We start from the raw sequence: 72,089 nt of genomic DNA on the forward strand, positions 1-72,089 counted from the left end.
CCAATTCTCAGCTCATCTAATTTATTTCTGTTTAGCTTGTTTCCATTTTCCACATATACCATATCCCCTATATTTAAATTTAATTGAGTCCTATTCTTATCAAACATTTGTTTATTGTAGTTATGAGATTTAATCGAGTTTGCTAATGCTATTTTTTTATCTTCAAGCCATTCAAATTGAGATTTATCCTTTTTCAGTTCATTTGGCAAGATAGAAACATCTGTACCATTCAATAGGTATCTCGGAGCAAAACCAGTTACTGTGTGTACTGTATCGTTATATTTAGCTACACAGTTATGTGCAATTGTTGTCCATGCCATCTTATTTTCTTTTTCGTTTATTTTGCATCTGATTTTATTTATAAGCGTTTGATTAAGTCTTTCATTTAAACCATTTGATGATGGAGTATTTACTGCTGTGAAAACCAATGGTATCGATTTTTCATTCAAAAATTGTTTGAATTCTTTTGAATTTATCCCCGGATATTGGTCAGTGAGAAGCATTCCAATCGAATAAGAATCTGATACATTTTTAATAAGTTTAATGAAATCATTTGCGCTCTGTGTTTTTGAGGTGACAACAATTGCATATCGTGTAAAGTGATCAACCAACAGGTGTAGATATTTTTTTGTCGACCGTGAACCACCAAATCCTCCAATAGTGTCTATAGAGACTATATCGAATGGTTTTGTGGCAGGACCTAAATGTGACACTAGACCGTATTTATTTATTCCCCTCGATTTATTTTTGATACATATCTCACAATCTTTACAACACTTTCTTATATTTGTTTTTAATTTTTTTGCTGTGTATACTGGGTTAATTTTGGTATGCATTTGTGTTATACCTATATGACACATATTTTCGTGTATGTCTTTAATAAGCTTTTTACTGAATTCTTCCGATAAGACAATTTTTTTACGTTTTTTTACCGTTTTATAGTAAATATTGTTTTCATAAATTAATTTAGATCTTATTTGTTGCAAATTTTTATTTCTTTGTTGATCTGTAATTATATCGTCCAATTTTATCATATTCACAATCTTTAATCGTTCATCTATATCAATATTTTCGTCTAGTACTGGGTTCCTACTCAAACAATCCGCTTCTATATTTTTTTTCCCGGGGGAGTATTTTATTTTAAAATCATACTGTGATAAATAATAGGTTAAATCGCCTAATTCATCATCCGTTCTAGATTTTATATTTAGATTTTCTAACGGTTTGTGATCAGAATACACTGTGAAAGACTTGCCTATCAGCCAGTATTGCCAATATCTAATTGCTTCTTTAACGGCTAAACATTCTAAATATACTGCTTTTTTCTTTTTTTGAACCTTATTTAATTTCTTTGAGAAATAGGCTACTGGTTTGTCTTTACCGTTTGGCTGTGTTTGCTTTAATACCGCTCCTATACCTTCAAGCGATGCATCAGTATAAATTTTTATTGGTAAATTTTGATCAAAAATTTCTAGTATAGGCTGAGAACACAATAATTGTTTTACTTCATCAAAAGATTTTTGACATTCTGCAGACCAAATAAATTTCTGGTTTTTCCTAAGTAAATTATGAAGGGGCTCTAGTATTATTGCACTATTTGGTAAATACTCATGGTAAAAATTTATTTTTCCTAAAAATTGTCTAATATTTTTTTGTGTTTTCGGTAAAGGGAAATGTTTTATTGAAATTAAATTATCTTGTATGGGCCGTACTGTATTATTTTCTATTATATGACCAAGATATTTGACTGAATTTGAAGCAAACGTACATTTCGTAAATTTTAATCTAAAGCCTTCGATTTTTATAGCATCTAATAATTGTTTTAAATGATCAATGTGCTCAGAAAAAGACCTAGAGAATATTAGTATATCATCTATGAAATTGACGGCAAAATTAGTTAGTTTGTATTTTCTCAAGATATTACTTAGTATTCTTTGAAATATAGCTGGCGATGTCTTCAATCCGAAAGGTAAACAAGTCCATTGATAATGTCCTTCATGTGTTACAAAACCAGTCTTACTTCTATCTTCAATCCTTAGAGGAATAGACCAAAACGCTGAATTTATGTCTAATGTTGTAAAATATTTCGAGTTTCTTGTTTTCATTACGAGGTCTTCAATTATTGGGAAAGGTTGAGCTTGAGGTACTACAATTTTATTGAGATCTCTAAAATCTATACATAGCCTTGATTTCCTGTTATCTTCTTTTTTGAAAGCTAAAGTTACGGGTGCGGCAAATGGGCTATAAGATTCTTCTATTAATTTCTTGTCAAGCAATTTTGCTATTTGTTCTTCAATCTCTTTTTTGTCGTCTACCGAACATCTATAAGGTCTTTTACTGCAGTATTTGTCAACAAGTAGATCAATTCGTGCTTCATATTTTTTTACTGTACCAATGTCATATTTGTCTTTTGCAAATATTGGTTTATATGTATCAACTAAGCTATATATTTTAGATTTTTGTTCAGAGTTTAAATTACACATACCTATTCTGAAATCTTCTTCTTTAATATGTTCATTAAAATTTATTGAACATGGATTTCTACCATTTTCATCTTTTTTTTCTTGTATTTTTAAATTTTCTCTTTTTTGAGTAATTTTTAAATTTTCATCTTGAATTAGTTTGAACTCCTTTATAATATTCAGGCCAATAAGAAAATCATACTCAAAATCTTGTCCGTCGATAATATAAACGTTTGTTTCTTTTTCTATATCAAAAATTTTTAATGTAATTGTAGTCAAACCACTTGTCTTTTTAACACCATTAATTGTGGTTAATTTATCACTGTTTAAATTTTTCTCTATGCCTTTTAATCTTATTAGTTTGGAATTTATTAAAGAAACATTAGAACCTGAATCATATATACCAGATGTTTCTAACTGTCTATTTAATAACAGTTGCACTTTAATTAATGGTGTTATTATTCGTTTTTTTGGTCATTGTTCAATTCAACATCTATCACTGTATTGTTCACGGCTTTACTATAGTTTCTCTTTGAGTTATGTTCTTCTGAGTATTTAAACCAGCATCTGTCCTCAGGATGGTACCGAATACCTTTATTTAACTTCTCGCATGTTTTACATGGTTTCATTTTATCAAATTTTTCTTTATTTTCAAAGGTATTTTTTTTATTTTTATTGAAATTTCTTTTGTTCACTATATATTCATGTTTCCCAATTTCATTATAGAGACCGGCAGTTGATTTTGTAGTATCTTTATCAATTTTGTCTATTATGTAATCTGGCAATCCCATAACAATAAGACTTATCATTGTTTGGGTGTCGATGTTCTTATTAACTTCTAACAACAGTTTTTCTTTTTTTGTGGCGTAATCTAATAATGAACCAGTTTGAAATTTAAATGTAAATGCATATTTGACTTGGGACCAACCTTTATTTCCATATGTTTCGCAAAAAATATTCTTCCACACTGACCAGTCTGAATTCACTGATAATTTTATTATCATACTGCTGTACCAATTTAAACACTGTTTTTCTAATAAATATTTTAAAATCTCAATTTTCTTTTCATCTTGTAGTATTTCAAATCTTACACATTCACTCTCAAATTCATTAATCCATTGGTCCGCATTTAATTTATTTGAAAATTTTTCTATCACAAACCTTTCTGCGATTTTTCCAACATTTTTATGCTCCGTGACACTGTGACAAGTGCTATTGTTAGTCGTAATTGTCTCTCCCGCAATCTCTTCTAAATATTGGTCACCAAATTGTACATTCTCTCCCTCATCTAAGTATATTTTTTTTAAATTCGGGTCTATTGGGATCCATACTGAACGTGATTGATGCCTCTTTTTTAGAGAATTTTTTATTTTTGTATATACCTCTGTAGATATTATACCAGTGTGTTTACTTGCAGGCTTTAATTCATCTGGCACATTGTAAATGCGTCCGTCCGGTGTCTCAATAGAGGTTATGCCGATAATATTTGATTTTCCATCCGCTGCTCCCATTACCAGAAATTTAAATCGTAGTTTTTCCATATTAACTAAAAATGTCGTTTTATAATACTGTGTTTTGGAATGAACAGGAACTGAGTTCAATTAAACAAATTGCGTTGCTCTGAAATGACAAAGATTTATTTCAGTATTTGGCTACCTATTTAACTATAATACAAATGTAAAAACTTAAAAATAAAATTACATCAACTCACCTGAAATGACAAAGAAACGACATTCAATGTTTATTCTTTAGATTCTCAATTCCTTTTTATAATAATCAGTAATCCTTGTTATAACAATGTAAATCCCAAATTCTCATATCACAATAGCGTCGCCATTTTTACCATTTGTTTTATCGACAGTCTTGGACGCCATTACGTAGTAAGATAAAACAGTATCTTATAATGACGTTTAGAAAAACGCGGCATAATTTAAATTAATGTCGGTTCTTTACATATATACAAAGCATTGATAAGACTCGTCAACCAATTTAACCGCAACTGTTGATTTTGTTCCCACGAAGTCTCTTATATTCATATGTTTGAATAACATATAAATGTTATATATTTATTCAAATCTTCCATAGACAAACTTTCCAAAAATATACAATACTTTGTATCTTTCACTTTAAATTTTAATGCTATTTGGATTTGAAATCGTCGCGGCGGCTGCGCGACCGATGGTCGCGGCGGCTTTCCGCCCTTTCAGGTGTCAGTAAGATCTTTGCAGGCGACCGCACCTTGAAGATGACCTCCGGTTCAGTGAACTCTGATAATATAAGCGTTTGATTAAGTCTTTCATTTAAACCATTTGATGATGGAGTATTTACTGCTGTGAAAACCAATGGTATCGATTTTTCATTCAAAAATTGTTTGAATTCTTTTGAATTTATCCCCGGATATTGGTCAGTGAGAAGCATTCCAATCGAATAAGAATCTGATACATTTTTAATAAGTTTAATGAAATCATTTGCGCTCTGTGTTTTTGAGGTGACAACAATTGCATATCGTGTAAAGTGATCAACCAACAGGTGTAGATATTTTTTTGTCGACCGTGAACCACCAAATCCTCCAATAGTGTCTATGGAGACTATATCGAATGGTTTTGTGGCAGGACCTAAATGTGACATTAGACCGTATTTATTTATTCCCCTCGATTTATTTTTGATACATATCTCACAATCTTTACAACACTTTCTTATATTTGTTTTTAATTTTTTTGCTGTGTATACTGGGTTAATTTTGGTATGCATTTGTGTTATACCTATATGACACATATTTTCGTGTATGTCTTTAATAAGCCTTTTACTGAATTCTTCCGATAAGACAATTTTTTTACGTTTTTTTACCGTTTTATAGTAAATATTGTTTTCATAAATTAATTTAGATCTTATTTGTTGCAAATTTTTATTTCTTTGTTGATCTGTAATTATATCGTCCAATTTTATCATATTCACAATCTTTAATCGTTCATCTATATCAATATTTTCGTCTAGTACTGGGTTCCTACTCAAACAATCCGCTTCTATATTTTTTTTCCCGGGGGAGTATTTTATTTTAAAATCATACTGTGATAAATAATAGGTTAAATCGCCTAATTCATCATCCGTTCTAGATTTTATATTTAGATTTTCTAACGGTTTGTGATCAGAATACACTGTGAAAGACTTGCCTATCAGCCAGTATTGCCAATATCTAATTGCTTCTTTAACGGCTAAACATTCTAAATATACTGCTTTTTTCTTTTTTTGAACCTTATTTAATTTCTTTGAGAAATAGGCTACTGGTTTGTCTTTACCGTTTGGCTGTGTTTGCTTTAATACCGCTCCTATACCTTCAAGCGATGCATCAGTATAAATTTTTATTGGTAAATTTTGATCAAAAATTTCTAGTATAGGCTGAGAACACAATAATTGTTTTACTTCATCAAAAGATTTTTGACATTCTGCAGACCAAATAAATTTCTGGTTTTTCCTAAGTAAATTATGAAGGGGCTCTAGTATTATTGCACTATTTGGTAAATACTCATGGTAAAAATTTATTTTTCCTAAAAATTGTCTAATATTTTTTTGTGTTTTCGGTAAAGGGAAATGTTTTATTGAAATTAAATTATCTTGTATGGGCCGTACTGTATTATTTTCTATTATATGACCAAGATATTTGACTGAATTTGAAGCAAACGTACATTTCGTAAATTTTAATCTAAAGCCTTCGATTTTTATAGCATCTAATAATTGTTTTAAATGATCAATGTGCTCAGAAAAAGACCTAGAGAATATTAGTATATCATCTATGAAATTGACGGCAAAATTAGTTAGTTTGTATTTTCTCAAGATATTACTTAGTATTCTTTGAAATATAGCTGGCGATGTCTTCAATCCGAAAGGTAAACAAGTCCATTGATAATGTCCTTCATGTGTTACAAAACCAGTCTTACTTCTATCTTCAATCCTTAGAGGAATAGACCAAAACGCTGAATTTATGTCTAATGTTGTAAAATATTTCGAGTTTCTTGTTTTCATTACGAGGTCTTCAATTATTGGGAAAGGTTGAGCTTGAGGTACTACAATTTTATTGAGATCTCTAAAATCTATACATAGCCTTGATTTCCTGTTATCTTCTTTTTTGAAAGCTAAAGTTACGGGTGCGGCAAATGGGCTATAAGATTCTTCTATTAATTTCTTGTCAAGCAATTTTGCTATTTGTTCTTCAATCTCTTTTTTGTCGTCTACCGAACATCTATAAGGTCTTTTACTGCAGTATTTGTCAACAAGTAGATCAATTCGTGCTTCATATTTTTTTACTGTACCAATGTCATATTTGTCTTTTGCAAATATTGGTTTATATGTATCAACTAAGCTATATATTTTAGATTTTTGTTCAGAGTTTAAATTACACATACCTATTCTGAAATCTTCTTCTTTAATATGTTCATTAAAATTTATTGAACATGGATTTCTACCATTTTCATCTTTTTTTTCTTGTATTTTTAAATTTTCTCTTTTTTGAGTAATTTTTAAATTTTCATCTTGAATTAGTTTGAACTCCTTTATAATATTCAGGCCAATAAGAAAATCATACTCAAAATCTTGTCCGTCGATAATATAAACGTTTGTTTCTTTTTCTATATCAAAAATTTTTAATGTAATTGTAGTCAAACCACTTGTCTTTTTAACACCATTAATTGTGGTTAATTTATCACTGTTTAAATTTTTCTCTATGCCTTTTAATCTTATTAGTTTGGAATTTATTAAAGAAACATTAGAACCTGAATCATATATACCAGATGTTTCTAACTGTCTATTTAATAACAGTTGCACTTTAATTAATGGTGTTATTATTCGTTTTTTTGGTCATTGTTCAATTCAACATCTATCACTGTATTGTTCACGGCTTTACTATAGTTTCTCTTTGAGTTATGTTCTTCTGAGTATTTAAACCAGCATCTGTCCTCAGGATGGTACCGAATACCTTTATTTAACTTCTCGCATGTTTTACATGGTTTCATTTTATCAAATTTTTCTTTATTTTCAAAGGTATTTTTTTTATTTTTATTGAAATTTCTTTTGTTCACTATATATTCATGTTTCCCAATTTCATTATAGAGACCGGCAGTTGATTTTGTAGTATCTTTATCAATTTTGTCTATTATGTAATCTGGCAATCCCATAACAATAAGACTTATCATTGTTTGGGTGTCGATGTTCTTATTAACTTCTAACAACAGTTTTTCTTTTTTTGTGGCGTAATCTAATAATGAACCAGTTTGAAATTTAAATGTAAATGCATATTTGACTTGGGACCAACCTTTATTTCCATATGTTTCGCAAAAAATATTCTTCCACACTGACCAGTCTGAATTCACTGATAATTTTATTATCATACTGCTGTACCAATTTAAACACTGTTTTTCTAATAAATATTTTAAAATCTCAATTTTCTTTTCATCTTGTAGTATTTCAAATCTTACACATTCACTCTCAAATTCATTAATCCATTGGTCCGCATTTAATTTATTTGAAAATTTTTCTATCACAAACCTTTCTGCGATTTTTCCAACATTTTTATGCTCCGTGACACTGTGACAAGTGCTATTGTTAGTCGTAATTGTCTCTCCCGCAATCTCTTCTAAATATTGGTCACCAAATTGTACATTCTCTCCCTCATCTAAGTATATTTTTTTTAAATTCGGGTCTATTGGGATCCATACTGAACGTGATTGATGCCTCTTTTTTAGAGAATTTTTTATTTTTGTATATACCTCTGTAGATATTATACCAGTGTGTTTACTTGCAGGCTTTAATTCATCTGGCACATTGTAAATGCGTCCGTCCGGTGTCTCAATAGAGGTTATGCCGATAATATTTGATTTTCCATCCGCTGCTCCCATTACCAGAAATTTAAATCGTAGTTTTTCCATATTAACTAAAAATGTCGTTTTATAATACTGTGTTTTGGAATGAACAGGAACTGAGTTCAATTAAACAAATTGCGTTGCTCTGAAATGACAAAGATTTATTTCAGTATTTGGCTACCTATTTAACTATAATACAAATGTAAAAACTTAAAAATAAAATTACATCAACTCACCTGAAATGACAAAGAAACGACATTCAATGTTTATTCTTTAGATTCTCAATTCCTTTTTATAATAATCAGTAATCCTTGTTATAACAATGTAAATCCCAAATTCTCATATCACAATAGCGTCGCCATTTTTACCATTTGTTTTATCGACAGTCTTGGACGCCATTACGTAGTAAGATAAAACAGTATCTTATAATGACGTTTAGAAAAACGCGGCATAATTTAAATTAATGTCGGTTCTTTACATATATACAAAGCATTGATAAGACTCGTCAACCAATTTAACCGCAACTGTTGATTTTGTTCCCACGAAGTCTCTTATATTCATATGTTTGAATAACATATAAATGTTATATATTTATTCAAATCTTCCATAGACAAACTTTCCAAAAATATACAATACTTTGTATCTTTCACTTTAAATTTTAATGCTATTTGGATTTGAAATCGTCGCGGCGGCTGCGCGACCGATGGTCGCGGCGGCTTTCCGCCCTTTCAGGTGTCAGTAAGATCTTTGCAGGCGACCGCACCTTGAAGATGACCTCCGGTTCAGTGAACTCTGATAATATAAGCGTTTGATTAAGTCTTTCATTTAAACCATTTGATGATGGAGTATTTACTGCTGTGAAAACCAATGGTATCGATTTTTCATTCAAAAATTGTTTGAATTCTTTTGAATTTATCCCCGGATATTGGTCAGTGAGAAGCATTCCAATCGAATAAGAATCTGATACATTTTTAATAAGTTTAATGAAATCATTTGCGCTCTGTGTTTTTGAGGTGACAACAATTGCATATCGTGTAAAGTGATCAACCAACAGGTGTAGATATTTTTTTGTCGACCGTGAACCACCAAATCCTCCAATAGTGTCTATGGAGACTATATCGAATGGTTTTGTGGCAGGACCTAAATGTGACATTAGACCGTATTTATTTATTCCCCTCGATTTATTTTTGATACATATCTCACAATCTTTACAACACTTTCTTATATTTGTTTTTAATTTTTTTGCTGTGTATACTGGGTTAATTTTGGTATGCATTTGTGTTATACCTATATGACACATATTTTCGTGTATGTCTTTAATAAGCCTTTTACTGAATTCTTCCGATAAGACAATTTTTTTACGTTTTTTTACCGTTTTATAGTAAATATTGTTTTCATAAATTAATTTAGATCTTATTTGTTGCAAATTTTTATTTCTTTGTTGATCTGTAATTATATCGTCCAATTTTATCATATTCACAATCTTTAATCGTTCATCTATATCAATATTTTCGTCTAGTACTGGGTTCCTACTCAAACAATCCGCTTCTATATTTTTTTTCCCGGGGGAGTATTTTATTTTAAAATCATACTGTGATAAATAATAGGTTAAATCGCCTAATTCATCATCCGTTCTAGATTTTATATTTAGATTTTCTAACGGTTTGTGATCAGAATACACTGTGAAAGACTTGCCTATCAGCCAGTATTGCCAATATCTAATTGCTTCTTTAACGGCTAAACATTCTAAATATACTGCTTTTTTCTTTTTTTGAACCTTATTTAATTTCTTTGAGAAATAGGCTACTGGTTTGTCTTTACCGTTTGGCTGTGTTTGCTTTAATACCGCTCCTATACCTTCAAGCGATGCATCAGTATAAATTTTTATTGGTAAATTTTGATCAAAAATTTCTAGTATAGGCTGAGAACACAATAATTGTTTTACTTCATCAAAAGATTTTTGACATTCTGCAGACCAAATAAATTTCTGGTTTTTCCTAAGTAAATTATGAAGGGGCTCTAGTATTATTGCACTATTTGGTAAATACTCATGGTAAAAATTTATTTTTCCTAAAAATTGTCTAATATTTTTTTGTGTTTTCGGTAAAGGGAAATGTTTTATTGAAATTAAATTATCTTGTATGGGCCGTACTGTATTATTTTCTATTATATGACCAAGATATTTGACTGAATTTGAAGCAAACGTACATTTCGTAAATTTTAATCTAAAGCCTTCGATTTTTATAGCATCTAATAATTGTTTTAAATGATCAATGTGCTCAGAAAAAGACCTAGAGAATATTAGTATATCATCTATGAAATTGACGGCAAAATTAGTTAGTTTGTATTTTCTCAAGATATTACTTAGTATTCTTTGAAATATAGCTGGCGATGTCTTCAATCCGAAAGGTAAACAAGTCCATTGATAATGTCCTTCATGTGTTACAAAACCAGTCTTACTTCTATCTTCAATCCTTAGAGGAATAGACCAAAACGCTGAATTTATGTCTAATGTTGTAAAATATTTCGAGTTTCTTGTTTTCATTACGAGGTCTTCAATTATTGGGAAAGGTTGAGCTTGAGGTACTACAATTTTATTGAGATCTCTAAAATCTATACATAGCCTTGATTTCCTGTTATCTTCTTTTTTGAAAGCTAAAGTTACGGGTGCGGCAAATGGGCTATAAGATTCTTCTATTAATTTCTTGTCAAGCAATTTTGCTATTTGTTCTTCAATCTCTTTTTTGTCGTCTACCGAACATCTATAAGGTCTTTTACTGCAGTATTTGTCAACAAGTAGATCAATTCGTGCTTCATATTTTTTTACTGTACCAATGTCATATTTGTCTTTTGCAAATATTGGTTTATATGTATCAACTAAGCTATATATTTTAGATTTTTGTTCAGAGTTTAAATTACACATACCTATTCTGAAATCTTCTTCTTTAATATGTTCATTAAAATTTATTGAACATGGATTTCTACCATTTTCATCTTTTTTTTCTTGTATTTTTAAATTTTCTCTTTTTTGAGTAATTTTTAAATTTTCATCTTGAATTAGTTTGAACTCCTTTATAATATTCAGGCCAATAAGAAAATCATACTCAAAATCTTGTCCGTCGATAATATAAACGTTTGTTTCTTTTTCTATATCAAAAATTTTTAATGTAATTGTAGTCAAACCACTTGTCTTTTTAACACCATTAATTGTGGTTAATTTATCACTGTTTAAATTTTTCTCTATGCCTTTTAATCTTATTAGTTTGGAATTTATTAAAGAAACATTAGAACCTGAATCATATATACCAGATGTTTCTAACTGTCTATTTAATAACAGTTGCACTTTAATTAATGGTGTTATTATTCGTTTTTTTGGTCATTGTTCAATTCAACATCTATCACTGTATTGTTCACGGCTTTACTATAGTTTCTCTTTGAGTTATGTTCTTCTGAGTATTTAAACCAGCATCTGTCCTCAGGATGGTACCGAATACCTTTATTTAACTTCTCGCATGTTTTACATGGTTTCATTTTATCAAATTTTTCTTTATTTTCAAAGGTATTTTTTTTATTTTTATTGAAATTTCTTTTGTTCACTATATATTCATGTTTCCCAATTTCATTATAGAGACCGGCAGTTGATTTTGTAGTATCTTTATCAATTTTGTCTATTATGTAATCTGGCAATCCCATAACAATAAGACTTATCATTGTTTGGGTGTCGATGTTCTTATTAACTTCTAACAACAGTTTTTCTTTTTTTGTGGCGTAATCTAATAATGAACCAGTTTGAAATTTAAATGTAAATGCATATTTGACTTGGGACCAACCTTTATTTCCATATGTTTCGCAAAAAATATTCTTCCACACTGACCAGTCTGAATTCACTGATAATTTTATTATCATACTGCTGTACCAATTTAAACACTGTTTTTCTAATAAATATTTTAAAATCTCAATTTTCTTTTCATCTTGTAGTATTTCAAATCTTACACATTCACTCTCAAATTCATTAATCCATTGGTCCGCATTTAATTTATTTGAAAATTTTTCTATCACAAACCTTTCTGCGATTTTTCCAACATTTTTATGCTCCGTGACACTGTGACAAGTGCTATTGTTAGTCGTAATTGTCTCTCCCGCAATCTCTTCTAAATATTGGTCACCAAATTGTACATTCTCTCCCTCATCTAAGTATATTTTTTTTAAATTCGGGTCTATTGGGATCCATACTGAACGTGATTGATGCCTCTTTTTTAGAGAATTTTTTATTTTTGTATATACCTCTGTAGATATTATACCAGTGTGTTTACTTGCAGGCTTTAATTCATCTGGCACATTGTAAATGCGTCCGTCCGGTGTCTCAATAGAGGTTATGCCGATAATATTTGATTTTCCATCCGCTGCTCCCATTACCAGAAATTTAAATCGTAGTTTTTCCATATTAACTAAAAATGTCGTTTTATAATACTGTGTTTTGGAATGAACAGGAACTGAGTTCAATTAAACAAATTGCGTTGCTCTGAAATGACAAAGATTTATTTCAGTATTTGGCTACCTATTTAACTATAATACAAATGTAAAAACTTAAAAATAAAATTACATCAACTCACCTGAAATGACAAAGAAACGACATTCAATGTTTATTCTTTAGATTCTCAATTCCTTTTTATAATAATCAGTAATCCTTGTTATAACAATGTAAATCCCAAATTCTCATATCACAATAGCGTCGCCATTTTTACCATTTGTTTTATCGACAGTCTTGGACGCCATTACGTAGTAAGATAAAACAGTATCTTATAATGACGTTTAGAAAAACGCGGCATAATTTAAATTAATGTCGGTTCTTTACATATATACAAAGCATTGATAAGACTCGTCAACCAATTTAACCGCAACTGTTGATTTTGTTCCCACGAAGTCTCTTATATTCATATGTTTGAATAACATATAAATGTTATATATTTATTCAAATCTTCCATAGACAAACTTTCCAAAAATATACAATACTTTGTATCTTTCACTTTAAATTTTAATGCTATTTGGATTTGAAATCGTCGCGGCGGCTGCGCGACCGATGGTCGCGGCGGCTTTCCGCCCTTTCAGGTGTCAGTAAGATCTTTGCAGGCGACCGCACCTTGAAGATGACCTCCGGTTCAGTGAACTCTGATCTTGGCGACGATACTGCCCGTATAGGGCTCCCGGCCCCAGCGTTGTGTAGTGTTGAATCCATTGTATCTGAAAATAGTCGCTCAAAAACAATTAGGCAGCTTACCTGCCTATTTAAAATTGTAAAACAGCAAAGAAAGCAGCAAAGAGTTCGTGATTATTATTATTATTATTTTATAAGTAAAAATAATTATTTAATGAAACAAAAAAAATATAAGCATTTTCATGAACTATCCCACTTCTGAAATGTGGGATGGCCGGGATAAAGAAATAAAATGCATATAGAATTAAATAATTATATTGAGTAACCACAATTTGGATATTAATATTACAATAAGGATTCAAGGCAGTAGCAAATAAACATGATAAAAGCCATCGATATTTTAACAATATATTAAAAGAAAAAAAAGAATGATAGCCATCAATATTTCAGCCATTAATTATAACATTTTAAAAGAATAATAATGACACAAATAATACCTTCACAAATAAAAAAACTAATAAAATATAACAGCCATACCTTTAAATCCGGAGCGGTCACTCGTCTCAAAAGTCTAACGAATAATGTGGCTCGCGACGACGAGGGGTCTTCCCAAACTCCTTGTGCAGGAGTTGGAGCGAATGGTCAGGGTCTTTTTACCCTCTTCATTGGTTTCTTCGCTGCCTACAGCTGTAGGCAGGTCAATGGGGCGGCCATGGCGGCCTGGGTCATCTTCTTCTGTCTTCTGGGAGTTCCCGTCGACGGCGGCGTCATCACTGAGCGACGACGTCTGCCGCAAGGCAGCGAGGTGAGGGCTTCACGCGGCGGTCCGGAGGGCGGGCGTGGAGCGGCACGATGCCGCGCAGGTGGACGTGCGATGATGCGTCCGCCCTCTCAAACATCTTCGTGGCCAGCCTGGCCACAAAGTCGTCTAGGCCCTCCCACTTCAAGTCCCTGAGGATTGTCGAGTTCCTCACGTAGCGCGGGGCTCCGACGACTGCTCTGAGACTGAGGTTCTCCTGGGCTCTGAGTCTTCTTCTGTTGGTCTCAGAGCAGTAGGCGTACCACGCCGGGGCCGCGTACGTGAGGCGGGATCTGACATATGTTCGGTAGATCCCGAGCTTCGTCCTCAGGGGGAGGCTGGAGGAGAGGACTGCGTAGAGCTTCCCCCTGGCTGCCTTGGTCTTCGCGACGACGTCTCCCACGTGCTTCTTGAACGTGAGACGCCGGTCTATGGTAACTCCCAGATATTTGACGTGTGGCCGCCACGGCACCGGTTCGCCGAGCAGTCGCAGTGGAGGCGGGTGGGGTCTTGTCCCCGTCATGATAGTTTGTGTCTTGCCGACGTTCACCGAGAGCCTCCATTTGGAGAGCCAGCCCGGCAGAGCCTCGAGTGTGGGCTGCAGCCTCTTGGCGGCGTACAGCGGGCGGATAGACGACGCGTAGTACGCTGCGTCGTCAGCGTACAGCGCTAGCTCCACCTGGCCGACGGCAGGGATGTCGTCGGTGAACGCGGCGTAGCAGGCCGGGGACAGACAGCTTCCTTGTGGGACTCCGGCGCGCACAGGGCGCACGGAGGAGACGGCGTCTTCTACTGCGACATGGACTCGGCGATCCGTGAGGAAGGAGGCCAAGACCGTGACCATTCTTGGGGGCACTTTGGCCTCCGACAGCTTGTACAGCAACCCCTCGTGCCATACCCTGTCGAAGGCCATTTCCATATCAAGGAACACGGCAGCCACGCATTCCTTTTTGTTGTGGCTTTCGGACATCTTGTGGAGAAGTCTTGCGACCTGGAGCGTCGTGGAGTGGTCGGGCCGAAACCCGAATTGTTCCGGACGTGGCTCGACGAATGGGAGCAGTCGCCGGAGGAACAGGCGCTCGAAGAGCTGCGAGAACTTGCTCAGCAGCGCGATCGGCCGGAATCCGCTTGGTCTTCGGTGATCCTTTCCCGGCTTGGGCAGCATGATGGTTTTTGCGTTTTTCCAGGTTGAAGGAAAGTGACCCGAGCGCAGTATGCCATTAAAAAGGCGCGTGATCGCCGCGATTGCTCGTGGCGGGAGATGACGTAGCGCCTCATTGGTGATTTGGTCTGCGCCCGGGGTTTTCCTTGGCTTCAGCTTCGGCAGCATTCGCTGCACCTCGCCGGGAGAGAAGACCACCGGGTCTTCCGTCGGCTCGAGCGGCTGTGTGAGAAGTTCCCGCACTCGATCGGTGACCCTCCGGTTGTGCTCCTGGTCGGTCACGGAGTTCGGCGTGAACTGGCGCTCCAGGTGGTCCACAAGGATGTCCGCGCGGTCTTTCGCACGAAATCGTGGGAGGCCGTCAGGGCCCAACAGTGGCTTGGTTGGTTGGGGCTCTCGCGAGAGCTGACGGCATAGGCGATGGACAGAGGGGATGCCGTCGCCCACAGTCAGCAGGTGATTCTCCCACGATTTGGCTGCGTGCTCGTTCATGGCGTCTTTGACGTCTTCCACCAGGCGATTGAGACGTGCTTTTAGGAGGGGGCATCTCGTCCGCATCCATTGTCTTCGAACTGCGCGCTTCTCCTCCACCAGGTTTTTGAGAGCCGGCGGCAGCGGATCGGGTTTCGCGCCGGCTGCGAGTTCTCTGGTGTTGGAGATAAGGGCTTCCTGGATGCGGCTGGTCATGTCGGAGGCTGCCTCCTCAACGTCTGCGGCTGTTGCAATCGGCCTGGTGGGAAAATCTTCATGGAGGGCGTCCTGGAATGCCTCCCAATTTGTTTTGCGGCGGCATGTGGTCAGCGAGACCCTGACCGGGGCACTGTCGACTAGGACGAGGACGGGCCGGTGGTCTGATGGCAGATCGGGGAGCACCGTCTGTTGAGGCGGTGCTGGGAGTCCTTTGTAGACCAACACATCAAGGACATCGCAGCCGCCCTGTGTGTCGTAGTGAGTGGGCTCTTCTGGGCCTGCGATGTCGTAGTGGTGGTCTATGGCGTCCTGCAGGAGACGCCGTCCTTCCGCGGTGTCCCTGGAGGAGTTCCAGTAGGTGTGTTTGGTGTTAAGGTAACCGGCCACGATGGTTGGAGACTCCGATCTCAGCAGCTTCCTAAGCTCCGCAGGGTTGACCTTTGAGTTGGGCGGGGCGTAGGTGGCAAATAGTCGGAGCTCTAGGCCGGCGACGCAGACCAGCACTCCAAGGGCGTAGAGGGACTGAAACTCCTCGACGGGGATGAGCTGATGGACGACGCTCCTTTTCACCAGCACCGCGAGTCCCCGATAAGCGGCTCCAGTGGTGGGTGTCGTCTCGTCCTTTCTGAACGTGAAGTACCCCGGTACATTGAAGGTGTGGTGAACAGTTAACGAAATAAAATTCAGTCATTCAACTTCACTCAGCTAACACGGTTGTTTTACTTACTACCTATAAATGACTCATAACTCGATAGCCACCTAAACACTTACATTGGTGACCCCGATTAGTTTTGTAACATAGTAACACGTTCCGCGATTTTAACTTGTGATTTAATTTTCTTTGTTATCTTCGTGTCACGATAATTATACTGCACAACCTGTCAGCCTTCCTTAAGGGACTCTCACTGACTTCGTTCCAAGAGGCATATATCCATCGCGCAACATGAATACGAGTGGAAATTGCACCCCCGGAACTCCTGGATGCGGAGCGCCGAGCACCAGCAATGTCAACACAGAAATTGCAGCCTTCGGCATATCGTCAAAGATACCAGATTTTTGGGTCGAGATGCCCAGAGTTTGGTTTGCTCAGTTCGAGGCGATAATGGCTCCTCAGAAGCAAGATGATGAAGCTAAGTATGCTATGGTGCTGTCAAAAATTGGCAAAGAAGTTGTCAGGCAGATAACCGACATCATAACGGCACCTCCCGAAAAGAAGAAATACGAGGCTGTCAAGGAAAGATTGCTGTCTGTTTATGAAGAGTCGGAAGAACGTCAATTTCAAAAGTTGGTCGGTGAAATGGAGTTAGGCGACCAAAAACCATCTTCCCTGTTGAGGCGTATGAGGGAATTAGCACGCAATAGTCAAGTAAGTGATAAGACTCTACACAGTCTATGGCTATCAAGACTCCCTGATCACGTGCGAGCCGTATTAATGGTAAGTCAAGATCAGAAACTTGATAATCTTGCCATTATTGCAGATAAAATATTAGAAGGAAGGTCAGCTGAAGTATCGGAAGTGTCGAGCGGGCAACCACAACTTATGATAGAAATATTAAATCAAATGAGTAAGTTAACCATGGAGATAGCAGCCTTGAAGTCAAACTCATTTCAAAATAACTACGGACGTCGCAATTTCAATAGAAACCGAAGTTCGGAGCGCTCAAGATCCCGTTCGAGACCTAGAATAACACCCGATAGCCCCAATTGGTTATGTAAATATCACCTGCGTTACAGAAATAGAGCCCGAAACTGTGTAAAACCATGCAACTGGAAGAAGCCGTCGGAAAACTAAATACAGCGTTGACAGAGGCGGTCGTCAGCGCTATTACACCATCAAACCGCCTATGCGTTATCGACAGAAAAAGTGGATACCGTTTTTTAGTGGATACAGGTGCCAACATCTCCGCAATCCCGAAAAGAGGGAATAAACTGAAAACTGATAACACATATAAAATATACGCCGCAAACGGCACCGTAATACAAACATATGGTGACAAAACGCTGACTCTAGATTTGAATATGAGACGACCGTACAGGTGGACTTTCATCGTTGCTGACATTACGCAACCAATATTAGGCGCCGATTTTTTAGAAAAACATAATATTTTGGTGGATCTTCGAAACAAACGCCTGATAGATGGCACGACTGGACTTCAGAGGGACGCAAAATTCATGAAGTCAAGCACGCCTACACTGCGGACCATCAAATTAACAGAAGAGTATGAAGACATTTTGGTTGATTATCCAAGTATTTTGAGACCTCTCGACGCTTTATCACAACCAAAACACAACGTTGTTCATCAAATTATTACCGATGGACACCCAGTTTACTCAAAATCCAGGCCATTACCAGCTGATAAATACTTAAGGGTGAAAAAAGAAATTGAGCAGATGTTAGAAACTGGTATATGTAGACCCTCCAAGAGCCCGTGGGCCAGCCCCTTACACGTCACTACGAAGAAAAACGGCGAGTTGCGGCTTTGTGGCGATTATAGGAAACTAAACGCAATCACGGTACCGGATAGATACCCTATCCCGAGAGTATTAGATTTCACGTACCTATTACCAGGAACCAGCATATATTCTAAAATAGATTTAAAAAGAGCCTACAATCAAATACCAGTTCAGGATGTCGAAAAAACCGCCGTAATCACGCCATTTGGCCTATTTGAGTTCCCTAGAATGCCATTTGGTTTACGCAACGCAGGACAAACCTTCGTCAGATTCCTGAATCAAGTTTTAGCGGGATTGGACTTCATTTTCATATATATCGACGATATACTTGTGGCTTCATCGTCGACTGAAAGTCATCGACAACACCTCCGCGAAGTATTCAGAAGGTTGGATGAACATGGCATTGCAATAAATCGAGACAAATGCGTGTTGGGTCAGTCGCAAGTAGAATTTTTGGGCTATTTGATTACGCAAGATGGTATCAAGCCGTTACCTGAGAAGGTCGAAGCAATAAATAAATATCCAACTCCGAGTACCGTGCAGGAATTACGTCGATTTTTAGGTATGATCAATTTCTACCGAAATAACATACCACAAGCAGCTAAATACCAAGCTCAACTAAACAAGTATCTGGTTCGGTCCAAGAAAAACGACAAGACACAAATCCAATGGACCCCGGAGGCACTAGAAGCATTCGATCAATGTAAAGCAAGTCTAAGCGACGCGGTTACATTGACGTCACCGACGACACACTCCCCGCTATCGCTCATGACAGATGCGTCACAAACGTGCGTCGGCGCTGTTCTCCAACAATATGAAAATGACATTTGGAAACCGCTATCATTTTTTTCAAAAGGTTTAAGCGAGACTCAATCAAAGTACAGTACATACGATCGCGAATTACTGGCAATTTACATGGCAATAACACATTTTCAACCTTATGTAGAAGGAAGAGAGCTAATAATATACACAGATCACAAGCCACTATGTTATGCCTTCACTACTAAACAAAACGGTGTAAATAAAAAGGAATCCCCAAGGCGATTACGTCATCTCGAGTTCATTGCACAGTTCACAACAGACATACGTCACCTCGCCGGTAACCTGAACCCGGTAGCCGATGCATTATCACGAGTCGAACAAATAGATTGTCCTTCACCTGTGGATTGGAGTGAGATAGCAGATACTCAAAACAATGATTACGAACTCAAACAGCTGTTGCATAAAAGCAATCTTAATTGGAAGAAAATACATTTATTCGGGAATAAATACTTGTATTGTGAAAATTCTAAAAATCAATTGAGACCATATGTGCCGAATTCACTTCGAAAACAAGTATTCGACACTATGCATAACATCACTCACCCCGGAGTGCGATTATCGAAGAAAATGGTATCACAACATTACTTTTGGCCACGAATGAATACACACATCGGAAATTGGGCGAGAGCTTGCGAATCATGCCAGAAAAGTAAAATATATAGACACAACTCATCGCCAATTGGAAGTTTTTCGGCAACAGCGCGTTTAGATCACGTGCACATAGACATCGTCGGACCATTGCCGGAATCGAACGGCAATAGATATATTGTTTCAATGATAGACAGGGCTACAAGATGGCCAGAAGCTGTACCGGTAGCAGAGATAACGGCGAAGACAGTAGCGGAAGTTTTTGTCAACACCTGGATAGCAAGGTTCGGATGTCCAAACGCAATAACATCAGATCAAGGACGACAATTCGAGTCAGATTTATTCAATGTTTTGACTAAACTACTCGGCATTAAAAAAATCAGGACTACTAGTTACCATCCACAATCAAACGGTTTGGTCGAGCGTTGGCATAGGTCGATGAAAACCGCATTAGTTGCGCGAGGAAACACGACAAACTGGTCAAAAGAACTACCTTTAGTACTTTTAGGATTACGAGCAGCCTTACGGTTGAAAGAAAATATTAGCCCGGCACAAATGCTATACGGAACTAACATACGACTTCCTGGAACATTCATGAACCCTAAAACTCAAATTTCATCGCCAGAAACGTTTACACAGTCCCTACAGGATTCGATGGCAAAGATAAGCCCTTTCAATGAAAATCACCACAACACCACCCACAGAACATTTGTTCACCCCGATATGAAAAACTGTGAATATGTCTACGTTAGAACGGATGCTGTGAGGAAACCGCTCACACCACCTTATGAAGGCCCATACAAAGTCATAGAGAAAAACGAAAAATATTTCATAATTCAATTACCGAAGAAAACTTCAACAGTATCTATAGACAGATTAAAACCTGCATATATTTTTGTCGAAGAAAAGGTGAATGAACCTTTAGAGCACTTAAAAAGTGACCAGAGGCACAACGAAACTGATAAATCAGCGGAAAATAGCGAAGACAAGGTAACCAGAACGAGGTCAGGCCGCATCATACGCCCAGTCATACGATTTGCTATAGATCACAGTCAGCAAAAACGAATGAGCAAATAAGTATTACATGATTAATTGTAGCGTCATAACGAAACAATTTTTTTCACGCATTTCACACACCATTCAAGTTATCGTCCCAAAAATTGCGATCTTCGGAAATATGGGCAATTGGGGTGGCAAGGAAGAAATCGTGGTGGCCCAAACAGCCGCCGGGTCAGGTGGAACCAACAGCGCAACAAACACCGACATCGCGATTGGCGGACTCTTCATCGTCGTCGCCGTCATTGTGTTGTGGTATCTATACAAGAGGTGCAGAGGGAGGTTCTACAACAAAGTGTTCAGGCACATCGATAACAGACAAGTCCAGACTCAAGCCCCGATACCAATGGTACCCAGACAGTGCTGTAACAATGGAACACACGGACCCCAGAACGTATAAGAATGACAGCGAAAAGTGAAAAACGCAAATAGTGAAAGTGTAATAAATAATAAAATGTGAAATTCGGACAATTTATATATATATATTTTTTGTTTCTTTTTGTTGTTGTCAGTATGTATTGCATTTGTATATATTTTTGTTTTAAAAAAAAAAAAAAGGGGGGACTATTGTGGTGAACAGTTAACGAAATAAAATTCAGTCATTCAACTTCACTCAGCTAACACGGTTGTTTTACTTACTACCTATAAATGACTCATAACTCGATAGCCACCTAAACACTTACAAAGGGGTCGGTCCTGTTGAGATGGGTTTCGCTGACCAGCATGACGTCGACTTTTTGCTCGCGAAGGAAGTGGGCCACCAGTCTTTTCTTCCTCGCGAGCGTTGAGGCATTCCAGTGAACGATCCTCAGGGGAGCACTAAATTTGAGGCCGTGCTTGCATCCCTCTGAGGATCTCCGCCATCTGCTGCATTTGTTGGCCCAGGAGGAGCAGCATGGTGGTGGTGTCCGTGGCGCCCTGCCCGGGCTGCGCTGGTGCAGGTGAGGGCTGCACTTGTCTTGCGTCGGTGTTGGGCGGTGAAGAGGTTGGTGCTTGTCCCGATTTTACTGTGTCGGGGGTGGCCTGCTTCTTCTTGGCGCTCCTCTTTTTCTTCCTTTCTTTTGCTGGCGCCATGAGTGTAGCGGGCGCCGCTTCCTCGACCGTCGGTGTAGGCTCCAGGGCCGGCGTCGTGCGGGCCACAGTTCCGGCGCGCTTGTGCCGCGCTTCCCGCTTGAAGACCGGGCACGCCGCGTTGTTGGCGGGGTGCGGGCCTCCGCAATTGGCGCAGGTGGCCGGTACTTCGAGGGGGCGCGGGCAGTCACTTGCGGCGTGCGGTTCCCCACAACGCACGCACGCTTGAGGGCGATGACAGTTGTGACTGCTGTGCCGGAACTGCTGGCAGCGATGGCATTGAGCCGGACCCTTTTTCCCTCTCCACGCCTCAATCTTGACGCCTGGCATCAGGAGAAGTTTGTCAATCTGGTATATACCTTGGAATCCTGTGGTCTTCTTTATGAGGCCGTAGAAGATGCACCCGGGGCGTCCACCCCGGGCCCGGATGTTCTTAACGAACTCGACCTCATAGCCCTTTTCAGTGAGGGCTTCCATTACAGCCTCTTCGGGGGTTTCCAGGGGGAGGCCTCTGATGGCGACCTTTAAGCTCCTCTCTGCTGGTAGTGAGTAAGAGAACCAGGAGATTCTCTGGTCCTGGCTCGCGATGGCGTCGAGGTAGCGTTGGATGACGCGGTATTCGGTGTCGTCCCTCGGCGAAAATCTCACTCCTGCGCCGAAGGGGCGGGCTGACGGCGGGTGTCCCAGCTTAGTGGTGAGCTCCCTAAAGTGCACCATCCAATCAGGGAGCCTCTCCACTACGATGGGCGGATACTTCGTCCGGGAGGCCTGGGAGGAGGGCGCTGTTATGTTAGCGCCATTGTTCCTCGAAGAGGCGGCAGCGGGTGCTGGAGCGGTGGTGCTGGGTGCTGCTGTGGTGGCGGCGGTGCTGGGCGCGCTTATACTGGCAGCCGCGTAGGAGCGGCCCCAGACAGAGGGTGCAATTGTCAGACTCCGCGCGGGGGGGAGCCGCAGGCGGCGCGGTTGCCGGTGAGGAGGCGACCAGCCGCGGCTGTCCCCACGCGGAGGGAGCCGCAGGCGGCGCGGCGCACAGGGCGGCCGGCGGCGCGGTGAGCGGTGCGGTCGGCGGCGCGGCGCGCGCGGCGGACGGCGGTGCGGCGCGAGTAGCGGCCGGCGGCACGGTGAGCGGCGCGTTGAGCGGCGCGCCGAGCGGCGCGGTGAGCGGCGCAGTCGGCGGCGCGGTGAGCGGCGCAGTCGGCGGCAAGGTGCGCGGCCCGGCCGACGGGGCGGTGAGCGGCGCGTTGAGCGGTGCGGCCGGCGGCGCGGCGAGCGGCGCGTTAAGCGGCGCGGTTGGCGGCGCGGCGGGCGACGCGGAGGCAGCCAGTCGCGGCGGAGCACACGCGGGAGCTGCCAGCGACGGCGCGGGGGCGGGGGAGCGGTTCGCCCTCAGACGCGGGTCACGGCTCCGCTGGGGTAACGGGATACCCGAGCGGGGGGGGGCGACAGGCGGAGTGGTGTCGCCCGCAGACGAACGCGGGGGCGCGGTGGGGGGCTCGACGGCACGAGTGCCGGAGCCCGCCGCTCTTCGGTTGTCTTGTCCGAGGGGTGCGAGGGGTGCGAGGGGTGCGGGGGGCTTGGGGTCCACGAGTGCGACCTCTTCCTAGGACGCTTCGGCGTAGGCGTCTCGCATTCCGGCCCTTCCTCGCGCTGTCGCTGACGCGGTGCTCGAAGAGAGGGGAGGGGGGCGGGTGTGGGGGGCATGGTTAGTCCCACCGACACCCGTCCCGCGCAGGCTTGCTTCAGTATCCCGACATCCTCGACGTCGGGGTGGCTTCCCGATTGTTCGGCGTCTCGCAGTCTGAAATATAGCGCCATCCAACTCTGAGCCGCCGCGCTAAGGAGGCCGCATTGTATAATGCTGTGGAGCGTGATATAATCTCGCTCCACACCTGCCTTAGGCGACAGCTCGTCATCTCGAGGGCGCCGCCTTTGTCCCATTTTACTCGCCGCCCAAAAGGCGACGGCGTGGTCTTCAGATGTTTCAGCCTCCGGTGTTTTATAGTCCTCGTGTGGCGAGTCCGGGCGGCTGGTAGCAGATTCGCAGGTGATGGCGGGGTGAGGTGAGGGGCGGCGGGAGCTCGCACCCTCCTCAGTAGATTTTTGGGGCTCTATTTCAGAGCCCAAAGACGCGCGGGCGGGGAGTTGCCGTGCGCAGCCCGTCGGGCCGCGGGGCGAGCAGCCCCCCTCCCCCCTTCCCCGGTGAGACCCGCTGGTGGGAGGCCGGGTAGTGGGGGAAAGAGAAAACTCGCCTTCGCGGTCCGGGATTCTCTTGATTTGCGCGCGACTATCCCCGCCTACGCCTTTATGTTGGCGCAGGGGACTTGTCATCCGAATCCGAACTTTAAAATAAAGTTGGATGACACAGCACTAAAACGCAAATTTTCTTATAGCGGGCTCGTACGCAGTTGAAGTGTTCACACGACGGCAGCTGGCACGATCCTCATGTGGCTCGCTTGATCGTGCGCAGCTATTTATAGAAGAGGGGTGGGGATGTTGCTCCCACCGCGCGACCAATAGCGCACGAACAGATGAGTCTGACATTGCTTCAACTATTTTGTTAAAATGTGGGTATTTATGTACATACATACATACATAAAATCACGCCTCTTTCCCGGAGGGGTAGGCAGAGACTACCTCTTTCCACTTGCCACGATCTCTGCATACTTCTTTCGCTTCGTCCACATTCATAACTCTCTTCATACAAGCTCGGCGGTTTCGGGTACTTTTGACCTGACCCTTTACCAGGACGTCCTTAATTTGATCAAGATACGTTCGTCTAGGTCTTCCCACTCCGACCCTTCCCTCCACACTCTCCTTGTATATCTGCTTAGTCAACCTGCTTTCATTCATCCTCTCCACATGACCGAACCATCTTAACATACCCTTTTCTATTCCTGTAACTACATCTTCTTTCACATCACAACATTCCCTTATCACGCTGTTCCTTATCCTGTCACTCAATTTCACACCCATCATACTCCTTAACGCTCTCATTTCCACTGCATTTATTCTGCTTTCATGCTTCTTTTGCCATACCCAACTTTCACTCCCATACATTAATGTCGGGACCAACACGCCCCTGTGCACAGCCAGTCGAGCCTTTTTGGATAGTTTCTGACTGCTCATAAAGGCATGCAAAGCTCCATTCACCATGTTCCCCGCGTTCACTCTCCTTTCAATATCACTATCATACTTGCCATCTGATGTAAACTTTGATCCTAGATATACAAACTCTTTCACTTGCTCCACTCTTTCTCCTCCAATCAAAATATTACATGCTGTCATTTCTTTCTCCATTTCAAAAACCAGTGTTTTAGTTTTACTTACGTTCACTTTCATTCCTTTCTCTTTTAAAGCTTCATGCATACAGTTTACCATCTCCTGTAACTCCTCCGCTGATGACGCCAGTATAACCTGATCGTCGGCATAGAGCAGACATTTGACGAGTAACTCATTCATCCTTAATCCACTTTTAGACTCTTTCAAATCTGTCAAGCAGCTATCCATAAATAGGTTGAACAGCCACGGTGACGCAACACATCCTTGCCTAACGCCTTTCTCAATCTTAAACCACTCAGTGTGCGCTCCGTTTATCCTGACACAAGCACTCGAATCCTCATATAAGGATTTCAGTGCTCGTATTAAGAGACTGCTCACCCCATGCATAGAAAGTGCTGACCACAATTCATTCCTCTCAACTCTGTCATAGGCCTTTTCCAGATCTACGAATGTGCAATAGACTTTTTGACTCTTGGCCAAAAACTTTTCGGCTATGCACCGCAAGGAAAAGACCTGATCAGTACATCCCATTCCCTTTCGAAATCCCGCTTGAGCATCCCATATTTTGTCATCAGTTTCATTCCTGACTCTATTAATCAATACCTTAGCATACAATTTGCCGACGACGCTAAGCAGGCTTATACCACGATAATTTTTGCAGTCCAGCTGTGACCCTTTTCCTTTGTAAAGTGGCACGATAACAGCCTTACACCAATCTTTTGGTACTCGGCCGCTTCTCCAACACAAATTGAAAAGGCAGTACAACTGACTAGCTACTACGCCTTTTCCTGCTTTAAGCATCTCGACCGACACTCTATCACACCCAGCAGCCTTTCCCGCTTTCATACTCTTAAGTGCTTCCACAATTTCGAACATTTCAATTTCGCCTTCCATCTCATTCTCTTTTTCTTCGCTATAGCAGAAATCTTTCTTATTTCCTTCCTTTTTTCAAATAAACTTTCAAAATAGTCCTTCCATATCTTTAGTACACATTCTTCTCCTTTCACAACGCTACCATCCTGGCATCTGATCCTAGTCAGCTCTCTGGTTATAGTATTTCCTCGGGCTGACCTTACGGATTTCCAGAATACTTTCAGATTTGACTGAAAGTCTTCTGATAGCCTTTTATCAAAATCCTCTTTATACTCTTCTTTCTTTCTAATCACAGCTTTCTTAACCAAATCTTTCATTTTCTTATATTCCTTACGTGCTTCATTCACATCTTCATCTATAACCTCTTGCATTCTTAAGTTAGTTTTTGCTGCTAACAAATCCAGCCATGCTTTCTTCTTTAATCGCACAAGTTCTTGCACATCTTTACTCATCCACGCATTTTTGTGATTTTTTCCTTTCCTTCTTCTACTTACACCACACACTTCAACAGCTACTTTCACAATTCTTTCTTTAAATTCCTTCCATCCATCTTCAATATCGCTCATTTCCTCTAAATCTTCAAATTCATCCTTCAGTCTATTAATATACTTCTTACCTACATCCATATCTTGCAAATTTTCTACTTTTACTCTTTCCAAAGCGCTGGTTTGCTCCCTTACCCTGTGCCGCCAGCGATTGAAGATACCCCTTATCCGGGATATCACCAGTAAATGGTCCGAGTCAATGCCAGCACCGCGATATGCACGGGTATCCAGCACTTTGTTCTTCAATCTTTCATCTACAATCACAAAGTCTATCATACTTTTTAAAATACCTTCCACTCTTGTGTAGGTGTGGATCTCTTTATGTTGAAACATTGAGTTCGACACAAAAAGATCCCACTCTAGACAAATTTCTAATACACTTCTTCCATTATCATTCACCTTTTCGTCACCAAACGCACCAAGCACCTTCTCATATCCATCACGCTTTACACCCACCCATCCATTAAAATCACCTAACATAATAATCTTCTCATTTGGCTTGGTAACTTTCAATACTTCTCTTACACTATTCCAGAACTCCTCGTTTTCGCTTTTTGCTGATGTTGTACCCCTCGAACCCACATCCCAAGGTGCATAAACACCTAGAACGAAGATCCGAGTGATTCCAACTTTCAGCCTAATCCATAGAAGACGAGGGCTGACACACTCATACTCATTCACACACTCAGCCATTCGTGCAGAAAGAATTAGACCGACCCCTTGACAGCCTCGGCTGGTACTGGAAATTCCAGACCAATACGCCGTGTAAGGGCCGTGCTGCGTCGCGTCGCATCCTTTCCGCTTCGTTTCATTCACGCACAACACATCCAAACGTCTTTCATCCATCATCTGGCATACTTCCTCAATCTTATCCTTCATTCCTCCTCTTACATTCATCGTCGCAAAGCGGCTTTCAGCAGACCGCATACCGCTCCCGCCGGGAACGAGACGTGATGGGGTGCGGACACCATCGCCGCCATTTAGGTGCTCTTTTAAAAAATTTGCATCCATGCGATTCCCACGAGACGCAAGGGAACAATTTTGTCCGCCCCAGCAGAGCCCCGCATGCCAGGGTAAGGCTAGCCATTACCTGGGGGTCGCCCAACCCCATGGCGGAAGTGGCACGCTCGAGACTAGGCTCGCCCCAAGCCATGCATCCATCGGCGCGGCAGACCTTAGATTGGCAGGGATTTACATTAAAGAGGAATCCCAAGTCTATCCCTTAGTCGGCTCTTACGACATCCGTGGGAAAGAGATGGAGTGGTCCTATTCTTTTGTAATGGTGCCGGGAACCACACGGCATTTATTGCACGCGGTATTTATGTCTTAATATTTATTGACATTGTATGTATGAATTAATATTTGCTGACACTTATATGTAAAAATTAATCTTAATAATTTTAGACAAATTGTAAATACGAGACCACGAGCTACCCGCAACAAAGTACAAATACTTCCACAGAGTAATTCAAACCTTGGGTCATATAGTCGAACAATATATGTGTTGGGGCTAAAACTATACAATAATCTACCCGACAGTATAAAAGATCAGAATATTAAACAATTCAAGGCTAGATTACAAAAAAAATTAATTGAAAAATGTTATTATTCATTCATTTGAAGATTTAGATGAGAGGAGCGATATTGAAGATGGATGGAAGGAATGTAAAGAAAGAATTGTGAAAGTAGCTGTTGAAGTGTGTGGTGAAAGTAGAAGAAGGAAAGGGAAAAATCACAAAAATGCGTGGATGAGTAAAGATGTGCAAGAACTTGTGCGATTAAAGAAGAAAGCATGGCTGGATTTGTTAGCAGCAAAAGCTAACTTAAGAATGCAAAAGGTTATAGATGAAGATGTGAATGAAGCACGTAAGGAATATAAGAAAATGAAAGATTTGGTTAAGAAAGCTGTGATTAGAAAGAAAGAAGAGTATAAAGAGGAATTTGATAAAAGGCTATCAGAAGACTTTCGGTCAAATCTGAAAGTATTCTGGAAAACCGTAAGGTCAGCCCGAGGAAAAACTATAACCAGAGAGCTGACTAGGATCAGATACCAGGATGGTAGCGTTGTGAAAGGAGAAGAATGTGTGCTAAAGATATGGAAGGACTATTTTGAGGGTTTATTTGAAAAAAAGGAAGAAAATAAGAAAGAGTTCTGCTAAAGCGAAGAAAAAGAGAATGAGATGGAAGGCGAAATTGAAATGTTCGAAAGTGTGGAAGCACTTAAGAGTATGAAAGCGGGTAAGGCCGCTGGGTATGATAGAGTGTCGGTCGAGATGCTAAAAGCAGGAAAAGGCGTCGTAGCTAGACGGTTGTAGTGCCTTTTCAATTTGTGTTGGAGAAGCGGCCGAGTACCAAAAGATTGGTGTAAGGCTGTTATCGTGCCACTTTACAAAGGAAAAGGGTCACAACTGGACTGCAAAAATTATCGTGGTATAAGCCTGCTTAGCGTCGTCAGCAAATTGTATGCTAAGGTATTGATTAATAGAGTCAGGAATGAAACTGATGACAAAATATGGGATGCTCAAGCGGGATTTCGAAAGGGAATGGGATGTACTGATCAGGTCTTTTCTTTGCGGTGCATAGCCGAAAAGTTTTTGGCTAAGAGTCAAAAAGTCTATTGCATATTCGTGGATTTGGAAAAGGCCTATGACAGAGTTGATGCATGCATGCACTTTCTATGCATGGGGTGAGCAGTCTCTTAATACGAGCGCTGAAATCTTTATATGAGGATTCGAGTGCTTGTGTCAGGATAAACGGAGCGCACACTGAGTGGTTTAAGATTGAGAAAGGCGTTAGGCAAGGATGTGTTGCGTCAGCGTGGCTGTTCAACCTATTTATGGATAGTTGTTTGACAGATTTGAAAAAGTCTGAAAGTGGATTAAGGATGAATGATTTACTCGTCAAATGTCTGCTCAATGCTGACGATCAGGTTATACTGGCGTCATCAGCGGAGGAGATACAGGAGATGGTAAACTGTATGCATGAAGCTTTAAAAGAGAAAGGAATGAAAGTGAACATAAGTAAAACTAAAACACTGGTTTTTGAAATGGAGAAAGAAATGACAGCATGTAATATTTTGATTGGAGGAGAAAAAGTTGAGCAAGTGAAAGAGTTTGTATATCTAGGATCAAAGTTTACATCAGATGGCAAGTGTGATAGTGATATTGAAAGGAGAGTGAACGCGGGGAACATGGTGAATGGAGCTTTGCATGACTTTATGAGTAGTCAGAAACTATCCAAAAAGGCTCGACTGGCTGTGCATAGGGGCGTGTTGGTCCCGACATTAATGTATAGGAGTGAAAGTTGGGTATGGCGAAAGAAGCACGAAAGCAGAATAAATGCAGTAGAAATGAGAGCGTTAAGGAGTATGTTGGGTGAGAAATTGAGTGACCGGATAAGGAACAGCGTGATAAGAGAATGTTGTGATGTGAAAGAAGATGTAGTTACAGGAATAGAAAAGGGTATGTTGAGATGGTTCGGTCATGTGGAGAGGATGAATGAAAACAGCTTGACTAAGCAGATATACATGGAGGGTGTGGAGGGAAAGGTCGGAGTGGGAAGACCTAGACGAACGTATCTTGATCAAATTAAGGACGTCCTGGTAAAGGGTCAGGTCAAAAGTACCCGAAACCGCCGAGCTTGCATGAAGAGAGTTATGAATGTGGATGAAGCGAAAGAAATATGCAGAGATCGTGGCAAGTGGAAAGAGGTAGTCTCTGCCTACCCCTCCGGGAAAGAGGCGTGATTTTATGTACTACTCTGTCAAGAAAGTAGCAGGAAAAGATCAATAATACACAAACTGTTTGTTATTCATCCAAATTTATTTTATCACCTTCAAAATATGCTCCTTTAGAAACGATGCACTTACGTCAACGAATAATCCAATCATCAAAACATTTTTTAAACGCTGTTTCCGTAATTGAGGTCAGTTCTCGCCGCGAATTCTCTTTTATGTCTTCTACCGATTGAAAACGGGTGCCACGAAGTGGTAATTTGAGTTTAGGAAAAAGAAAAAAGTCGGCTGGAGCCATATCTGGTGAATATGGTGGTTGCTCGATGGTATTTGTTGAGTGTTTGGTTAAAAATTCGTTCACAATGATGGCCTTGTGCGAAGGTGCATTATCATGGTGCAAAATCCAAGAATTTTCTTTTCACAAATCTGGCCTTTTTCGTCGGATTTGCTCTCTTAAACGCCGCATAACACTCAAATAATATTCCTTATTTACCGTTTGACCTTCCGGCAAGAATTCCGAGTGCACAACACCGCGATAGTCAAAGAAAACAGTCAACATGACTTTGACTTTTGAACGACTTTGGCGTGGTTTTTTCGGTTTCGGTTCAGTTGGAAGGCGCCACTCCGAAGCTTGTTGACTAGTTTGCATGTCAAACTCGTAAACCCACGTCTCGTCACCAGTAACAATGCGTTTCATGAATGTTGGGTCGGAATTGACTCGTTCTAGCATGTCCTCAGAGACTCTCATGCGATTGAGTTTTTGAAAAAAATTCAGGTCTTTTGGGACTAGCCGAGCGGCAACATGTTTCATACCCAAATTATTAGTTAAAATGGTACAGATCTACTTGTGAGATACAGAAAGTTCGGTGGCTATCTCTCTCAAAGTTGAATGAGGATTTTCAGTCACTATTTCCTTCACTTTTGCGATGTTAACTTCAGTTGCAGACGTTGATGGCCTACCAGAACGAGGCAAATCTTCCATCACATCTCGACCGCTTTTGAACGCTTTGTACCACTCATAAGCACGAGTTTTTGATAAAGTCGATTCACCGTAAGCCTTCTGTAACATTTTCAGTGACTCCGAACACGATATTCCATTGGCAATGCAAAATTTAAGACAAACTCTTTGTTCGATGTTTTTATCCATTATGAAATTAGCAATACACACTAGATATGATATAACTAAAAATAGCACTGTATTTAATGTAAACAACAGATGCAACTCAAACTCCGCGCCAAAATGGAAAACAGTTGTGCCAATCTAACAACAACAAAAAAAACAAAAATTTGAATTTGGAACCATAAATAAATAATCCATTCCCGATACTTTTCTGACTGAATGTATGTATTATTATTCATTGGAGGAATTTTTAAATGATAAAATTATGTAATAAATGTAGCAATGATATTTTATTTTTATGACATTTGGAAGTATTTCATTGACTGTATCATATTTAATTTGACATTTAATGAATTTAACTGAATTTTTCTCAGATTAATTATTTTTTATTTTTTTATTAATATTATTATTTGACATTATAATGGTAAAATGATACTAATTAGACAGAGCCTATATACACTGCTTAGTTAAGATACATATATGTCCATTATTCCGACGCCTTCAAAGGTAGAATGTGTGTTAACAGAAACTGTGCTTGAATACTTGAGACCTTTGTATATTGTGAACATATTCAAGGAATAAATAAATGATTAAATGAAAATAATAACGTGTCTTATAAGGCGTGTTTCGACGCGCCTATGGGACATCCACTACTGTGTCCATTGGACGGACTCACTGAGGAACACTCTATACAATTATTGTCCGAGCTGAAGTTTTCCTTGCATCCTGGACTGGAATTGTGCGCTACTGTGGAGCGATCTCCCAGCGGGTATCAGAATACCACCAGAGTGGGTCAAGTGGGCGGAAAAACATTTGAAGAAGAGTTTAATGAGCTTCTGAGTCTGTGACAGTGAATATTTATTATTACAATTTTTTGTTAAACTAGCCTTTATGATAAGGTTTTGGGTTATTTCTGTGTACAGTGTAAGTTTTATTATTCATTTTAATATCGTTATTTGTATTGTCACATTTAATTACTGGGTAAGGTCCTGTATACATTGGGTCTAATTTTTCTCTACCTTGCTTTTTAATTAGTACTAAATCACCTAACTTATAGTCTATTGGGTTACATTTTTTATCATAACTTATTTTTCTATTTTCTTATGCCGTGTGGTTCCCGGCACCATTACAAAAAAGAAAAGGACCACTCCATCTCTTTCCCACGGATGTCGTAAAAGCCGACTAAGGGATAGACTTGTTTAAAAAAAAATATTTATTGTGGTACACAGGTATAAAAGATATAAAAATGATAAACATGTAAGGTGTCACTGTGGCCTGTCTATAATAGACGTACAATAATTAAGGTACTTAGTCTCTAAATTAAAAAAACAAAAAAAAACGAATTGCTTCCAAACCATAAAAAAAGAAAAAAAAAAACACATACAAATATATCCCAAAGTAATTCGTCAAAGTGGCTAATTCCAGTCCTTTAAATCGTCATTTAGAAAGTCATCTATATTATAATAGCATCTGTCTGTCAAAAATGATTTCAATTTATTTTTAAATGTCACAAAATCGAGAATTTTAATGTTGTCGGGTATTTTATTAAAAATTATGGGAGCCATTCCGATAACATTTTTATTCATCATGGCAGTTTTAAATCCACCAGTTACCTTGTATTGGGGTCTGATGTGATCTACCCTCATCCTAATGTCGGAAAGTTTTTTAAATAAATTCGAATTCAATTTCACAAAAATACATAATTCTAATATAAAAATACATGGAAATGTCAATAATTTCAGTGATTTAAATATCGGTACACAACTGTCTGTACTTTGCAAATTGCACATCGATCTTAAACACCTTTTTTGTGCCTTAAAAACTTTGTCATTACCACTCGAGTTATCCCAAAAAATAACGCCGTATCGTAAATGAGGTGTAACTAAACCATGGTAAGCAGTTAATACCACTTCAATGTTTACTTTTTTTGACAATTTGAACAAAGCATATACTGCTTTATAAAGTTTTTTGCATACTTGCTCAGTGTGAGAGGACCATGTTAATTTAATTATACTCAGATAATTTAAAATAATTTATATTCAGATTAGGTGGTAATTTTCTTTGATGAAACTGCATTAATTTAGTTTTTTGCAAATTAATTTTTAAATTGTTTGAGTCTAACCACATTATAATATCATTTAAAACTTTATTTATGTCACATTCGTATTGTCACATTTGATTATGGCCGTACTGTCGTCAGCAAATAAAACCATTTTATGTCGTATATATTTTGGAAGATCATTGATATAAATTAGAAACAGCAGTGGCCCCAGTACGCTTCCTTGAGGTACTCCGAATCTATTTATTCTAGATTCAGATCTGTGAACCTCTTCATTCTTTGATTTTGAACATAAACTATTTACTTCTACATATTGACTCCTCCTAAGAAGGTATGATTCAATTAAATTTAACACATTTCCTCTAATACCATAAATACTCATTTTATTCAATAATCTTTTGTGATTGACATAATCAAATGCTTGTGTCATATCTGTATACAGTGCACACACGGGTGTCTTATTATCTACGTTTCTCGTAACAATGTCAAATAAATCATAAATTGCCATATTAATTGTTCTATTTTTCCTAAATCCCTGTTGTTCGTCACATAAAATATTATATTTTGTCAAGTAATTAAAAATAGATTCAAATAAATACTTTTCAAAAATTTTTGTGAAAATTGAACCCAAAGCTATTGGTCTAAAATTAGACATGTCTTTCTTGTCTCCTTTTTTATGTAGTGGTTTTATAACCGTAGTTTTCAAGCTATTTGGGTAGATTCCAGCAGTGATGCACAAATTTATTAAATGACATAAATGCCCCGATATATTATCAGAAACAAATTTTATAACTTTTGTAGAAATATTATCATAACCTGTGCTAGTTTTATTTTTAAGTGATTTTATAATTTTAACAACATCCTCAGTCAGTATAGGCATCAGAAACATAGTTTGTGGCTGTAACGGTAAATCCACTCTATCACTTAACATGTTTGATGATTTTTCTATTTTAATAGGCATCAGAAACATAGTTTGTGGCTGTAACGGTAAATCCACTCTGTCACTTAACATGTTTGATGATTTTTCTATTTTATCAATAAAATAGAAAAATCATCAATCACACACTGAGTGGTTTAAGATTGAGAAAGGTGTTAGGCAGGGATGTGTTGCATCACCGTGGCTGTTCAACCTATTTATGGATAGTTGTTTGACAGATTTGTTTGACAGATTTGAAAGAGTCTGAAAGTGGATTAAGGATGAATGAATTACTCGTCAAATGTCTGCTCTATGCCGACGATCAGGTTATACTGGCGTCATCAGCGGAGGAGTTACAGGAGATGGTAAACTGTATGCATGAAGCTTTAAAAGAGAAAGGAATGAAAGTGAACGTAAGTAAAACTAAAACACTGGTTTTTGAAATGGAGAAAGAAATGACAGCATGTAATATTTTGATTGGAGGAGAAAAAGTTGAGCAAGTGAAAGAGTTTGTATATCTAGGATCAAAGTTTACATCAGATGGCAAGTGTGATAGTGATATTGAAAGGAGAGTGAACGCGGGGAACATGGTGAATGGAGCTTTGCATGCCTTTATGAGCAGTCAGAAACTATCCAAAAAGGCTCGACTGGCTGTGCACAGGGGCGTGTTGGTCCCGACATTAATGTATGGGAGTGAAAGTTGGGTATGGCAAAAGAAGCACGAAAGCAGAATAAATGCAGTGGAAATGAGAGCGTTAAGGAGTATGTTGGGTGTGAAATTGAGTGACCGGATAAGGAACAGCGTGATAAGGGAATGTTGTGATGTGAAAGAAGATGTAGTTACAGGAATAGAAAAGGGTATGTTGAGATGGTTCGGTCATGTGGAGAGGATGAATGAAAACAGGTTGACTAAGCAGATATACAAGGAGAGTGTGGAGGGAAAGGTCGGGGTGGGAAGACCTAGACGAACATATCTTGATCAAATTAAGGACGTCCTGGTGAAGGGTCAGGTCAAAAGTGCCCGAAACCGCCGAGCTTGCATGAAGAGAGTTATGAATGTGGATGAAGCAAAGGAAGTATGCAGGGATCGTGGCAAGTGGAAAGAGGTAGTCTCTGCCTACCCCTCCGGGAAAGAGGCGTGAGTTTATGTATGTATGTATGTATGTATGTATCAATAAAATGTGTATTAAAAGCATTTGCAATTGTTTTTGGGTCTGAAATTACTTCTCCATTTTTTTCGATTTTTGTAATATATTCATTACTTTTATTTCTGTCATTTATAATTTGCCAAGTTGCTTTTGACTTATTTTGTGCTTTGGTGATATAATGTGAATTTTGAGATTTTTGAGTTAAATTTATAATTTTATTCAATTTTTTAGAATAATTTGATAATGTCTGTTTAGTTTCTTCTGATGGCGATTTTCTATATTTCCACAAAAGTAGTCTTTTTTTCCTACAACAAGTTTTTATACCTTTAGAGATCCACTTTAATTTCTTTTTATTTCTTAAAGTAATACGTTTAAAAGGAAAACAGAGATTATACAACATTCGGAAATTTTCTAGAAAAAAATCAAAAGCAATATTTGGATCATCAGTGTTATAAATGCCTGAAAATGGGAAATCTTTAATGTATTTTTTAAAAATACATAAGTGTTCCAGAGATAAAACTCGTTTTTTAACGTACCAATAACTTAATTTATTAATTTTACTAACCGGGATATGAATAATTTGAGCTGTATGATCAGATAATGCTAGCTCAATTACTTTAGTTCTACATGAAAAATTTAAATTGTGTGCATAATTATCAAGACAGGTTTTTGTCATTGGTCTAGTGATTTGACGTATTTGTAATTTAAGATTGTAACAACTAAGGAAATTTTCAAAATCTTGAGATAAGTCGGATTTTATTAAAATGTTGATGTTAAAATCCCCACACATTACTATTTGTTTATTCGAATTCATACTTAATGTCTTTAATACATACATACATACATACATATAATCACGTCTATATCCCTTGCGGGGTAGAGAGAGCCAACAGTCCTGAGCGGACTGATAGGCCACGTTCAGCTATTTGGCTTTAAGATAGAATTGAGATTCGAATAGTGACAAGTTGCTAGCCTATCGCCTAAAAAAAGAATCTCAAGTTTGTAAGCCTATCCCTTAGTCGCCTTTTACGACATCCATGGGAAAGAGATGGAGTGGTCCTATTCTTTTTTGAATTGGTGCCGGGAACCACACGGCACCACACGGGAACCACATGTCTTTAATATTAGATCTAATTGAGCGTAAAAAGTATTATAATCTTTTGAAGTTGCTGGTCTATAAACACATAATAGAATTAATCGATACTGAGTTAATTCTATTGCGCAATATTCAACAACACCAATTACCGAATGTTCTGATACTCATTTTAACTCTTTAAAATGAATACAATTTTTACCAAAATACATGAACCACCACGTTTTATACCATTCCTACAATAGTGTGCCGCAAGGCGAAAGTTTGTGATGTTCAAAATATCTTCAAAGCCTGACTCCATAAAATGTTCAGTCACACAAACAATATCTACATCGATTTTTTTATCAATTAATTCTTCTAAATGAACAGCTAACAAGTTTGACTTATTTAAAAGCCAATGCAAGCAATGTTTTGGTGTAAGATAGTTAAGATGTCATCATTGTTAGTATAATCGAAAAAAATCTGAATGCGTACCAATATTTATCTCGCCTGTTACATCACTATTGTCATAACTTAAAATATCTATAAATAATTGTTCTAAATCCAAAAATATTTGTCTCATGCCTACATTATTAATAGAACCTAAATGAAAAGAAAACATTTTATTGTCATAGGATAAATTTAAATTTGAATCCAATAAATAAGCATATTTATGTGTATGATTGTCCAAGTACAGTAAATTATTAAATAATTCTAATCTCCAATTAAAAATTGTTGAAAAATTGTTACATAAAAATGTCGGCAAGCATAAAACAATATTTGTGTGAGTAATTGATTGCAGTATCTCTCTTATATTTAATACTAAGTCAAAGTAATTGTCAGTTTTCTTGAAATCATCTTGGCCAATAAAAATAATACAAAAGTCCCTTAGAGAGTACTCTTCAAGTTTTAAATGTATGTTTTCTAATAACTTTTTAATTCCACAATTAGGTTTTATGTAGTGACAAATTTTACAATTGCCGAAAGTGCTCTCTGCAATTGATAACATCTTATTGCTATTATTACTACTAATCATGCAAATTTTAGTTATGATTTTAGATGATTTTTCTAAATTTTCTGTCTGTACTGTATCTTGTGTATTTTTTTCCTTGTCACTAATTAGTTGATTCTTGTCCGTTGATTTATTTCCTACATTTGCCAATTTCTTCTTCGGGGTTCTTTTATTTTTTGGTTTATTACCTATGTCAACTAATTTCTTCTTAGGAGTTTTGTTATTTTTTGTCAAGGTTTGTGATTCCAATATTTTTGTTTCATTTTTGGAACTTAAATCTGCTATAGTCGTTTTTAAAGAACAAATTTCTGTCTGTAATTCCTTTATTATGTCATTTGCTGCCTTCAAATCTTCTGTTAATTTTAAAAATTGATTTTGAAGCTCAACTGTTTGATCTTCGTTTTCACTATCCGATGGTATTGTACTAGAGGTGCCATCTAGCGGGGAGTTGATTAACTTATCATCATTAGACATGGAAGACTGCGATTGTTGCGAGCAAGGTCGTCGTAATGTGATATTATCAAGTAAATAATTCATTCTTGGCTGCTTTTACTTATTTCTTAAGCATCAAAAAACAAAACATAGACAGCTAAATCTGAGATGTCAGTGTCAATTATTTGTCAAAAGTCTATAGTCATACTCGTTTGCATGTGTGAAGTGAAATGTAAACTTTCTATTCTAATTGGCCAAAAAAATCATGACTAAGAAATGGAAATTTCAAATTTATTATCGTTACAGTGATTTTCAAAATTCTTTTGTCTTATTATATCAAGAATAAGTGCTGGAAAAGGAAACCCTTTGTCATACCTTGATGTCCTGGATATATAGGTTAGTTTCCGTATAATTATATCACTTATAACTTGTTAAAACCAAATATAAATCACATTAATTTGAGAGCGATCAATTAAACGTCTTTTCTTAATGACAGCAGATGACATTTCTCCCAAATTCCTGCCAATCTAAGGTCTGCCGCGCTGATGGATGCATGGCTAGCGGCGAGCCTAGTCTCGAGCGTGCCACCTCCGCCATGAGGTTGGGTGACATGCGGGGCTCTGCTGGGGCGGACATTATTTTTCTCTTGCGTCTCGTGGGAATCGCATTGATGCAATTTTTTTAAAAAAGCACCTGAATGGCGGCGATGGTGTCCGCACCCCATCACGTCTCGTTCCCGGCGGGAGCGGTATGCGGTCTGCTGAAAGCCGCTTTGCGACGATGAATGCAAGAGGAGGAATGAAAGATAAGATTAAGTAAGTATGTCAGATAATGGATGAAAGACCGTTGGATGTGTTGTGCGTGAATGAAACGAAGAGGAAAGGATGCGACGCGACGCAGCATGGCCCTTACACGGCTTATTGGTCTGGAATTTCCAGTACACGCCGAGGCTGTCAAGGTGTCGGTCTAATTCTTTCTGCACGAATGGCTGAATGTGTGATTGAGTATGAGTGTGTCAGCCCTCGCCTTCTTTGGATTAGGCTGAAAGTTGGAATCACTCGGATCTTCGTTCTAGTGTTTATGCACCGTGGGATGTGGGTTCGAGGGGTACAACATCAGCAAAAAGCGAAAACGAGTAGTTCTGGAATAGTGTAAGAGAAGTATTGAAAGTTACCAAGCTATATGAGAAGATAATTATGCTAGGTGATTTTAATGGATGGGTGGGTGTAAAGCGTGATGGATATGAAAAGGTGCTTGGTGCGTTTGGTGACGAAAAGGTGAATGATAATGGAAGAAGTGTATTAGAAATTTGTCTAGAGTGGGATCTTTTTGTGTCGAACTCAATGTTTCGACATAAAAAGATCCACACCTACACAAGAGTGGAAGGTACTTTAAAAAGTATGATAGACTTTGTGATTGTAGATGAAAGATTGAAGAACAAAGTGCTGGATACCCGTGCATATCGCGGTGCTGGCATTGACTCGGACCATTTACTGGTGATATCCCGGATAAGGGGTATCTTCAATTGCTGGCGGCACAGGGTTAGGGAGCAAACCAGCGCTTTAGAAAGAGTGGAAGTAGAAAATTTGCAAGATGTAGGTAAGAAGTATATTAATAGACTGAGAGATATATTTGTAGATTTAGAGGAGATGAGCGATATTGGAGATGGATGGAAGGAATTTAAAGAAAGAATTGTGAAAGTAGCTGTTGAAGTGTGTGGTGGAAGTAGAAGAAGGAAAGGAAAAAATCACAAAAATGCGTGGATGAGTAAAGATGTGCAAGAACTTGTGCGATTAAAGAAGAAAGCATGGCTGGATTTGTTAGCAGCAAAAGCTAACTTAAGAATGCAAGAGGTTATAGATGAAAATGTAAATGAAGCACGTAAGGAATATAAAAAAAAATGAAAGATTTGGTTAAGAAAGCTGTGATTAGAAAGAAAGAAGAGTATAAAGAGGATTTTGATAAAAGGCTATCAGAAGACTTTCAGTCAAATCTGAAAGTATTCTGAAAATCCGTAAGGTCAGCCCGAGGAAAAACTATAACCAGAGAGCTGACTAGGATCAGATGCCAGGATGGTAGCGCTGTGAAAGGAGAAGAATGTGTGCTAAAGATATGGAAGGACTATTTTGAAAGTTTATTTGGAAGGAATATAATCTGCTATAGCGAAGAAAAAGAGAATGAGATGGAAGTTCGAAATTGTGAGATGGAAGTACGAAATTGAAACGTTCGAAATTGTGGAAGCACTTAAGAGTATGAAAGCGGGAAAGGCTGCTGGGTATGATTGAGTATCGGTCGAGATGCTAAAAGCAGGAAAAGGCGTAGTAGCTAGTCAGTTGTACTGCCTTTTCAATTTGTGTTGGAGAAGCGGCCGAGTACCAAAAGATTGGTGTAAGGCTGTTATCGTGCCACTTTACAAAGGAAAAGGGTCACAACTGGACTGCAATAATTATCGTGAAATAAGCCTGCTTAGCGTCGTCGGCAAATTGTATGCTAAGGTATTGATTAATAGAGTCAGGAATGAAACTGATGACAAAATATGGGATGCTCAAGCGGGATTTCGAAAGGGAATGGGATGTACTGATCAGGTCTTTTCCTTGCGGTGCATAGCTGAAAAGTTTTTGGCCAAGAGTCAAAAAGTCTATTGCACATTCGTAGATCTGGAAAAGGCCTATGACAGAGTTGAGAGGAATGAATTGTGGTCAGCACTTTCTATGCATGGGGTGAGCAGTCTCTTAATACGAGCACTGAAATCCTTATATGAGGATTCGAGTGCTTGTGTCAGGATAAACGGAGCGCACCCTGAGTGGTTTAAGATTGAGAAAGGCGTTAGGAAAGGATGTGTTGCGTCAGCGTGGCTTTTCAACCTATTTATGGATAGTTGTTTGACAGATTTGAAAGAGTGATAGTGGATTAAGGATGAATGAGTTACTCGTCAAATGTCTGCTCTATGCCGACGATCAGGTTATACTGGCGTCATCAGCGGAAGAGTTACAGGAGATGGTAAACTGTATGCATGAAGCTTTAAAAGAGAATGGAATGAAAGTGAACGTAAGTAAAACTAAAACACTGATTTTTGAAATGGAGAAAGAAAGTGAAAGAGTTTGTATATCTTGGATCAAAGTTTACATCAGATGGCAAGTATGATAGTGATATTGAAAGGAGAGTGAACGCGGGGAACATGGTGAATGGAGCTTTGCATGCCTTTATGAGCAGTCAGAAACTATCCAAAAAGGCTCGACTGGCTGTGCACAGGGGCGTGTTGGTCCCGACATTAATGTATGGGAGTGAAAGTTGGGTATGGCAAAAGAAGCACGAAAGCAGAATAAATGCAGTGGAAATGAGAGCGTTAAGGAGTATGATGGGTGTGAAATTGAGTGACAGGATAAGGAACAGTGTGGTAAGGGTCAGGTCAAAAGTACCCGAAACCGCCGAGCTTGTATGAAGAGAGTTATGAATGTGGATGAAGCGAAAGAAGTATTCAGAGATCCTGGCATGTGGAAAGAGGTAGTCTCTGCCTACCCCTCCGGGAAAGAGGCGTGATTTTATGTATGTATGTTCTATTTTCTTCAAGCAAATTATTCCTAGCATCCTCTTGGGATTTTTGTAATCTATATCTTAATTCTATTGGATATGAACCCTAATTATATACTGGATCTATAATCATAATCTTAATCATTTATTCCTCAAATATGGTTACAATGTTGGTCTTAGTATTTACGTACAGTTTTTGTGAACACATATTCTACCTCTAAAGGTGTCGGAATCATATACATATATTTTAAATTAGCAGCATATAAGACCTTGGACTGCAGATCGATTCAACTTTTAGCTGGGTTCCTCACGTCACTGAGGTCTGCCGTAAAGTAACTGGTATGCTTCGTTCTCTTTATAGACTAAAGAACTTCCTTCCTCTGAGAACCAAAATCTCCCTCGTCCAATCCTTAGTCATTCCTACTATAGATTATGCCGACGTGTGTTACTGCGATCTTACTCAAGTCCTTCTCATTAAACTCAACAGATTAGCCAAAAACTGTATTCGCTTTATCTACACTATATAATATATATCTATATCTATACTTACTAATATTATAAAGCTGAAGAGTTTGTTTTGTTTGTTTGTTTGTTTGTTTGTTTGTTTGTTTGTTTGTTTGTTTAAACGCGCTAATCTCAGAAACTACTGAACCGATTTGAATAATTCTTTCACTGTTAGATAGTCTATTTATCGAGGAAGGCTATAGGCTACATTTTATCCCGGATTTCCTACGGGAAACGTCAACAATGACGGTGAAAGTTGAATGAGTCGGCCATCTGCGAGCTTTCCACGCGAACGCTGCGCAAATCAACAAAGATATAGTAAAACAATGTACTAAAGATGTGAAGTACTCATTTTTTGCCACAAAAAAGTCCGCGAGAGCATATATCTATCTCTTAAGGTTTACTTACAATAACCACTTTTATGTTCATTTTTTAAGATTATTTTTTCATTATAAACATAAGTTATTTTGAAACCAATTTTCTTTAATTCAGTATTAATCCTTATCCAAATAAATATGTTTATTACTTTCGGCTTTTCATGTAGACTAAAATTGCCATTTACAGTATATAAATCAGACGAATAGGTTTTGAGATATAGTAATTAGCAGCTATAATTGATAAAGCCGAGGAAGATGTTTGCAAAAATAAATATGATGCCCAAAATAACTATTCCACGCAGACGAAGTCGCGGGCACAGCTAGTAATATTATAAAGAGGAAAACTTTGTTTGTTTGTTTGTTTGGTTGTAATGAATAGGCTCAAGAACTACTGGACCGATTTTAAAAATTCTTTCACCATTCGAAAGCTACATTATCCACGAGTAACATAGACTAAAATAAAATATTTTGGAAAAAAATAGGGTTCCGTAATATATTTGGATTTTTCGGACACAAACTGAAAAAAATCAACCAAAATGTTACTTATTTTGCGTACACTGCCTAAACTACAAAAGATAGAACCATAAAATGTTTTAATTAATTGTAGATCTTATAAATATCTACAAAAAAGTCCGCGACACACTATACCTATCTATGTCGAGTGAGGCACAACAACCACATTTTTATTTAAATATCTTGATTGTTTTTTGGTCTACATTTCAACGCGTTTTTTTTTACTCATGCTATTAATCCTTATCAAAATAAATAATTTCATCAATAAGTACAGTTTATGTAGATAATATTTGGTCTTTGAATGATTAACATTGGACGTATGATTTTGAAGTTGTGGTGAAATTAATATATTACGATTTCTGCTGCACGGCCCGTTGCGAAGTGAGCAAGACTTAGTTAGCCGCTTTGCGGGCGGTCCTTTAGTTAGTTCTAATAGTTAGTTAGATATATTTAGTATCGGCTGTGCATCCGTGCGAAGCCGGGGCGGGTCGCTAGTTTTTAATATCCGTAAATACGATCATATTTCTTCTTTTCGTTCGCAGTTATCATGGCTAGGAAGCCATGAGGAAGCCGTCCTGAACGTCGTAAAGCCAGAATTCTTTGTTTGTTGTACTCTCTACTCAGTGATGCTCACTCTCCTCTTTACTTAAAATCTAAATTCCCGCTTCTGAGTTCCGCCCATTCCCGTTCTCTTCGCTCTGCAGATAACCTGACTCTGCGTACTCCTCTGTTCCGGTCTACTTTTTTGGAGAAATCTTTCCAGGTTCAGGCTGTGAGGCTCTGGAATGCTCTTCCTGAAATGATTAGGAGAGCTCCTAGTCGCTCTGCGTTCAATCATGCTGTGAAGGGGTTCTTTCTTCGGCAGATCAATGATGGGTCATCCTTATAGTGTATATTATGTATCTTGTATGTATTTACGCATTTTTTTTTGTAATGTATGTATTTTGTCAGTATGCATGTGCACTTTATCGCACCACCAACCTAAAGTTTTTTCTGTTTGGTCAGCTGGTTGACTGGTAGAGAATGCCAAACGGCATTAAGTCCGCCTTTTGTACATTTTTGTTTTTGTGGAATAAAGTTTAAATAAATAAATAAACATATAAGGCTCTGTCTAATTATGATCAGTTTGTCTATATTTCAATGTCAAATAATAATAATAATAAATTTGTCAAATTATAATATCAATAAAAAAATTAAAAATTAATTAAATTGGAAAAAAGGAAAAAAATGTATAATAAGTAAAATTCATCAAATGTCAAATAAATATGATATAGTCAATGAAATACATTCAGTCAGAAAAGTATCGGGAATGGATTATTTATTTATGGTTCCAAATTCAAATTTTTGTTTTTTTTGTTGTTGTTAGATTGGCACAACTGTTTTCCATTTTGGCGCGGAGTTTGAGTTGCATCTGTTGTTTACATTAAATACAGCGCTATTTTTAGTTATATCATCTCTAGTGTGTATTGCTAATTTCATAATGGATAAAAACATCGAACAAAGAGTTTGTCTTAAATTTTGCATTGCCAATGGAATATCGTGTTCGGAGTCACTGAAAATGTTACAGAAGGCTTACGGTGAATCGACTTTATCAAAAACTCGTGCTTATGAGTGGTACAAAGCGTTCAAAAGCGGTCGAGATGTGATGGAAGATTTGCCTCGCTCTGGTAGGCCATCAACGTCTGCAACTGAAGTTAACATCGCAAAAGTGAAGGAAATAGTGACTGAAAATCCTCATTCAACTTTAAGAGAGATAGCCACCGAACTTTCTGTATCTCACGAGTCGATCCGTACCATTTTAACTAATAATTTGGGTATGAAACATGTTGCCGCTCGGCTAGTCCCAAAAGACCTGGATTTTTTTCAAAAACTCAATCGCATGAGAGTCGCTGAGGACATGCTAGAACGAGTCAATTCCGACCCAACATTCATGAAACGCATTGTTACTGGTGACGAGACGTGGGTTTACGAGTTTGACATGCAAACTAGTCAACAAGCTTCGGAGTGGCGCCTTCCAACTGAACCGAAACCGAAAAAACCACGCCAAAGTCGTTCAAAAGTCAAAGTCATGTTGACTGTTTTCTTGGACTATCGCGGTGTTGTGCACTCGGAATTCTTGCCGGAAGGTCAAACGGTAAATAAGGAATATTATTTGAGTGTTATGCGGCGTTTAAGAGAGCAAATCCGACGAAAAAGGCCAGATTTGTGGAAAGAAAATTCTGGATTTTGCACCATGATAATGCACCTTCGCACAAGGCCATCATTGTGAACGAATTTTTAACCAAACACTCAACAAATACCATCGAGCAACCACCATATTCACCAGATATGGCTCCAGCCGACTTTTTTCTTTTTCCTAAACTCAAATTACCACTTCGTGGCACCCGTTTTCAATCGGTAGAAGACATAAAAGAGAATTCGCGGCGGGAACTGACCTCAATTCCGGAAACAGCGTTTAAAAAATGTTTTGATGATTGGATTATTCGTTGGCGTAAGTGTATCGTTTCTAAAGGAGCATATTTTGAAGGTGATAAAATAAATTTGGATGAATAACAAACAGTTTGTGTATTATTGATCTTTTCCTGCTACTTTCTTGACAGAGTAGTACATCCAAATGTCATAAAAATTAAATATCATAATTTTATCATTTTAAAATTCCTATAATGAATAAAAACATTTTTCAATAAAAAAAATTGTAATCTAGCCTTGAATTGTTTTATATTTTCATCTTTAATACTGTAGGGTAGATTATTATATAGTTTTAACCCCAACACATATATCGTTCGACTATGTGACACAAGGTTTGAATCACTCTGTGGAAGTGTTTGTTCTTTGTTGCGAGTAAATACAAGACCACGAGCTACCCGCTCGTGGTCTTGTATTTACAATTTGTCTATTTTTTTTTTATATTTCTTTTGACATATAAGCAAGCTTCTAAAATGTATAATGAAAATAGTGTCAATATACGTAATTTCTTAAAAAAAGGAACATACATACATATGATCACGTCTATATCCCTCGGGGTAGACAGAGCCAACAGTCTTGAAAAGACCGAATGACCACGTTCAGTTATTTGGCTTAATGATAGAATTGAGATTCAAATAGTGACAGGTTGCAAACCCATCGCCTAAAAAGGAATCCCAAGTTTGTAAGCATTTCCCTAAGTCTCCTTTTACGTCATCCATGGGTAAGAGATGGAGTGGTCCTATTCTTTTTTGTATTGGTGCCGGGAACCACACGGCACAAAATAAAAAAAGGAACACAACTTTCAATTTGAGATCCACCGAATATGGCACGAATACATAAATACTTTTATTTGATAAACTGGACATCTATCCTTTGCGACCACGTGAAGTTAAAGATAAAGTGACAAACTGGTTGAAAAGTTTAGGTAATGATGAGACTGAACTGTTAGTTAAGTAACCAAAAAAAACATTTTTTAAATAAGGTTTTCTTTAAATAAATTGTAGCCATATGTTTTTATATTTAAGTAAATTGTAATATTTAATAGTTATATTTCTAAGTTTGAAATGTGTTAATGTAATGTATGATAAGAAGGAGCAGGTCCGCCTGTCACAAGCATTTCTTGCTATAGGCGGCCCTCACATAACTTGTATTGTAACACATTTTGGTTAACGAAATAAACTTTTTATTTATTATTTTTTTTCTGTGTTCTAAACAGTGGCTGTATATGCGTACCTGCAGCATTACCCCAGTATAATATACCATAACTTAGATTTGAGGCAACATACGCATGATACGCACAAACAGCTGTTTTTGCGAGACTGTTTTTGTTATTCTTTTAAGCAGATAAATATATTTACTTAATTTGGTTACTAAATAATCAATATGTGGTTTCCACCGTAGGTAACAGTCAAGAGTGACTCCCAAAAATTTAGTCTCATTCACATAATTTATTTTATTTTCATTAAATTTGATAACAATGTCTTGCGGCCTTGTATGCTGTACGTGGAAATGTATACATTTTATTTTTTCTATGTTAACTACCAAATTATTTGATTGTAACCAATTGATTGTTTTATTTAAAGCATTATTACAGTCTATTTGATAATTAGATTCATTTTTATTCTTAACAATTATAGAAGAATCATCTGCAAATAAAACTGTTTTATAGGGATCATTCTTTGGCAGATCATTCATATATAACAGAAAAAGTAATGGTCCCAAAATGCTACCCTGAGGGACACGCTTATTTACTGTTCTTAATTCAGATTTTGCTTATAATTCTATACTATTACTGTCTATTTAAGTTATATGAGTAAGTTGTTTGCGATCTTTTAAATATGACTTTATAAGATCTAGCGCTTGTCCCTTTTATTCCATATGCATATAACTTACTCAACAAAACATTATGACAAACATGGTCAAACCTTTTAAATGTTTTTATGTGTTATAGTATTGTTTATTTATTTTTTTATTGCTTTGCAAATACAGTTTTCTTTTTGCAGCACATGATATTTTAATACCACGAGTTAGCCATTTTTTTCTTTGCTTATAATTTATTCACTTACGTATCACCGGAAAACATAGATCATAAAACAACTTGAATGTCTCATGAAATGTTTCATATGCCTATGATGTATTAGGATCATCAAGGGTATACGTTTCCTGTAAAGTTACATTTTTCAGACATTCTTTAAATTTTTCCTTATTTCTAAGACAATAATCACGGGTTAAGGTATACCAATACTTGTATTCAAATACTTTTTTAACAGGATATTTAAACAAAACAAAATAGCCGAATGATCCAAAATACCTAAATCAATAATTTTACCCTCACATCCACGGCAATTATGTGCTAGATTATCCGGGCATGTTCCACTAGTTGGTCTAGTAATATCTTTAAACTGTAATTTTAAATTGTGTGATTTCAGTAAATTAATAAATTTTTGACTATTAGCGCAATTTATTAAAACATAAATGTTAAAATTACCACATATTATAATTTTTTTGTTATGTTAACTACTTAATCTTTGCAATAATATTTGTAGCTGGTGAAAGAATATTGTAAGATTGCTACATTTCGGAATGCGATAAATACACACTATTATTAAATTATGCGCTAAAATTTCTACCGCTCAACATTCAAAAGCATAATTTAATGCCAATTTATTAATATTAGTCAATTCTTTACATTCAATACCCTTTCGTACCAAAATACATGATCCTTTTTTCGGTACGTGAAAAACATGACAAAAGATTATAATTATTAAATTTTAAATTAACTTCATGTCCCTTTTTTATCAAATGTTCAGTGACGCAAATAACGTCAATATTACCATATTCAATAGATACATCATTCAAATGAATTTCAAATTCATCAATTTTATTAAGAAGGCCACATATATTTTGGTGTAATATAGTAAAATCTTGTTTATTATAAAATACGTTATTATTCACGAAAAAAATTAGTCACGGAGTCGTTGTTGTCCTTATTATAGTTAACATTAATATCTTTGATCAGCTTGACTACGTCACTAATTATTGTCTTAAAAGATACATTATTAATATCTCCATTTCTAAAATTAAACATTGAATTATAATACAATAAATTCTTATTACTGTCTCATATAAATGCATACTCATAATACAAATTATCAAGGTATAATAAATTATTAAATACAGTAGGGCCTCGGTAATCCGGAGAGGCAAAAACAAGACCCTTTCCAAATTATCGAGGCGTCCGGATTATAGTATGCCATATTTAATAGTAATAAAAAACATGTTTAACCTTAGTTTCTTTAATCATTACAGCATTAAGACAAAAATGTATATGATCAAAATTATGCATATACATCCATTTAAGAAAAACAGTTCAAATATCACATTATGTGTCATTAATTCTTCTTGAAAAAGTCTGTAATACTCTTCTGTTTATAATTTCACTTCATTTCAAAAGCCCGGTCTCGAAGTCGAAGGAGAAACATAACTTCGTGGGTATCCAAGTCGTTATCTTCAGTCCATTTTAGAGCAGTATTTAAAGCTCTTACTGCCTCTGAATTACCCACTTTTTTGGAGGCGGGAACTTCAACGCTATTGTCCTCATCTTGCTCGAGTTTCTCGTCATCCTCACACATTGCGGCTCGCACGATCTCCTCGTCAGTTAACACTTCAAATCTCTGTAGCTCGCTTTCGGCACCACCAGCAGCCCATTTTTGAGCTTCTGCCTCACTTATTTGAGGATCATTGGGTCCCCTTAACCTATTAAAAAGCTGGGCTAAAGGAACATCATCTTCTAGTTCGTCATTGTCAGTGAGAAATCCAGGGTGCAAATTCTTCCATGATTTGTTAATTAGCGATGGTTTAACATTGGCCCAGCAATTAGCCAAAAGAAAAACTGTATCCTTGAAGGTTTAATTTTAATGAATTCATAAGGTTCTCAGAACATAATGCAAGGACGTTAACCAAAAGTGATTTGCGGTAATTTAACTTCACATTCTGTATAACGTTCTGATCCATTGGTTGTATACACGCCGTGGTGTTAGGTGGCAGGAACATTGCAAAAATCTTGCCGTCTTCAGACACAAGTTCATCTGCTGATGGATGTCCAGGACAATTATCCAACAATAACAAAGCCTGAGGGAGCAAATTAACAGACAAAAGATGGCAACGAACCGAACGAATTCCGCTCTAAACCACTCAAGAAACAAGTCTTTCGTGACCCTTTTTTGCACTGTGCACGATAACAAACAGGAAGACGTGTTGATTTAAATGCTCGAGGGTTCTTTGATTTTCCAACAACAAGCAATTGAAGTTTATGGGTTCCCGCCGCATTTGCACAAGGCATAAATGTCACCCTCATCTTCATCATTTTCCTTCGGGAAGCCGACTGCTCATTGCCAGTGGCTAAAGTATGATCTGGCAATAATCGCCAGTATAAACCAAATTCATCAGCATTGTATACCTGTTCCGCTGTTAAATTTTTGTCTTTAATAACTTTCTGTAACTCTAGTTGGAATGGTCCGATAGCAGCATCATCGTTTGACAGTTTTTCACCGGTCATTTTTAAACGTCTTATTCCGTGGCGTCTTTTAAATTTGTCTAACCATCCCCGGCTTGCATTAAACCCGATATTGGAGTTTGTAATCTGGCGATGAAAAACACGAAAATTTCTCACAAATTATAGGACCACTTACAGGAACATGTAATCGCCTTTGTTGCAAAAACCACCTAAACAAAGCATTTTCTAAAACAGGATTTTCCGATTTCTTCAGTGTTTTTCGCACACCGGGACCACGTTCTGTTAGGCTAACAAACTTTATGATTTTGTCTTTGTTCTTCTTTATGTCGCCTACAGTTGATCTGCCTATACCAAACTTCCGAGCAATGACAGGGTAGCTGTCACCTTTTTCTAACATTTCTATAATCCGCAATTTGTCTTTTAACGTTAATGTTGAATGATTACGTGGCGCCATGATGTTGGCGGACGCACTAATTTGACACTGTACGTACTGGACGATAGGCGATAAACAAAAGACTAACGACGAATGTTCATGGAAGCCCGCACCTACCCCCGCCACCTCCCCCGCGAACCCGCCGGATTACAGCGATCACCGAATTAGCGGGAGTCCGGATTACCGAGGCCCTACTGTACTTCTATTCTTTGATTATATAGTGTTTTGTTAGAAAAATATTTAAAAGTCGGCAAGCAAATAATGACATTAGTATTTTGAACAAGAAGTATTTTGTGTTTAATATATTCGACTAGCATTGTTAGCGGCACACTAAATTTTAACATAACGCACGCTCAGTAAGCATTGTCATATTGTCATAGAACAAAAGAAGCGAGATCAAACGATACTCCCACTACGACGGTCGAGCGCATTAGTTAGTACACTAGAAAGCGAATGAGCACCTTAGAGACATAATTTGGATATTATTATTGTTATTCATGAAACCCAGTTGATAAACAATAACGCAGACCGTCATAGATAATTGATAATGTTATTTTTGTAAAAGTCAATGACACGAGGTCGATAATTGGATTATGTTTTTTGATGTCAACAAATATAAGTTAATTTCTCGGAAAGTATATTATTTTTAGAAACGAAACTATTGTAGTAAGAATATTTTTTGTATAACTTAAAACTTATTAGAGTCATTTATTGTATAATTCGAGAAATCTTAAAAGTTGACGTCCTCGTCGACAGTGCCCCGATCAGGGTCTCGCTGACAACATGCCGCCGAAAAACAAATTGGGAGGCATTCCAAAATGCCCTCGAAGAGGATTTTCCCACTTCAGAAGATTAAAGGCGTCCACCAACAGAAGAAAATGAATATAAATAACGTGAGAACAATTAAAGAAATCCAGTTGTCACCGCAAACAGTGGATAGGGGGGCGCGATTGGAAGCTTGTCCACACCTGAAACCTCTTATCGACAAAATATGTTACGAAGACATGCCTCCGAAAATGTTAATAGGTCAGGACAATTGGGAACTGATCGTATCGAGACACACTAGAAATCGCAAGAAGAACGTACCCATTACTTCATTCACAAAGCTTGGATGGGTATTACACGGTTGCGATGGTGGGATAACGAAACAAGTACAGTTTTTGAGATGTGCGCATCTGAAAAGTCAAGATGACAATTTGGATGCTATAATCAAAGAACACTTCGCAATAGAAGCACTAGGTGTCACTGAAAGGAAGCCATCGTCTGACATTGAAGAGAGAGCAACAAAGAAATTGGAAGAAGTCGTGCGAAAAGTTGCTGTCGATAAATACGAAGCGGGATTAATCTGGAAAACGGAAGACGAAACTCTTCTAGACAATCGATCAACTGCGGAAAGCAGAATGAGAAACTTAGAGAAAAAGTTGGACAAAGATCCTGAACAGAAAGCCGACTACGAGAAACAGATACAACATCTGTTGGATTCAGACTATGCAGAAGAAGCTCCGAATCAAAGTAAATCTACAAGATTGTGGTACTTACCGCACTTTGCCGTCACTCACCCAACGAAAAAGAAAAGAAGAATAGTATTTGATGCAGCAGCAAGATCCAATGGGAAGTGTCTAAACGACGCAATCTTATCTGGACCGGATCTGCTTCAATCGTTATGGGGTGTGTTAATACGCTTTCGTCAAGGTCCTGTAGCAGTCGTAGCTGACATTAAAGAGATGTTCCTGCAGATCATCATAAGAGAAGATGACATAGATAGTTTGCGATTCTTATGGAGAGGAGGCGACAGGACAGGACCGATGAAAGAGTATCGTCTTAAAACTGTGATATTCGGAGCGGCAATATTTGTGAAAAACAAAAATGCGAAAGACAACGGACAAGGGCACCAGGAGGCCATCAGAGCGATAGAAAAGAATCATTACATGGACGATTATCTACAAAGTTTTTGGGAAGAAGAACATGCAGTGGAAATCGCCACGACAGTCGACGAAATACATAAGAAAGCAAGTTTCCATTTGAGAGGACGGGCATCCAACCGTCCTAACGTATTAAAAAAGATCAACGGAGATAATAGTTTGGAAAAAGAATTAGAACTTGGTCAGCAAGAAGAGAAAACGCTCGGAATGAAGTGGAAAGTGCAAGAAGACTGCTTCTCATTTCGAGTGGCAATGAGAAACGTACCAAGGGAAATTTTACGAGGAGAAAAGACCCCTACGAAAAGACAAGTGGTCAGCGCAATCATGTCAACATTTGATCCCTTGGGATTAATAGCTCCAGTTCTTATTCAAGGTAAGAAACTAATGCAAAATATCTGGAGAAGCGGAGTTGGATGGGACACAGAGATCTTGGCATCAGAAGAAGACGAATGGCGTAAGTATCTACAACACATGAAGACGATAGAAGAACTCACAATACCACGATGCATCTCTCCTCACCACACCGAGGGAGAGCTAGACGTAGGACGTCTCGCTTTCATCCGTGAAGACGTGCAGCCTGAGCTTATTGGAAAACGATGGAAGAAGATACGAAAACCTCGTTGATCGCAGCAAAGAACAGGGTAACTCCTCTAAAACCGATATCAGTTCCAAGACTGGAATTTCAAGCAGCACTGTTAAGTTGTAGACTAGCTCGTGCAATTGAAAAAGAAATGGATCTGACGGTAGTAAAAAAGATTTTTTTGGCAGACTCAACTACGGTTCTTTCATGGATCAAATCAGACCCGAGGACGTTTAAGACGTTCGTGGCACATCGCTTGGCAGAAATCGAAGAACTCTCGAAACCACAAGACTGGAGATGCCCGGATAGCGGCTAGCGCCGGAGCCCCGCTCCCGCAGCGGAAGGGGGCACAACGGGGAGCAGTGCCCCGCGCTCCGCCCACCACATCCGCACCCGCCGCCTCCACCTCAGCCGCAGCTGTGGCCTCCGCCGCGACTGCAGCCCCCGCAGCCACCACCACCGCCGCCGCCGCCGCCTCAGCCGCCCCGCCGACGGCACAAGCGCCCCGGGAGCCGCGCTACCCACGAATCGTTGTGGACCACCTAACCAAGAGATCAGCCACCTGCTGGGACGCTCGCCGGCCGCCGTCGCGCACGGCAGAGGCGTACACTTCACGCCCAAAGACGGCAACGAGTATAGAGTCGTCCAGAAATACATAAATACTCTGGACGTCCAATGGCACTCTTACTCGTTGCCGTCCGACCGCCTCTTAAAAGTGGCCATCCGCGGGCTGCCGCCCGATACGGAGGAGGCCACGCTCAAGGAAGATCTGGAGGAAAAGGGGTTTGAGGTGGAGGCCATCAAAGCCATCCGGGGCAGGGGAAATCGCCCCTCTTGTTATCCATTCGCAAATGTCCTGCCACATGGACGGGTTGGATAGCCTAACCGGCATCTGGGCAGACGCTTTTGCGTCCAGGTCCGTCTACCAGTAGCTCCCTCTTGTCTGCCCTCAGACAGTGAGTGGATGTGGCTCGCGCGGCGTTAGGTTTCGACTCGGCGCCGGGCAACTCGTTACCCCAAATTGATGGGGCCGAGGACGTTTCGTCGCGAGGAAGAAAACCTCAATAAAAAATAACCCTAATCCCAAGGTCGGGCGTGCCGATGGGATGGGGGGGGGGGGAGTCCCATCCCAAGCGCCCACTGAAGAGATGGAGGAGATCAGGGACCTCACCCTGTTAAAAAAGGAAAGTAATTAATGGCGACTAAGAAAACTACAATACCCCAGGTGGGTACCGACTCCCATGGAGTCGGAGGATCCCTCCCCACGCCTTCGGGCGTGGGCTGCCCCACCGTATCTGGGGGGGGGGGCCACTTACCGCCAGAAGGACGCAAGTCCCTCCCAACTATCGACACGGTCGACGAGTCGAGGGTCGCTAATCCTCGCACCGACATCCGACGAGGACAACGACAGCCTTCCGGAAGTCATAATGACGGAAGACGACAACAACGGCAGGGGCAGTGTTCCCCGTAAACGGAAGGCACTGGAGGGGTCTACACTAAGATCACGAGGCCCCAAAATCAACACAGCCACGAGGGGCCGTCACGCTGGTCGGCGCACACAGACTTCGCCACCAAAGTCCGCCAGCATCGTTGACGAACTATTTGACGTTGTACGGACGTCGGTTGAGAAAGTACTGGAGGAAGCCGGTAAATCCGGCAACCTCAAAGGCACGGTATGACGATCAATGAAGGATGCCTGCCAGTACATTCTAGATGCAGCTGACAAAATTGAAATGCACCAGGAGGAGTCGGTAGCAGTCAGAATTCTGACTGCTGACAACAAAAGGATGCGGGAGCAACAAGCTGGAGCAGAAAACGAGGGCCCTTCAGAAGACTTATGCGGAAAATTCTGCCGGGCCGTCCACCTCAGGACCAGGACCAGTCACAATGGCGGAGCTCAAAGATGTCCTTAACGAGCTTGAGGTGTCCATTGAGAGGAACCTGTTCGTCAAAATAGGCGAAATGGTGACGACCCGGTTAAATAAAGCCGAAAAGAGGGACATACTTGCCCCAGAACCAATCCTGCGCCCGCCACTGGATCGCAGGGAGGGCAACACAGCCGCAAGCCGCTCCCTTGGTGTGGAGGAAAGGGCACTTGGTTTTCGCGCGTCGCTCACTGAGGTGTGCGACGAGTAGATGTTTATTGGGAATTCTGGGACACTTTTGTGTCCCAGAATTCCCCAGAATAAACAAAATTCGATTCATTCTAAACACAAAACATAAGTCGAATGCACTCACCTGACTCCATTATAAAATTGATAAGAATCACCCGCGAGCTCGTGGAAAGATCACACACCGAACACACTTCCTAATTCCTAACTGATGATTGGCTGGAAGAAACCGTGGTAAGTAAACTTCCTGCGAGCCCATGGTAAGATCACGCACCAACCACACTTCCTAATTCCTAACTGATGATTGGCTGGAAGAAACCGTGGTAAGTAAACTTCCTGCGAGCCCATGGTAAGATCACGCACCAACCACACTTCCTGATTCCTAAGTGATGATTGGCTGGAAGAAACCGTGGTAAGTAAACTTCCTGCGAGCCCGTGGTAAGATCACGCACCAACCACACTTCCTAATTCCTAACTGATGATTGGCTGGAAGAAACCGTGGTAAGTAAACTTCCTGCGAGCCCGTGGTAAGATCACGCACCAACCACACTTCCTAATTCACTTTGGTTAACAATAAAAGCAGAAACTTTAAATTATAAATAAACAGACCGACATTATAATCTTAATAAATTATCACACACAACACAACATCACAACTTAGTTCTTAGCAACAAAATGGTCTAATGTACGAACGAGTGAAATACGCAAAGTAACGTACTATTGCTATATCAAGCACCGTGTTAGTTAAGTCTACGTAATCAATATTATTATTAGAGAATAACATGGATCCCTATTGAAACTTGTAGATGTAATTGGACAACCGCTGCCTACTTAAGGATTTCATAGGTATGTATGTAACACAGAATATCAATACCATACTTTGAGTTTGTAAGTAAATTAAGTGTGTAGTCGTCCTAATAACAATATGCAAACATGCAAATGCAATATAATAAAAATTATGTCTTAGCATTAGCGGATGTGCTTTGTAGAATGACGATGATCAAATATCAAAGTAAGTTTTGTAACAAAATACATAATTTGTTTATACCGATCTCTCATCCGCCGTGTGGTTCCTGGCACCAATGAAAAATAGGCCCTCTCCATCTCTTTCCCATGGATGTCGCAAGAGGCGAGTAAGAAATAGGCTTGAGCGTGGTTTGTCAGCCTTTCAAGGTTGTTGGCTCTGTCTACCCCGTCAGGGATGTAGACGTGATTATATGGATGGATGGACTATTTTTCATTAGAGCGTGTTCCTGGTTGCATCCTCAAGGGTATGGCTTGGGAGCCCGGGGTCCGCTACATTTTGTTTATACCAATATTAAATGTTTCTCAAAGCTTTCAACGCATACATTTTACATTAAAACCTTATCCATAAATTTCTTCATTTTAATCTAATTAATATTGATTTTGAATGGGATATGGTAATCATTATAAATCCTATGTCTCCATCGTTCTCATAAATTATATAATCTATATTTTGAAAACATTGTGGGCTCTGTCTACCCCAAAAGAGATATGGGCGTGATTATACATAATTATGTATGTATATCCTTTATAAATCGGTTGAATAGTTTATGCGATAAAAATATTTTCTATTCATAACAAACAATATTATTTACATATGATGACTTGCTTTAGGAAAGAATTAGGCTAATAAAGTTGGAATTCTTTTTGTATATTATGAGCTATCAACTTGCTACTATTTGAATCTCTATTCTATCATAACCCTTACAGTAAAATGTGACCTTTCAGTCTTTTTAAATCTGTTAGCTCTGTCTACCCCTGATTAATGGTTACTAACATAGTTAACCCCTTGTCAAAGACAACGACCAGGGTTGAAGATGTTTTTATGTTCAACCTACAATGTCTAATACAAGAAGAACAGCATCCGATGACCTCCCCCTTTACCACCTCTTACAATGCCCGCAGGCAGATATTGGGTGGTGTTTTTCTACTCTGTCAGCACCACACGATTCCTGATATAAAATATTATTCTTGTACAGCAAATTATGTAGTCATTGTATTCGAATGCAATGATGACCCTCGTGACATAGTGGTTAACAAGACTGCCCGTAACTTGAGGTCTCGGGTTCGATCACAACTGAATTAAGATATACATTTTTTTTTTTAATTTAAGTATCTGGATCTGGGATTATATATTCTGCTTACATTATGATTCGATTTTATCTTCAAACCAAATGTTGGAGAATTTTAAAAAATAAATTGATAGTTGACACTATTATCATCTTTACTTAGTACTCAAATTATAAAAATTAAAATATTAATACATGTATCGGTTTGAACTACGTATTTTTATTTAAATATAAACCTAACTTTTTTATCAAGTATAAAAAAAAAATATATACCTTCACCGTTAGTTGTTAAGGTTCACATTAGTCTAAGATATTGATTATCAATAATTAAATTCAGAATCAACCTACGCTTGACCAATTTTTTTGATGAGCAAGTGATATTTTCTGTTTAAATAGTCGGGCAATGAAGATAATTAAATTATTATTTGTGAGTGCTCCGGAACCGCTGCGCCAAAAGAACTGCTGTATAAATACTGCATATTTTTCATAAATTTGAAAAGTGTATATCATCTTTGGTGAAATTTACATTTTTATTTTTCAGGTACCTACTTAAGAATGTATCAAAACTTAAAATTTTAATATCTTTTACAGGTCTGACTCAGAATTCGAAGCCTCGTCAGTGTTATCTGCTGTAGCTCCCCCAAAGAAAGCGAGCAAGAAAACGAGCCAGCTCAAAACCGTTGCTGCGAAGCAGACCCGAGACATATTGCCTTATCCAGAAATTGTTCGTAGCTAGGCTGCTGGATCACCACCACCTGATTTTACCTCAACTAACAGGTAAATAATATAACTCAATTTACATTTTGTTCATCATTACTTTATTAATTTATTTTCTTGTTTAGGGAAAATGCTTATCTTCATGCGCAACGTATAGAAGCCGGTCAAGGCTTGTTAACTCAACACAATGTTTCCTATGTCTCTTACTTGCAAAAAATAATTATTAAAATATGTTAAAAAATTAAAAATATTTTTTATTTTTACAGAACAAAAATGAACATTTTTAACTTCCTCCAAGCTGAGGAAGCCGGTTGCAGCAAACCAAGGAATCGCGGTGGAGAAGTAACATGAAGTTTCTCCAGCAAAGTTTCGACGGGGACCTCTCGACGTGCTTTGAAGACCGAGGGTGATTATTTTGTGGATCTTAAGGTCTACAAAACACAGGATTACGTGAACAACCCTGCTGATGCTCGTTATAAAAAGGCTCTTATAACGGTGAAGCTACAGTGTGATGAATCCACAAAGTCTTGGGAATCACTACAAGCCTTCCTAGGAAGAGCTTGGAGTCTATTTGAGGAGGTAGAACCCGTGTACTATAGTCACAAGGTTAATTTTAAGTAAAAAAATAAGATTCCTTCCTTCGGCATAAATTACCTATTACTTTTGTGTTAATTTTCGTCTTAAATGTTTTCAATGTAAGTAGTGTAATAAGTAATAAATCATTAATTATTCCTTTATTTTGGATTCAAGTTTCATCAAAAAATCCTTTACCATGCCTTTCTGTACTGTGTGTAACTCATCTATACACAATAAATCATGGGTTGGTCATTTGATGGTATTGTCATTTAATGGTATTGTCGATGCACCCCCCCTATTGTCCCTCATTGGCTTTAATACTAGGTATCGGCCGCGTAATCCCACGCATAAGCTGTTCGCACTGGATGTTTGTATAAATAACACCTCGTATTATAATCCCGTTGTGCGAATGTGCAGAGCCTTTAACGATCTGGTACTCAGCCACAAATCAAAATCAAAATCGATATTGATATTTTTGGAATCTCGTTTTATTCCTACAAAAGTAAGATACGCCTTCTTTTAAGTCTTTAAAATTTTTGTTGTTTTTTGTTTTAATTGGTGTCTCAACACAACTATACTATACTTGTTACTCAATTATACCGTTTTTCTACTATGTATAATATGTTAGTACTGCAGCTGTTATTAGACTTTTCTTTATTAGTAATTCGTTTGTATTTACATATATATATATATATGTATCTACCTTTTCTTTTTAAATAAGCTCATTTAGCTATATTTCTTTTGTTATTGTAACTTTGTTGTATACGCATGTGTTGAGTTGTTGCCTAGCTGTAGTTTTTTGGTTATTATGCATTGTATCATTTTGGTGACAACTTGTTATGTGTATCATAATAAATAAATAAATAAATTTGAGAAGCAATTTACATAAAAAGAATAATCATACTATAAAATATGATGATGGTATAGAAATGGGCAGCATTGCATTTCGAAATCGTATTTTAACTTACAAGATAATAGCGAATACTGAATCTCAATCATCCTCTTTAGATGTATTTTTTAATGAAATTCATGATAAATTAAAATCGCTTTTAGATAAATACCTGGGACAACACACGTGTGTGAAAGTGAATTTTGAATTATTTGGTACATTCGTACAATTCAAAGATAACTCGCAATCAGTTAAGTCATTTATTACCAAAAACAAAATATTATATTTTGATTATGATTTCAACAAATTGTATTTAGAGACAGTTTTGAAATTTAAAAAAAGTATTGAGAAATTCGAAGCTCGCGACAGTGGGTGGTCATTTTTAAACATTTTATATATGGAGGTCAATCTTAATAAATACCAACCTCTAGCCGGTTCCAGTTTTATAAGTTTACCTAAATCAATTCAATCTAAAAAAGCATGTTTAAATATTATAAATAAGGAACAGTATTGCTTTTTATGGTGCGTGACAGCAGCTTTTTATCCAACCAAGAAACGGCCTAACAGAACATCGTCATATCCACATTTTTACGATCTTTTTGATACAAGCGGTATGGCATTTCTTGTTACTTTTCATGACATAAATTTTTTTGAAAAAAATAACTCAAATATTAAGTTTATCATATATGGTTTAAAAAATAACAAATCTATTGTAGGCCCTTTATACAAATCAGAAATGGATAGGAACAGAAATTTCAAAATTATTCATTTACTCTTTTTAGAAAATAAAAATTCCTCTCATTATTGTTTAATAAAAGACTGTTCTAGACTTTTTAGAAGTCAAATCACATCACATCACGGTAAGGTTTATTTTTGTGATTTTTGTTTACTAAATTTTGGGACTTTAGAAGAAGTTGACACTCATCCATGTGGAGGTGTAGTGACCGTTTTGCCTGACAACGGGTCACTGATACAATTTAAAAATTATGAGCGTAAACAAAATATGCCCTTTTGTATTTATGCTGATTTTGAATCAATGCTCCAAACTAACGCTGACATAAGCTGCTCTTCTAATAACACTATGACTTTGAACAAACACATACCTATAGCGTTTGCATACCATATTGTTTGTTGTGACAATACTGACTATAATAGTTACGTATCATACCGCGGCCCAGATTGTGCTAGAAGGTTTGTAGAGTCTATTATCAAAGACGTAAAGAAAATATATGGTATAGTTAACTGTTAGTCATTGGTATCGAAATAATATGAAATATTTTTATGTCACATACAAACTAGCGCTACTCAGTGGCAATGTGGTAATATTAGGTACTAAGATAATAATTAAAACTATAAGATGTTAAATGTCTATGATCCCAACTCTGTATTGTCTATATATCTCTCTGTTTTCTCTGGCTGAATAAACGCTGCGTGTTCGTAATAAAAATAATTCTTTTAATTAGTAATTATAGGTTATTGGCCCAAATAAGCCAATATTTAGCTAGGGAAAGTTGTAAATTCCAGTATTGCTCAGTTTTTTAGATTAGATCGCGAGTGATAAGTTGATGAAATCATGTCGACCAATTACTTGGTGAACGTGCCGAAGCTAAAAGGGCGGGAAAATTACACAGAGTGGTGCTTCGCTGCGGAGAATTTTCTGATCTTGGAGAACATGGTGCATTGTATAAAACCTGTTGCCGAAAAGACTACAGAAGCCGCTGACGACGCGAAGACGAGAGCTAAATTAATTCTCACAATCGACTCGAGTTTGTACGTGCATATAAAAGATGTCGGAACGACGTTGGAGCTATGGAACAAACTAAAAGCCTTATTTGATGACTCCGGCTTTACCAGACGCATAAGTTTATTGCGAAACCTCATCTCCATTCGACTCGAAAGTTGCAGTTCTATGACAAGTTATGTGACACAATTAGTGGAAACGGGACAGAAATTGAGTGGAACCGGGTTTCAAATCAGTGATGAGTGGATTGGCTGTTTATTGTTAGCTGGTTTGACTGAGAAATATGCGCCGATGATAATGGCAATTGAGCATTCCGGTATCGCCATTACTACCGACGCCATTAAATCTAAGTTGATGGATTTGGAAGAGAACAGTGGCGACACCAGCGGAGCATTTGCAAGTTTTAGAAAAAACAAGTTTGTCAGCAACAGTCAAAGCGCGGGAAACGCGGGAACCAAAGATAATGGACAACTGTCAATGTCAAAGTCAAAAAGGGTTATTCGATGCTATAGATGTAAACAAACCGGGCACTATCGCAATCAATGCACGAATTTTGATAAAGATTCCTCAAATACTAAATCAACCGAACGTAAACAAACTAATGCTTTCAATGCGGTATTCCTGAACGGCAGTTTTTCGAAAAATGATTGGTATATTGACTCGGGGGCGAGCGCCCATTTAACCGCTAATGAACACTGGATAAATAATGTGTCGACCGAGCATACCATTAAAGAAATTGTTGTTGCGAATGAGGAGAAGTTAACCGTGAAGTGTTCGGGAGATGTGCAAATTGCTACGGTGACTGATGACAGTGAATATGACGTGATTGTCGAAGGAGTGTTGTGTGTTCCAAAGATAACCACAAACTTATTATCCGTCAGTCAGTTGGTCAAAAATGGTAATCGAGTATTGTTTACTACGAGTGGTTGCAGTATTTACAACAGAAATGATAATTTGGTGGCCAAAGCATCCCTTATAAATGGTGTATACAAACTGAATTCACCTGTGAGTTTACTGGCAGCAGCTGTGACATCTGTGGATACATGGCATCGCAGATTAGGCCATGTAAACAGTATGTATTTAAACAAAATGCCTAGTGCAGTAAGTGGCATGGAAGTCGATAAGAAAAGTGACATTTCTCAACTATCCTGTGTAGTATGCTGTGAAGGCAAGCAGTCACGCCTACCTTTTGGAAACAGTGGTTCAAGAAGCGGTGAATTGTTGGGCTTAATTCACAGTGATGTTTGTGGTCCAATGGAACATGTTTCGATTGGTGGATCACGGTACTTCATTCTGTTCATCGATGACTACAGTCGGATGACTTGTATATATTTTATGAAACAGAAAAGTGAAGCATTTCAACATTTCCAAGAATATAAAGCCAAAGTGGAGAACCAGTTGAATAGAAAAATTAAAATACTTCGCAGCGATAATGGAAAGGAATTTTGTAATCGAAGCTTTGATGATTATTTGAGAAAGAATGGCATTTTACATCAAAAATCAAATCCCTACACGCCCGAACAAAATGGCCTTGCAGAACGTTTTAACCGTACAATAGTAGAAAAGGCTAAGTGTTTACTATTTGATGCCAAGATGGGCAAGGAGTTTTGGGCTGAAGCATGTAATACAGCAGTTTATTTGCATAACCGTACTGTCCTTCCAGCATTGAATGACAAGACGCCTTATGAAGTTTGGACAGGATGTAAGCCCGATATAAGTCATTTGCGCATTTTTGGCAGCCGTGTCATGGTGCATGTGGCAAAGGAAAAACGCCAAAAATGGGACAAGAAGTCAGAGGAGCAGATACTTGTGGGCTATCCAGAGGACATAAAAGGGTATCGAGTTTACAATCCTATCACCAAGAAAGTCAGTACCAGCAGAGATGTTATGATAATGGAAGATGTGAAACCTGAAGTATCTATACCTATAATGGAAAGCAAAGAGTCCAATGAAGAGAGCTTAGATTCAGTGGGGGACTCATTTTCAGAAGAAGCAGAGGACACTATGATTGAGAGTTATGTAGATAACTCTGATGTGACATACATCCCAAGCGAGTATGAAGATGCAGAGTCAACTGAATTGGGTAATTCAGAGCAGAAAAGGAATGACAGGATTAGAAAGAAACCTGAGAGGTATGGCTACTCTAACATGTGTACTGATGTAGGTGTGGAGGCGTTGGATGATGCTAGTGATCTAACTGTGCAGGAAGCGTTGGCAGGACCAGAGAAGGAACAGTGGTTAAGTGCTATTAGGGAAGAGCTGGATTGTTTTAGTGAAAATGATGCCTGGGAGTTGGTAGACACTCCAGATTCAGGTGCAGTGGTAAAGTGCAAGTGGGTTCTTAAAAAGAAATATTGTGACAATAAAGTGAGATATCGTGCACGCTTAGTTGCTAAGGGATTCACACAAAGACCTGGTGTTGACTATCAGGAAACATTTTCCCCTGTTATAAGACATTCAACTTTACGCTATCTGTTTGCATTAAGTGTACAGTTAAATATGGATATAACTCATTTAGATGTCACCACAGCGTTTCTGAATGGTCATCTAAAAGAGGATATATTTATGCAATTACCAGAATGTTTTCCTATTGTAAATTGTAATAAGGTCCTTAAATTAAAAAAGGCAGTTTATGGCCTAAAACAGGCTTCGCTAGCCTGGTATGATAGAGTAAAGGAAACTTTATGTAATTTAGGTTATACTAAAAGTAAAATAGAACCTTGTGTATTTATGAGAAATTGTAACAATGATAAAAAGGTAATTGTTGGGATCTATGTTGATGATTTTCTAATATTTTCAAATGATAATTCTGAGACTGATAGTTTAATAAAAGCTTTAAGTAATAAATTTAAAATTAAAAATCTTGGTCAAGTTAAACAATACCTAGGAATGAGAGTTAATGTTAATAGAAAGTCTAATGTAGTAACTCTTGATCAGGAGAATTATATTGAACAATTGATGCAAAAGTTTAATATGTCTGAATGTAGTACAGCTGTTACACCTATTGAATGTAAATTAAATCTTGAAAAATCCAATGTTTGTGAAGATAACATACCTTATCAAAGGTTAATAGGCAGTTTAATGTACTTAGCAGTGTTAACTAGACCAGACATAGCATACTCTGTCAGTTATTTGTCTCAATTTAATAGGTCTTATACGCATGTTCACTTTAATTATGCTAAAAGAATTTTGAGATACTTGTATAAGACTAAAGACTATTGTTTAAGGTACTCCCAGGAAACACCAGACTTGATAGGTTATGTAGACGCTGATTGGGCGAGTGACGCTATTGATAGGCGTTCATATACCGGATACTGTTTTATGAAGTGTGGTTCTCCTGTTTCATGGGAGAGCAGGAAACAGCGCACAGTGGCTTTGAGTAGCTGTGAAGCAGAATACATGGCTTTATCGGAAGCATGTCGTGAAGCCATATATTTGCGAAATATTGAACAAGAAATACTTGGTTCTTGTAAAAGATTAATTATATTTAACGATAGCCAGAGTGCGTTGAAGCTCGCTAACAGTCATCAGTCACACAAGAGATCCAAACATATAGATGTGAGATATAATTTTATTTGTGAAGTTATTGAAAAAGGAAAAATTGAAACTAAATATGTTCGGACCTCTCAAATGCCTGCTGATTTATTAACTAAGGGTTTGTCTGGGGCAAAGCATTACCAATTTATGAAATACTTGGGTATAGATAGAAAATAATTAATGTAAACATTGTTGTTGTTTTTTGTTATTTCGATATAGTGGGGGTGTTAGTCATTGGTATCGAAATAATATGAAATATTTTTATGTCACATACAAACTAGCGCTACTCAGTGGCAATGTGGTAATATTAGGTACTAAGATAATAATTAAAACTATAAGATGTTAAATGTCTATGATCCCAACTCTGTATTGTCTATATATCTCTCTGTTTTCTCTGGCTGAATAAACGCTGCGTGTTCGTAATAAAAATAATTCTTTTAATTAGTAATTATATTAACGAACCAGTCCCAATGATATTTACTGATGATGATGAAACGGAGTTTATCATAGCAACTCGCTGCCATATTTGTAACAACTTTGTATTTTCAGACCGGGTACGCGACCATTGTCATGTTATCGGTCGCTACAGAGGACCTGCCCACCCACAATGCAATTTGCAATTTAAACGTCCCTCGTTTGTACCCATCTTTTTCCACAACCTAGCCGGTTATGACTGTCACTTATTCATTAAAGCTTTGGCTGAAGTTCCTGGTGACATAAAAATTACACCCAAAACTAAAGAAAACTATGTTTCATTCACCAAATTTGTACCGGTTTCAAATGATCAGTTTTATCAGCTTCGTTTTGTTGATTCATTTAAATTTCTAGCTACAAGTTTAAGTAAATTATCAGACACTTTGAAACCAGATGACTTTGAATACCTTAAAAATTTTTACCCCTGTGATGAGAAATTTCAGTTACTTACTCGTAAAGGTGTATATCCGTACGAGTACATGAGCTCATGGGAACGTTATCAAGAAAGTCAACTTCCACCAAAAGAATTATTTTACAGTTCGCTGAATGACGAACATATCTCCGATGAGGATTACAGGCATGCGAATTTAATTTGGTCAACCTTTAAAATTTCTGACCTAGGTTCATATACGGATCTCTATTTGAAAACTGATGTGCTATTACTATCAGATATTTTTGAAAATTTTCGTCGGACTTGCAAACAGCATTATCAGTTGGATCCAGCATTTTATTTGACCGCACCTAGTCTATCTTTTGATGCAATGTTGCTTAAAACAGGCGTTCAGTTAGAGCTTATCAATGATTTATCTATGATTCGAATGTTACAACAGGGCATTCGCGGCGGTGTGTGCCTATGTTCCCATAGACATGCTAAAGCTAAAACAAAGATCAGTACCCGGCAATCCAAATCAATGGGGTTAAAATGCAAAGGGTTTACAAATTTAAATATCTAGGGCATCTATTGACCTCTGACCTCAGGGACGATGACGACATTGAGAGGGAGCGGAGGGCGCTGGCGATGAGGGCTAACATGGTAGCTCGCAGGTTTGCTAGATGTTCGTCAAAAGTTAAGATTACTCTTTTCAGAGCTTATTGCACGTCATTTTACACCTGCAGCCTGTGGGCCCACTATAGCAAAAAATCATACAGTGCCCTCCGAGTCCAGTATAATAATGCCTTCAGGATGCTGATGGGGCAACCAAGACGCAGTAGTGCATCAGGGATGTTCGCAGAAAACCGCGTGGACTGTTTCTATGCAACAATGCGTAAAAGATGCGCATCCCTGGTGCGCAGAGTGCGTGCGAGCGCCAACAGCATCCTGAGCATGGTTGCAAGCAGGCTGGACTGTGCGTATGTCAGTCACTGTTGCTCAATCTCAAATGGGATTGAGCGAGAGTGAGTGGCACTACTTCTGTTTTTGTTTTGTATTTGTTTTCTGTGTGTATTACTAACACTAGGCTAAGAACATTGTTACTAACAAATGGATTGAAAAGTCTGAAATAAACAAATTATTATTATTATTATATTATTAAAGCAAATAATTCTTTCTTACCTGATTATAAACCCTTAGAGCCTACATCGTTTATTACTTATATCGACTGCAACAATTTATATGGGTTCAGTAAGTGTCAATATTTACCATTATCCAATTTTAGGTTTCTTAATCAAAATGAAATCAATACATTGGATATAATTCAAGTAGAAAATGATGCTGACTATGGGTTTATACTAGAGGTAGACCTAGTTTATCCTAAGCACTTGCATAATTTACATAATGATTTACCATTTTGTCCAGAAAAATGCATCCACCTGGTGGTAAAAATCACAAACTCATTCCGAATTTATATGATAAATTTTATTATGTAATTCATTACATTCATTTAAAAACTTGTTTAAAACATGGACTGATTTTGAAAAAAATACATAGGGTAATAACATTTAGACAAAGACCGTATTTAAAACAATATATTGATTTGAATACTATTTTAAGACAAAAAAGTTCATCCGGTTTTGAACAAGATTTTTTTAAACTGTTGAACAATAGCGTTTTTGGAAAAACTTTAGAAAACAATGAGAAGCGAGTTAATGTGCACCTGGTTAATCAGTGGGATGATAATGAAAATCTTACTAAAAAAAGAAATTGTGCTCAAAAACTTATCGCACGTCCAAATTTCCACAGTGCAACAGTTTTTTCTGATAATTTAGTAGCTGTTCAATTAAACCCTGAAGATTTTACTGTTTTAGAACTTTCTAAAAGTCATATGAAAATGAAATGCATTTATTTCTTTAACTACAAAGTGTACACTATACATTGTTAGGATTTTCTATTAAGCAAAGTATGCCTGTATCAGAAAATCCTGCTCTTTCTTAACATACACTATTGAACACTTGTTATAACAATAAGTAGGTATTACAAGTTAAAATAAAATATAAAATGAATTAAAGAAGATATGGATATAATAAAACAAAATTTGTGTATATGCAGAGTGTAAGAATATTTTTAACTAGTAGTCGTGTGAAGAATAGAAGAATATTGTCATGTAATTAGGGCTTCTGTTTGATTATAATTGAGTGTTTGTAGCCAATCGAAAATTCTTTTTTTCACTTCGCGTAGTCTTAAAGGATATACATTGTGTATTTCATTAATTTTGTTATATATTTTAGCTGCTTGGTACTTAAATTGCCTTTTAGCAAATTTGGATTTTGTGTTATTATCTTTAGCTACCCTGTTCCTTCTCCTTCTATTTATTCTGCTTGGTATGTATGTCATATTTTTATGCATTTTTAAGGAGGTGTTTAAAATATAAAGTTGTCTTACAGTTAAAAGCTCACAATAGGTATACAGCTCATTCGTAGGGAATCTAAAAGGTTTAAAAAACATAACTTTCAGCAAACAACGCTGTCCTCTTTCTACTTCGAGACATTTAGTTTTGTTTGCTCCACCCCATATAGTTATACAGTATCCTATCACAGACTGAACCAAAGCAATGTAAATTTGTTTTATTACATTTTTGTTCGTAATGTGTCTTAAAAGTTTAAAAATCCAAATCAATTTTCTAACTCTCATATTTATAGCTTCTATTTGAGAATGCCAGGACAGATGTTCATCTATTAATATGCCTAAATATTTTGTATTAGTAACTTTATGTATTTCAGGGCAGTTGCAATGTAAATAATTGATGTTGCAGTCTTTATGTATTTTAAGTTTTAAATTAGTTGTTGGGCTGGATCTTTTAGTTATTGCAAAACAAATGTAATTCGTTTTAGATATGTTAAGGGTCAGAACATGGGAATTCAACCAATTTGATACCTTGGAAAGGCCCAATTCTGCAAGATTAAATGTTGAATTCCAGGTATTAGCAGTGAAGACCAACGCAGTGTCATCTGCATCTCCAATCATACTACTTAGAAATCTCAGCTCTCCAAAACTATGTAATGGAACGAGAATGATCGTAAAACAGCTATCGAATAATATTATTAAAGCTGAACTTATTTCTGGAAAGAACAAAGGACAAACAGTATTTATACCTAGAATACCACTGTTCTCTTCTGAATTGCCATTTCAATTTAAAAGACTGCAATTTCCAATTAAATTAGCTTTTAGTTTTACAATTAACAAAGCGCAAGGACAAACTTTAAAATATTGTGGCATTAACCTCAAAGAACCTTGCTTCTCTCACGGTCAGCTATACATATGTAGCTTGCTCAAGGGTAGGAAATATATATACATATATATATATATATATATATATATATATATATATATATATATATATATATATATATATATATATATATATATATATATATATATATATATATATATATATAGATTTTTCGGATCTGGAGTATATATATATATATATATATAAAATGAAAAATGTTGTTTATAAGCAAATAGTGTAAACAATGAGCGAATGTTTTCAATATTTTTTTTTACTATCGCGTCAAAGTTTATTTTTTTATTTCACCTACCGTGTAATCTTATACCAACTCCCGGGCGAAGCCGGGTATTATAGCTAGTGTGTTTATAATACTTTTGTTTTTGACACTTATCACAAGTTGTTACAAATTTGTATACGTCATTATCTATGCCGGGCCAATAGTAATGACGTTTAATATTATTATTCATTCTTCTTATACCTGCGTGGCCGCTAGTTGGCAATATGTGAAAATCATTTAGTATGACGCGCCTGTCGTCTTTATTATTTATTTTAGTGACACCTTTTATTATGCATAACCGGGATCCGGACCTATTTATATATTTTTTTTATATATTGAGTTAACTCTTTTATAATATTTTCGGTGTCTTTATTACGCATTCTTCATCTATTTTTAGTGTCTTGCAAAATGCATCTAGTTCATTCACGAGGAATCTGATTTAGTACATGATCCTAAACTAGGGTTGACACATATCATAAGTGATTCAGGCGAATAGATGATTGATGATGTTTTACTCGTATTTTCAACTTTTTTTTTTTGGAATCTTTTTATAATCCAGAAAAATTGAGTTCTGGTAGTCCTATTGGTTTTTTGAGTAACTCAACCATGCTTGGGTGATCAGTCCACTCATAGCTAGAGTCTTTCTCTATTGAGCTTCATGATCCTTTATTTAGCTCATCTAATTGTCTCTTTTTAGCCCTTGTCATTACTGACATGACATGTTTATTCTTTATTGTTTATTCTTATCATTACTGACAGTGTTTTTAATTCTTTACTTGTAATTTCAATCTGAGATAATGCGTCTGCAGCTACATTATCTTTCCCTTTTAGATACTTCACCGTAAAATCATATTCTTCCAAACACAATCGGAACGTAGTGAGTCTACTTGAAGGATTATTCATATCAAATAAGTAAACTAATGGGCGATGATCTGTTATAATTTGAATTTTCTTCCGTATAGGTAAGGACGGAAATTTTTAACTGCCTATAGAATTGCAACAACTCTTTCTCGATTGTGGGGTAATTTTTTTCTGCTTTATTTAAGGTGCGACTTGCATAAGCTACTGGCAAGCCATCTCCGTTTGATAAAACACACCCTAAAGCTATAGCTGATGCATCAGTATGGAGGATGAATTCGTTTTCAATTGAAAAATTAGGATACTGCAATAGCGGTGGATTACTCATTAACTGTTTAAGTTTGTCAAATGTAATAAACGAAATGAAAATAAACTGGTTTTATAATAGTTTTGGTTTATTTCAAGCACTTCGTGGTTCACAAAACAATGTCACAGAGTAGAAGAAAAAAAATGGAAGGTACAATATAGCCAAGAGCGAGTCTGTACAAAAAGGCGGGAAATTCAAATTATTTCAACACTTTCCCTGAATTTAAGCCTGGCAAAAAAAAATAAAAAACCTACTCTGTAAATTATGTACTTACATAACACAAAAAAATATAAGTAATGATAATTAAAGTAAAGAACTAAGCAAACACATTCCAAGTTTAGATCTGAGAATTTCAAAATTATTTTTTGACAAAGCTTTAGTGAGTACATCTGCATATTGTTCTTTACTACTAACAAACTTTAATGAAATTATCTTTTGATGATATTTCTCTTTGATAAAGTGATATTTGATATCAATGTGTTTACATCTTTTATGAAAACTTGCATTTTTTATGACTTTGATGGCACTTTGATTATCTAAATTAAGCCATATAGTATCTTGTTTAAATTCACTGATATCACTTAAGAGTTGTTTCACCCACATGGCTTCTTTGGTGGCGGCACAAGCTGCCATGAACTCGGCCTCTGTGGTAGACAGAGCCACAGTTTGTTGCTTTTGGCTGGACCAAGTCACAGCTGCTCCATTCTTTATAAAAACATAGCCAGTGACCGAGCGACGAGTATCTAAGTCATTTGCATAATCGGCGTCACTGTAGCCTATGATTTCTGATGATTGTGAGCTCTTAGTGTAACATAATCCGTAGTCTTTTGTTGATTTTAAATATTTAAATATCTTCTTGATAGCATTCCAGTGCATCTCATTATAATTAGTTATAAATCGACTTACCAGACCCACTGCAAATGTTATGTCAGGTCGACTCACTATTGCCAGGTGCATGAGGGAGCCAACAGCCTCTCTGTACGGTATGTTTTTCTCTGGTTCCCCTTCTCCTTTCTGCAGCTTCATGTGTGGGTCGACTGGAACACTGTTGGTATTGGCATTATTCATGTTAAACTTGTTTAAAATTTGTTCTATACATTTAGCCTGATGTATAAATATACAGTTACTAAATCTTTCTATTTGCATTCCTACAAAGTTGCTCGGTGTATTTAATACTTTAATTTCAAATATTGTTTTCAATTCAGCAGTTATTTCTTGTAATGCTGCTTCATCAGTTGAAAACAACAATCCATCGTCGACATACAAGCAAAAATAGCATTTCTTTTTATTTACTAATCCAACATAGACACACTGATCAGCTTTACTGTTAACAAATCCAAATTTTTTCAGAACAAAATCAAATTTACTATTCCAACACCGTGGGCTTTGTTTCAATCCGTATAAAGACTTATTGAGTTTACATACCATATTTTCTTCACATGGCAGGCCATCTGGTGGAGACATGAATATGGTTTCTTCCAGTTCACCATAGAGGAAGGCTGTCTTCACATCAAGTTGCATAATTTTGAGATCATGTTGAACAGCTGTGGATAGTAATAATCGAATTGAGTCATACCTCACTGTCGGTGCAAAGGTTTCTTGATAGTCAATACCTGCAGTTTGTGCATATCCTTTGGCACAAAGTCTGGATTTGTAGCGTGGACCTGATGGTTCTTCTTTGATTCGGAATACCCATTTACAT

The 72,089-nt window shown here is 37.9% G+C and overlaps 3 protein-coding genes across 3 annotated transcripts; 2 read left to right on the forward strand and 1 right to left on the reverse strand.

The window, feature by feature from the left end:
- Window positions 1-17,063: 17,063 nt before the first annotated feature.
- LOC132904041 (uncharacterized) lies at window positions 17,064-17,860 on the forward strand. Its single transcript, XM_060953969.1, has 2 exons — window positions 17,064-17,486; window positions 17,855-17,860. Exons 1-2 carry the CDS (start codon window positions 17,064-17,066, stop codon window positions 17,858-17,860), a joined length of 429 nt encoding a protein of 142 aa, XP_060809952.1.
- A 5,041-nt stretch (window positions 17,861-22,901) lies between these two features.
- Window positions 22,902-24,439, reverse strand: LOC132904042 (proline-rich protein 36-like). The gene is made up of 2 exons (XM_060953970.1): window positions 23,825-24,439; window positions 22,902-23,711 (listed from the first exon to the last, which is right to left on the reverse strand). Exons 1-2 carry the CDS (start codon window positions 24,437-24,439, stop codon window positions 22,902-22,904), a joined length of 1,425 nt encoding a protein of 474 aa, XP_060809953.1.
- A 3,041-nt stretch (window positions 24,440-27,480) lies between these two features.
- Window positions 27,481-36,039, forward strand: LOC132904043 (uncharacterized). Its single transcript, XM_060953971.1, has 3 exons — window positions 27,481-27,792; window positions 35,177-35,742; window positions 36,016-36,039. Exons 1-3 carry the CDS (start codon window positions 27,762-27,764, stop codon window positions 36,037-36,039), a joined length of 621 nt encoding a protein of 206 aa, XP_060809954.1. The 5' UTR covers window positions 27,481-27,761.
- The last annotated feature ends 36,050 nt before the right edge of the window (window positions 36,040-72,089 follow it).

The sequence above is a fragment of the Amyelois transitella genome, chromosome W (assembly GCF_032362555.1).
Source record: "Amyelois transitella isolate CPQ chromosome W, ilAmyTran1.1, whole genome shotgun sequence".
Classification (NCBI taxonomy): domain Eukaryota; kingdom Metazoa; phylum Arthropoda; class Insecta; order Lepidoptera; family Pyralidae; genus Amyelois; species Amyelois transitella.

Bases quoted from the DNA above. Each gene is read 5' to 3' on its own strand.
- LOC132904041 (XM_060953969.1), top strand. From the start codon at position 17,064: ATGAATACGAGTGGAAATTGCACCCCCGGAACTCCTGGATGCGGAGCG.
- LOC132904042 (XM_060953970.1), bottom strand. From the start codon at position 24,439: ATGACAAGTCCCCTGCGCCAACATAAAGGCGTAGGCGGGGATAGTCGC. The intron at 23,712-23,824 runs GTGGGACTAACC...GAAGCGTCCTAG, and splicing joins CCTGCGCGGGACGGGTGTCG to GAAGAGGTCGCACTCGTGGA.
- LOC132904043 (XM_060953971.1), top strand. From the start codon at position 27,762: ATGGGGTGCGGACACCATCGCCGCCATTTAG. The intron at 27,793-35,176 runs GTGCTCTTTTAA...AGTTTACATCAG, and splicing joins ACACCATCGCCGCCATTTAG to ATGGCAAGTGTGATAGTGAT. The intron at 35,743-36,015 runs GTAGTCTCTGCC...TCAATTTTTTAG, and splicing joins ATCGTGGCAAGTGGAAAGAG to AATAATTTGATAATGTCTGT.